Source organism: Callorhinus ursinus, unplaced genomic scaffold (genome assembly GCF_003265705.2).
Source record: "Callorhinus ursinus isolate GAN/ISIS: 27379988/994484 unplaced genomic scaffold, GSC_fseal_2.0 scaffold16, whole genome shotgun sequence".
Lineage (NCBI taxonomy): Eukaryota > Metazoa > Chordata > Mammalia > Carnivora > Otariidae > Callorhinus > Callorhinus ursinus.
In genome coordinates this window covers 18,284,188-18,356,276 of record NW_027397078.1, presented here as the reverse complement: position 1 = coordinate 18,356,276, position 72,089 = coordinate 18,284,188, and the positions used below count along the sequence as shown (strand labels likewise).

Below are 72,089 nucleotides of genomic sequence, written 5' to 3'. Positions count from 1 at the left end.
AGTCCCCCCTCTCCTCCTCTGTTTTGGGGATGCTCCCTCAGATTGCCATATTGCTGGCATTGCTGGGAGCCTCAGAGATCCCTATCCACCATCATTACTTCTGCAGCTATTTCATGCATGAGGTCTGAATGAGGCGTCAAGAGCCACGATGAGAAAGTGCAAATTGCTCTGAAGCCCCAACCTCTGCTGAGAGCTCACTGGAACATTCCCTAACCAGGACGTGAGCATCTGGGCACACTTCCTGCTGGAGAAGCATGCAGTGAGGGCATCCATTATGCAGGCCGCACTGCTGATGGTTGTCAACAAAAGGTACAGGGAGCACTTCCCCGAGATCCTCAGGAGAACCTCTGAGCGCATGGAGCTGGTCTTTGGCCTAGAATTAAAGGAAGTCAAGCCAGGCGGTCACTCCTATACCCTCATCAGCAGCCTAGACCTCACCAGTGATGGCAGTGTGAGCAGCACCTGGGACTTTCCTAAGAATGGGCTTCTCATGCCTCTCCTCAGTGTGATCTTCTTGAGTAGCAACTGCGCCTCTGAGGAGGACATCTGAGAATTCCTAAATGCGTTTGGCAATCTGTGTCGAGATGAGGCATTTAATCTTTGGGGAGCTCAGGAAGCTCATCACAGAAAATTTGGTGCAGGAAATGTACCTGGAGTACTGCCACCTGGCCAACAGTGATCCTTCACGCTACGAGTTCCTGTGGGGCCCGAGAGCCCACGCTGAGACCAGCAAGATGAGAGTCCTGGAGTTTTTGCTAAGGTCATGGCCTTCCCATTCCATTATGAAGAGGCTCTACGAGATGAGGAAGAGCTAGCCCAAGCCCAAGCCACAGCTGGGGCTGCCTCTACTACCAAGGCCGGTGCACCTACCCAGGCCGCCCACCCCACCCAGCTGCTCCTCTCGTCCCTAGACCAGGCTAAGGCAGATTCTTCGCTTTGTGGTTAACAAAGGCAGTCAGTTGGCTAACTAGTGGAGGGCCCAGGTGGGGTGCATGGGAACACAAAGTGTAACATACTTGTGTTCCTGTACAACACATAAATTGGAGATGTATCTTTTTCTTCCTATTTTAAATGGCTTTCCTTTCAGTTACAGGTTTATTTAGCTTCAGAATCCAAGTTGATGAATGACATGGGTCATACATTTCTTGGAGTTTATCAAGTTGAAAAATAAGAATTTTAGTATTTTGTAAAACAAATTGAAACCCTTGAATCGTTTCTTGTCATTCAGAACTAGGTAACATTTAATTTAATATTCTTTAATTGCCCAAATATTAATTTAGCCCTTGCTCTTTGGAAGGCTCCTGGCTAGTACTGGGGATAATAAGAAAAATAGGCCCAACCCCTGCCTACGAAACTGTGGAGTCTAAGAGCAGCCCTCATATAAAAAATAGGTGGTGAGATACTCCCTAAGATAAGATGGAAAGGATTAGTAAAAACAAGGGGTAAAAAGGAGGGAGGGGACCTCCAGATGAGGAGTTCTAGTGTAAAATGCCCCAAGGCAAGGCAGATTGAGCCTTTGGCCAGCTGAAAGCCCTGTGATGGGGAGTAATTTTTTTTTTAAATTTATTTGTTGTAGAGAAAGAGAAAGCACAAGCAGGGGGAGTGGCAGGCAGAGGCAGAGGGAGAAGCAGCTTCTCCGCTGAGCAGGGAGCCCGATGCAGGGCTCAATCCCAGGACCCTGGGATCATGACCCGAGCCGAAGGCAGACGCTTAACGACTGAGCCATGCAGGCACCCATGATGGGAAGTAATTTTAAGTTAGCCGTATGGTGGGCTAAAGGTGGCTGTGGAACTGGTGAGCCAGGTGGTAGGTCTCTGAGTTGAGAGATTTAAGTCTGGAATGGAAAACTACCTTTAACAGTTTGGGATTATGAATAAATCAGGATCTCCACCCAGGGCACGGATGGAATATGTCCTATGCTTCCCAACACAGGTGAACACAGAGCACAAACTAGGTGTTTTACACAAACCATCTCCAGGGAGTTTCTGAGACATAAGGGCGGTACTCTTTTGAGGTTGGAAACTCAGAAGCCACTGTGCAGGTACTCTTTCCTGTAAACTGGGGAGTCAGAACCCATTTTATCAAAAGAGCATTCAAATTCTGTGTTACTGTTTTTGTTTTGTTCTGTTTTTTTTACTTGGCTTCTAATTCTGCAAAGTCTAAAAGAGGTATAGATTTTAGGTGATGGTGAAATTAGTGAAGATAGGGGTGCTTTGGGTAAAAGGGCAGAGGAGAGGAAATAATTAATCTTTGAATCCAATTCTAGAGGATCTGAGTTGCATTCAGCTGGAAAAAACTCCCCCATGCTCGAAATATTACTTATTGGGGAGGGATTTACTTTAGTGTCTCTGTAAGCAGCACTTTGGACTGATTTGGTGTTCCATGTCCTAGAGTGGCATATATTCTCTGATATCTACTAGATTAAAACAAATATTCTATCAGGGTGGGTGGTATCCTCTGGGGTCAAAATAATCATAGCCATAATAATAACAGGCATTGTGTAAAGTCTCAGTGCATTCCAGGCATCTTTCCAGGTGCTCTATGTACATTAACCATGGTCCACCAGGCCCTGTGAGACAGGATCTAACAAACCTTCTTCACAGATGCAGAGCCTGAGGCCCACAGAACTTGCTAATGCACCCAGTTCAAAGAGCTAATAAGTGATAGGGCTAGGCCTAGACCCTTGGTCTGAATCTGTCCAGAGCTCATACTTTTCCACTCCTCCCAGCCTGAGGCTGACCATCAATCACTTAATTCACTTTCTTCTACCACTCCAAAATGTATCTCAAGCCGATAAAAAGGACTCTGTGACCAAAACATTGGATTGGAATACATAACCAGTGTGATAAGAATACCAAAATAAATCAGAGATGTGAATAAAGGAGAGAACGAGACAGTGACAGTATGATCATCTACATGTGTAAAGTCAGATATCCTCCAAAGATCAGGGGTTCACAAAATCATCTGGCTCCATCCTTCTCTGTAAAAAGTGAATCTTTTATGTCGATGCTAATGGTGGGTATTCATCCTTTCTGATGGCTGAGTAATATTCCATTGTATATATGGACCACATCTTTATCCATTCCTCTGTTGAAGGACATCTCGGCTCCTTCCACAGTTTGGCTATTGCGGACATTGCTGCTATGAACATTGGGGGGCAGGTGCCTCTTCTTTTCACTGCATCTGTATCTTTGGGGTAAATACCCAGTAGTGCAATTCCTGGGTCGTAGGTGAAATAAGTCAAGGAGAGAAAGACAGTTATCATATGGTTACGCTTATATGTGGAACATAAGGAACAGCGTGGAGGACATTAGGAGAAGGAAGGGAAAAATGAAGGGGGGAATCAGAGGGGGAGACGAACCCTGAGAGACTATGGACTCCAGGAAACAAACTAAGGGTTTCGAAGGGGAGGGGGGGTGGGGGATGGGTTAGCCCGGTGATGTGTATTAAGGAGGGTGCACGTATTGCATGGAGTACTGGGTGTTATATGCAAACAATGAATCATGGATCACTACATTAAAAATGAATGATGTATTGTATGGTGACTAACATAACATAAAAAAAAAAAGTAAATCTTTTAGAGCTATCCTAAGTGTGGCTGGTGAAGAGAAGGAATATATCAGCTTTTTTTTTTTTTTTTCCTCAGACACCACAACACCTGTCCTGGGCTCCCTGATGTATGCTGCACTTTCCTAATCTTACATCAGTCTTGGCACATGGACTCATTTTCTGCAAGATTTGCAGTAGAGAAACTGGTCTAGTGTTCGCACATACACGTTGTTTCCCAGGAAGCCTTTAATCAAGAGACTGGCCAAGATGAGGACCCCCATGAATGAGTACTGAGAAGACAACTACCCCAACATACTGGGGTCATCCAAAGACCTAAGGATGGTGACCTTAGCTCAGTAAAAGGAGTCCCAGGCTCTGAAAGATATGGTGAGGACCATGAATGAGAAATGATGGAAGGACCCAGCCAGAACAGCAAGGTCCTATAGTATCGCATCCCTGCTGTCTTTTGGGAGACACCCAAGGACCATGATCAGATGAGGATCACCCTCACTTCCAACTTGGAATTCTCAGGAAAGGAGGACCTACAGGTAAGATGAGCAGCTACAGGAAAGCACAGAATGAAGTTACATGATCGGTCATCTGTCAAGGTGAAGACCCAAGAGTAGCACCCACAGCATAAAAGGAGGTCTCCCACAACATCTCCTCTGCTGTCATCCCTGGGAAGCCCTGGGCAGGGCTGATTTCAGCCTGGAAAGTCTCAGGAAGGTGAGGGCCTCCGTTTAATGGAAGCTGCCTCAGTTTTGCAGAGGGAGGGACCTGGGCCCTAACAGGAATTCATGTGAAGACCATGAGTGTTATCAGGAGACGCCCAAAGCAGAGGGGGCTAAATAGAATCCTGTACCATTCTTAGCCTTGGGGGACCCAGAAGAGCTCTGAGGAGTCCCCTCATTCTGCCTGGTGAGTCTCAGGGAAGGAATGGCCTCATCTAGCGGGATGGTCCCAGCTCCGCAGGGGGAGAAGTCTCGACCATAGCTAGAGTCAAGGTGTGGACCCTCAATGCAAGTGAATCTCTCCTGAAAGGGGGAGGTTCACAGAGCCCGCCCCCCCTTATGAGGCTTGTGCGGCTCAGGAAGGAGTACCCCCGAGCGGCAGGACCAGAGATTCCCCTCTAGGGACTCAGGAGGGTGGGGGCCCTGGGGGCTGGCAGGCTTGGGCCGGCAGAGGGAGGAGCCACAAGCGCTGGCATCCCTCAGAGCCCCACCCACCCCTGCTTTCAGCCCCCGGAGACCCCGGTGCCGCCGCCCCCGGATGCGGATCTCCTGACTTCCGTTCTGGGCGGGACCTCAACCACTGGGCGCGGCGGTTCGTTGGGCGGCGGACGGTTTCCTGGGACCGGTCTAAAGTCGAGGTGAGGACCCTGGGGGGGACTGAAGAGACTATTTCCCCCCCATAACGAAGTTGGCCCCCCGAACCTGCCCCTTCGGTCGGGCTCTGGGAGGTCCCAGCGGACTGGCTGGCCGAGCAATCCCATTGTCCTCAGGGCGGCCTCAGGAGGCGAGGGCCTTTGTCTAAAGGGGGCCACCCCACTCCTGATGGCAGCCCTGAAATTTGGGAGTATTTCGGGCTGAGATAACCCCTCATTTCTGCCTAGGGGGTGACTCAGGTAGAGAAAGGCCTTTATCTAAAGGAGGCAGCCCCATGAGCAGAAGGAGGAGTTTTGGCCCTAAAGGAGTAAAGGTAGGACCGTCAGTGCTAATAAGGGCCCCTCTCCTCAAAATAGGGAACTGCACAGAACAGCCCCCGGCTCTCATATCTGGGAGTCCCCAGGGGAGGTACCCAAATGTGCAGCACAGTGACTTCTAGCTACTCTGGGGCCTTTTGCTTTTAGGCTTGTAGACTCAGGTAGATGGAGAAATCCCAATCCTAGCTGCAGTCGAGGTCAAAGTCCTGAATGAGGTCTGAGGGAGCCGCTGCCTCCAGAACAGTGGGGTTGAAGGGTCTCGCCCCTGCTGTTAGCAGGCATAGGCCTCAGTCAGCTCACTCTGGCTGTCAACTCAGGTCCCAGAAATGCGAGGACCTTTGTCTAAGGGTCATGGCCTCAAATCAGCAGAGGGCAGAGCCCCAGGAAGGGTTTGGAGTCAAAGGGAAGATCCTGAGTAAGGAAATGGAGACCACTCAATACCCAATTGAAAGAGTAGCCTAGGGATGCCTGGGTGGCTTAGTCGGTGAACTGTCTGCCTTCCACTCAGGTTGTGATCCCGGGGTCCTGAGATCAAGTCCCGAATCGGGCTCCCTACTCAGTGGAGAGTCTGCTTCTCCCTCTCTCTCTGCCTTTCCCCCCAACTCGCATTCTCACTCACTCTGCTCTCTCTCAAATCAATCAATAAATAATCTTAAAAAAAAGAGTAGCCCATGATGCCACCCCTGCTGTTAGTCCTGGGAGTCCTAGGAGTACCCTGACTTCCTCCATTGGGTTCTCAGGAGACAGGCTGACCAAGAGCAAGAGCCCTGTTGGGGCTTAGCGCCGTGCCCTCACAGATATCTGCAAAGGTGGCTTCTTAAAAGCCAGGGTGGTCTCTCCCTGCTGAGGTGCTCCCACTGTCATCTTTCCCGCTCCAGGTACCAACATCTCCCGCCCTCCTGTCCACTCTTGTGCCCATTGCCCTGACCCAGTCATGCCTCGGGGCCAGAAGAGTAAGCTCCGTGCCCGTGAGAAACGCCACCAGGCCCGAGGTGAGCCCCAGGGCCTTGGGGGTACTCAAGCCACTGCAGCAAATGTTGAAGAGTCCCCCAACTCTCCTGTTTCTGGGGATACTCCCCCAAGTTCCCCTGCTGCTGGCGCTTCCCAGGAGCCTCAGGGATCCCCAGCCACTAGCTCTCCTGCTGCAGGTGTCTCATGCCAGAGATCTAATGTAGGTGCCAAGAGCCAAGTTCGGAAAAATAAAAATTCCTCTCAGGCCTCAACTTCCCCTGAGAGTACTCACAACGATCTTCTAACCAGGAAGGTGGGGATGTTGATGCAGTTCCTGCTAGAAAAGCATAAAATGAGGGCACCCATTTTGAAGGCAGACATGCTGAAGATCATCAACAAAAGGTACAGGGAGGACTTTCCTGACATCCTCCGGAAAGCCTCCGAGCGCATGGAGCTGGTCTTTGGCCTAGAATTAAAGGAAGTCAAGCCAGGCGGTCACTCCTATATCCTGGTCAGCAGCCTAGACCTCACCAGTGATGGCAGTGTGAGCAGCGCCGGGGGTTTTCCTGAGAATGGGCTTCTCATGCCTCTCCTCGGTGTGATCTTCTTGAGTGGCAACCGCACCTCTGAGGAAGATATCTGGGAATTCCTGAATGTTTTGGGTATCTATGATGGAAGGAGGCATTTAGTCTTTGGGGAGCCCAGGAAGCTCATCACCCAAGATTTGGTGCAGGAAAAGTACCTGGAATACCGCCAGGTGGCCAACAGTGATCCTCCACGCTACGAGTTCCTGTGGGGCCCCAGGGCCCACGCTGAGACCAGCAAGATGAAAGTCCTAGAGTTTCTGGCCAAGATCTATGATACCGTCCCCAGTGCCTTCCCATTCCATTATGAAGAGGCTCTGCGAGATGAGGAAGAGCGAGCCCGAGCCCGAGCCGCAGCTGGGGCTGCCTCTACTACCAAGGCCGGTGCACGTTCCCGGGCCAAGTCCAGCCGCTCCTCTCGTCCCTAGACAGGGCTGAGGCAGATTCTTCGCTTTGTTGTTGAGGAGGGCTGCCAACTTTGAAGTAGTGAGAGGCTAAGGTGGGGTTGGCGAGGCCATAATATATTTATCTTCTTTGTTTTCCTGTTATACATTGGTAGCTTACAAATGTAGTTCCTTTCAATAGAATGTTTGTTTAGATTCAGAATCCAAGTCTATAAATGACATGGATCACACATTGCTGTCAGATTAGATTTAAGAGTAAGAGTAGTTTTGGTGTTGTGTAATAAAGCCTGAAAATCCTTGCATCTTCTTTGGCTTCCAGAACAACATAATATGGCTTTGGAATGGGGATTTTCTTAAGAGTAAGAGTTTTGATGTTATGTAATAAAGCCTGAAAATCCTTGCATCTTCTTTGGCTTCCAGAACAACATAATATGGCTTTAGAATGGGGATTTTTCTTGGAAATATGAAAGAACTAGCAAAAATATAGCTGTGGTTTTAAAATAGAAACGAAGTAAAATGTAGTTAAATATTAGTTTGTTCTATTCATTTTTGTCTTCCTCTCTGTAAAATTCAAGGATATATACCTGAATGTCCTTAACTTATTCAAGAATGCAGATAAAATTAAATAGTAATAAGTTACATTCCTTGCTCTATGCCCCATTTATTCTTATCATTAATTGAGCATCTGGTCTTTGGAAGGTTGTATGTTAGTAGTGATGATGCTAAGGATAAAGAAGACCCTGCACGTAGATTTTTAGAGCGTAAGAGCAGTTATATATAAGGACAATGGTGTGATGAACTCCAACATGTAAGACAAGTTTGAAAAAAAGCAATGAGGAAGGGGGGCAAGTGAGAGCAGTGATGTATAAATTCTCTGAAGCAGGACACTTGGGGGTCTTCTCAGTGGCATAGCTGCCATTCAGGAAGACAGCACTGCAGTCTCTGACATCTCCTGGACAAAAAAAAAAAAAAAATTCTCGGAGATGAGGGTAGTTCCTTCTGGTGTGAAAAAAAGCATAATAATAACTACCATTTATTAAAGACCCAATAATTGTCAGTCACTGTGCCAGGTGCTTCACATACATTACGTGTGTTCCAGCAGTCCTACAGGACAGGGCTTCTCCAACCCACTTGGCAGATGAAGAACTTGAAATAGTCTCCAGTTTGCATAGCTGATGAAGTGACAGAACCAGGAGTAGAGTCTGGTCTGGTTCCTCTGGAACCTACGCTGTTCCACTCCTTACAGCCCGAGGCCAACCTCGTGTCTCTTAATTCCTTTCTCTTCTCACTATTCCATGATGGCTCTCAGGCAATGAAAGAAGGACCCTGTGGCTGAAGTACTAAAAGCAGGCCTAAAGAAGGAAGGTGCAAATGAAAATCAAGGACAAGTTGGGGATTGTCCATGGGGTTCATTTTCCTAGGATCCTCCCGCCCCTCGCCCCAGGGTCCCTTGAGAGCTGGCGCTGCCCTGGTCCCAGCACTTGTGTGCAGTCCTGGCACTTCCCTGCATGATAGCTCCCTCCCCTGGGACCTTCCCAGTAGCCCTCATGACCAAACTGGGACCTGGCCTGTTGGCCAGCTCTCCTGTGTGTCCTGCTCTGGAGGCTGCCCCTGCTCCTGGTGGCACAGAGAGCCACTATCCCCCGCCCTCCCCTGACTTAGAGCATTGCAACTCCCAGCAGCTCTCATCCCTCCCCCTGGCCCCCCTCTGACAGCAATTGCCCTTCTGTGTAATTCTGACAGGTTTAGACACCTCCCCATCTCCCCTGGGTGCTTCCACCTCACTCTCAAAGTTGTGTGTGTGTGTTTTGCCAAATCAGCTATTAACATAAACTCTGATTTGACATGGAATCTATAAGGCCTTTGTTTATAACTGAGGCTGGAGAGGCCTTTTTTGGGAAACAACCTGATATTTGCAGTAGGATTTTAATGGAATATCTTACTTGAAAGTGGCCACTGAATCCACACACTGATGAGTGAGCTTAACTAAGTGCTCAAGAACCAAAGCCTCCCTCCTAAGTGGTAGATGAAGAAGGACTGAGGAAATCACTGCATAAGCAAATGTCTACTGAGGCTGAATTTCTAAAAACCCATCTTGGAGTCCTTAACAGATGTGCTGACTTTCAATAAAAAGGAAAAAGTATTCACCATTCTTCCAGTGAATCTTGTCTGTATCTGTCCCAGGGAAATGCTGGTGCTTAATGGCACCTCTTCAGGTATTCAGGCAAGCTCAGTCATGTGGTGGGTAGCTATGATTTTGACCATGCGCCAGAAGGTAGGAGAAAATCCTCAGCCTACTGAGATTATACAGGTTATTGCAAATGGTCATGCAGAAAAGGTGCTGTTGAGGGACAAGGGGTAAGCCCTCCCTGCTAAGAATTACAGGGTCCTTTTGAAAATTAGATATAATCCTATATTTGAAAACTCTGTCACATTGTATGCAGTAGAAAAATAATTGATGAATTTCAGGGTAAATTTGGCCTTCTCAGAAACCCCTCCAAGAAGGGAACGGGTCGTTGTTAACCACCAATTGCAGGAGTTGCTCTTCATGGAGCACCTACAATGTGGGAGGGATTCCATCCCCAGTCCACTTATAGTTGGGAAAGGTCATATGACTAACCCCTACCACTGATACATGAGTAGAGGCATGTTTGTCACCTCCAGGCCAAGGCACATGAAAGCCAGTGTGCTACTTCCATGCTCTCTCTTCCATTCAGCGGCAAACATGGGGAGCCCATGTGAGATGATGGAGACAGCCTGGATCTCTGGGTCACCTGACAGCAGTGAGTCTCTGCCAAACCCCATCAGGTTTTATGTGCATAAGAAAGCTCTTGTGTTGGGGCGCCTGGGTGGCTCAGTTGGTTAAGCGACTGCCTTCGGCTCAGGTCATGATCCTGGAGTCCCAGGATCGAGTCCCACATCGGGCTCCCTGCTCAGCGGGGAGTCTGCTTCTCCCTCTGACCCTCTTCCCTCTCATGCTCTCTATCTCTCATTCTCTCTCTCTCAAATAAATAAATAAAATCTTAAAAAAAAAAAAAGAAAGCTCTTGTGTTAAGCCACTCAAATTTCAGGTTTTCTCTGTTGCATCAGTAACTTTATCTGAGGAATACACAACTGCTTTTTCTGTTGTTGGGCTCATTTAAACATTTGTCATTAGACAAAGCTTTACATTAGAAAAAGCTAATAGTAGTGTAATTCTTGTTACACAAAGTTCTAACACAGGTCAGTCACAGTCTCCCCCGACCCTTAGAACTTTCCTCCAAATTTCAACCCCATTTTCAAAAGTAACCACAATGAACAGTCTGGTGTGTGTCATTTTAAAGCTAATTTGAGGCTTTTTCATACATAGATGTACTGTAAAAGTATAGTTTTTAGGCATACATAGGCAACAGTGTGCATATTGTTCTGTAACTTGCTCTTATAACTCAATGAAGTAAATACAGGATCTTTCCATGACAGCTCATATAAGACCTGCCTCACTTTCTAAAAGTGCTGTATCACCATTAGAAAAAGTTTTGGCCATCCCTGTCTCTGGTCCTGGCACGCGACAGCGAGAAGCAGAGTTACTTCAGCCAGCCTGTAGATCCATGGGAATGAATGGCTGTTGGGTTAAGATGCTGAGTTTTGTGGCTGTCCGTCAGGCACAAGAAGTTTACCAATAGGTACCTGAATGGTTAGCAGTGGTTACAAGCCATTTATGTTTGAGTTTTTTATCTTTGTTTTCTATAGGTAGCATGTATTATTCTTAAAAATATTTTGAAAGGTTAAGAAAAACTTCAGAAGGCACGAGAAATTCCAATTGTAGATGTTAGAGAAATCTTTAAAATGGGAAAAATATGGAAGAAGGACTGGAGCACATTGGAAATGCTACGTACTCAGAGCCTCGTTTTCATGCATATTTTATATTTTAAGTGATTTTTAAACTTAATTCTTCCAAGCTGAAACATTTTATAATTATTAGCCTCATAAGATGTTTCATCTTTATTTATACAAATATTTGGAATCTATGATTAGATGTGTGCATTTGGGTCAGTTGGACTTCCATTATTATGCATCAGTGCACTTTTGGAATTTGACATTCTCCTTTTTCAAATAAAATGCATATATACCTGGCACAGCTTCCTACTTGATTCTACTATTGTGCCTTACGTAAAATGACATTTAGTTTGCTTCTCCTTGGTTAGAATCAATAATGTAAGTCGTATTTATGTCCTGAAATAATATGTATTTCTTGTCTAGCCACGTTGTAGGTTAAATAGGCTGTAGGATCTGGCCTGGGAAACTAATCACCCTTTGTTAATTCTTTGCAGTCAGGAAAGGGCAGCCAGAATTCTAAACAATCAACTTTAGAACTAAATATATAGGATAAAAGTTGTTTAGAAATTGAGATGTCTTACACTAAGGGGAAAATATTAATACTGCCCTTCTTGCAAAACAAATGGCGAACTCAGGCAAAGACAACTCAATCAGCATTTGTATCATCATCTCAAGATTTCAAGTCAAAGTACGAGTATAATATATTGTAATGTGTGTATGTGTTGTGATGTCAATTTCCAGTTCAAGTTAACTCTACTGGCTTTATTAATCTGACAAACACATTTGTTAGCTAAACCCCAAAGACACTGCAGAATCTCTGTCAGACTGTTATAACGGAAACCCCCTAAAGTGTTTGGACTTACTGGCTCAATAATTCCACATCTGGAAATCTGTGGAAAGTTCTCTTTTCTGGGACTCGGGAACAGTGTGGATGACACTGTTGTGACTGGTCTCTCCTCTGCCACGTGTGCTACTGCCTTGGCTTTTGTATGAGTCATGATAGGCTAGGCTGTGTTAGAGGGTCTATTTAATCCTGAAATCTCAATGGGATACAACAGAGGTGTATTTCTCGAGGACACTACATGTTCAGTGGGTATGGGGGAGGGAAGCATATTAGAGGTTGTTCTGGGGCTTGCCTACTCACTGAGGCAGGGGAGAGTAGCCAGAACGTCTCTAAGGGGCTTTTCTCTGATTGAGGCAAACCTATTACTTCCTTGCCTATTCCATTGGCTAAAACTAGTCATATGTCCTTGATTAGCCTCAGGGGCATCTGAAAACTGGCGCTTTCCACGTGCCTGAGGAGAAATAAGGAACTGGATTTGGTGAGCATAGCATGATCTCCACTAGAGCTTTTTGTCCTGGTTCTTCTGCCTCTCAGACTCTTTTTCTTCCATCTCCTCAGTGGACTTCTCCACGTCACTTACACATTGGTGTTCCTCAAGTTATCATTTCCAGTCCACTATTTTTTCTCTCCACAACTATCCCCAGGTAATTTCATTTACCCTGGCAATTATAACTACCAGCTATGTGATGCTAACTTCCATATCTATTATCCCAAGCTCTGACCTACCCACAAAGCCTTAAACACAGATCTAACTATGATTGGTTCATAGATACCTTGAATTCAGTGTGGCAAAATATAAACTCATTATTTTCTCCCAAAACTCCTTCCTCCTCCTCCTGTATTCTTTATCCTAGGCAGTGGCAGCACCAGATTTCCAAGCCTAGATTCCGCCCTATCATTCCTATCCCTTAATTTTATATGCCACCTTGGCTAGACTGTTATGTCCAGTTGTTTGGTCAAACATCAATCTAGATGTCACTGTGAAGATACTTTTTAGATATAAATCCACAGGCTTTGAGTGAAGCAGATTACCATCTGTAGTGTGGGTGGGCCTCATCCAATCAGTTGAGGGCCCCAAGGACAAAGACTGTGGTTTCCCAAATGAATTCAGCATCGAGACTAGAACATCTAGGCATCGTTCCTTTTCCTCATCACCCTCCCAAACTCTAACCAAGAATCAAGCCCCGTTGAATCTACTATTAAATAGTAGTTACAGCCTTCCAAATTCTCTTCAGTGTCACTAAACTTCCTCACCCTAATCCATCTTTGATTTCTTCATTTGTCTTCTAACTACTGATCTCCCTGCATCTGCTTTTATGCGTCCTTTCCAGTTCTTTCTTCCTCAAGCTTTATGACCTGCATTACAGCACCACTTTTATGATGCAATTTTGAGTTTCATTTGCGTGAATTTTCAATGGTGGTTTGGATGGTCCTTGAGATATTTTCCAATTACCCCATTCTTATTTTGTGTCCTAGAGCGCTGTGCTGTTGAGGATACTATAGGAATCTTCAGAATTCCAGAAATCTACTTAGAGAATCCTGAAATCTGGGAGTAGATGGAAGGTCTGAGGGATTTGGTTAGAAAAGGAAAGAAAGCATCAGCGTCGTTTCTCGATCTTAAGACAGCCAGGTGGCAGTGTTGCTTCTTGGAAGATAGTCACTGGAGGTTTGTAGCTTTGGAAGTGGATTTGGGGCTTGACCCTGGGCATTTATTTTATTCCGGTGAATCCAATCTGTCTGTAACCTATTTCTCCCCAGTCATGTCACTGGAGCAGCAACACAAGCTTGATTCCTTACTTTTTTCAATTACCTTTTTAAAAAAAAAAAAAACAAAACAAAACAAAAAAACACACACACTTCTGATTCCCTGGATGAAAAAGATTTGCCTGAAAGAAAGATGAGATGAGGAAGAATTAAAATCCAGTTCCCGGTTGTCCTTCCTACAGAAAGACTCATTATCAGGGAAGCAATTATAGTACCATTGCAACAGACTTATGAAAACTGATTTGAAACTTACAGCAAAAAAACATGTAAAGCCCTTCAGTCCAATCCATGTGGCTGCAGGGTAATTAGTGAAATCCAGATTAATAAGAAACTTGCTAGGCAGCAGGGTGATTTGACTAACAGCCTGGAAAGGTACAAAATAACTGGGTAATGAAGTGGATCTGACTATAATGTGCAAGATTGCTCCTGGGATTGTACAGAAATCCATTATTCAGACAGATGCTATATCTTGTGGACAAGAGATCTTCAAAACTGGAAATACTGTATCTTTCCCATCGGACTCTGCTTCATGCCCCCATGGACAAAGGATTGAAGGGCAAATTGAGAGAGGGAAATACTTTAGTAAATTCTTTCCAGGTCTAATCTGATATGTCATCCAAGGTGGAGGATGTGTTCTGTGTTACTCTAGGGCTTTGTCACACATCATTGGATCTGACTCTCATAAAAAAGAAACCCTGTCTCAGGGAGGAATAACAGTTACCACTCTCATTTTTTCATCGGCAATTAACTTGAAGTTCCAAGATGTGAAATGCTAGATTTGAATGTGGCTACCAAAAGCACATAAAGACAAGTCTTCTTTCATTAGTGCTGCTCTGGGAGTTGCCAGGTACCCATAGCCAGGTTGCAGCTAAAAAATCCTCTGTGAGTTTTCTCAGACAGACTGGAAAACTATATGCACACATTATTGGACAAATCATCAGCTTCACAGGTGACAGGAGCACATTTCTGTCCAGGTGAAGTTCTCAGAGATAAATAAGTGCAAACAGCATCCACTACTTATTAAGAATGAGAAGCTTCACTCTAACAAGAAAAATTAGCCTTAGGCATGGGGAAAATAGGTGTCTGCCTATGTGGCAAGATTCAGGAAGCATCTGAATGGCTTCTTGCCCTACCCTGATACAATTCAAATAGATCTCTATCCCCATTCTTGCCATTCTCCCAGGTGGGACAGCAGATACAGGGCCAGAGGGAGATGGTACTGCCCTTAGAGTACAGTATGGGTATGCTAGACCAAATCAACGTGTGGGACATTTGGCAAAAGGAGAGGCAAAGAGACAGAAATCAAATTTCCAGGGTTTGAGACTTGAAACATAAGCAGAGTCTAGTTCTGGGCGCCTGGGTGGCTCAGATGGTTAAGCGTCTGCCTTCAGCTCAGGGCATGATCCCAGGGTCCTGGGATCGGGTCCCGCATCGGGCTCCCTGCTCAGAGGGGATCCTGCTTCTCCCTCTGCCTCTCTCTCTCTCTCTGTCTCTCATGAATTAATAAATAAAATCTTAAAAAAAAAAAGAAAAGCAGAGTCTAGTTCAACTTCCCTGTGAGGAATTAGCAAGTAGAAAACAACAACGACAACAATAATAAAATTGGTTCCTTAGGAATTGCAAGGCTCTATGGTGGGTAATAGGAAGGATAGAAATAAAGAAAACATTGTCCTAACCTCAGGGAGTTTCTAGTTTACCTTGAGAGACCACACCTAACTGTCCAAGGCAGTACACCACACTTGTGAAAAGACTGATCTCAGAGTGAAGGGCTTGAGCCCGGTGATAAAAGAGAAGGCTTTCTTCCTTTGTTTCCTTTATGTTTATCTTGTAAGATTTGGGAGCATGGCGGGGGGGAATTTTTCTGTGGTTAGAATTTAATATTTCGGAAGGGGCTAGATGAAAGCTGACAGGTGTTATTTATTTCTTAAAACCAAAACAAAAAGATAATCTGACTCCCCTCTCTTTTCTCCATTCCTAGCTATAAACCACATCATTCAATCAGCAAGAATTAATTGAATGCCAGTTATGGGTGAGATGCCCTATATTTGTGTAGCATTTAAGAAATGACAGAAACAGGGGTGCTTGGGTGGCTCAGTTGGCTGGGCGTCTGACTCGTGGTTTTGCCTCAGGTCATGATCTCAGGGTCCTGAGATGGAGCTCCATATTAGGCTCCGCACTCAGCAGGGAGTCTACTTATCCCTCTTCTTTCCTCCTTCTCTGCCCCTCCCCCCTCTAAAAATAAATAATTTTTTTAAATCTTTTAAAAAAGAAATGACAAAAAACATGCATGTTTATATTTTCCATGCATCCTCATAATTTCTCTGCACAGATAAGTGGGGCAGAGATCACTCTGGCACTTTATGGTTGAGAGCCCTGAACACACTGTCAAAGTCAAAGACCCACTCAACCACGATGATGTTCAGTGGATGGTTCTGCCATCAAAGGCCCTTGCCCCAGTAGGGGTGGAAACATAAGTCATACACATGGCAAAAAGGTAAGCTATAGGGAGAGAGTAAAATTAAAGTTCACTTAGCTATGAATCAGATTCTAATTTGAGCCCTGATGCTGATTACAAGTGAATCTAGAGAAGTTACTTGACTTCTTGGGACCCTATGTTTTTCATCCATAAAACTAGGCAATAGCTTGCTTCAAAGTGTTGCTCAGAGGTTCACATCAAATGTATGCAGACAGGCTTTAGAAAGAATAAAGTTCTATAAAGATATGTGGCATTAAAAGGGAAGAAAGAATGAAAAAGTATGAAGAGAAATGTTAGATGAAATGGTAACAATAGCAACAATGAACATGCATTAATTGCTTACTATTTCCAAGAGCTGTGATCAGTAATATGTATATATCACTTTCTATATTTTACACTTTTTTTAAAGATTTTATTTATTTGAGAGAGAGAGAATGAGAGATAGCACGAGAGGGAAGAGGGTCAGAGGGAGAAGCAGACTCCCTGCTGAGCAGGGAGCCCGATGTGGGACTCGATCCCGGGACTCCAGGATCATGACCTGAGCTGAAGGCAGTCACTTAACCAACTGAGCCACCCAGGTGCCCTATATTTTACACTTTTCCAAGTAAATATATAAATGCATATATTTTATATATAACCTATATTTATGACATATAGAATTATATACAGTTTTAGTTAATATCCACAAGGACTTTTCAAGTAGTAATAGTATTCCATTTTACAGATGGAGAAACTGAGGTTTAAAAAGGTCTAATCAGGGGCGCCTGAGTGGCTTAGTCAGTTAGGCATCCAACTCTTGATTTCAGCTTGGGTCATGATCTCAGGGTCGTAGTGAGATCAAGCCCCATGTTGGGCTCCATGCTGGGCGTGAAGCCTGCTTAAGATGCTCTCTCCCTCTGCCCCTCCCCACTTCCTCTCTAAAAAAAATAAAATAAAAATAAAGAGGTTTAATCAGTTGTCCAAGTTTACATACTTGTAAATAGCAGGGCCTATATTCAAACTAAGACATTTTTACTTGCAAGTCTCTATGCTTTCTCATGCTTCCCTTTAAAACATACTATAATTATTAGATCCTATTTAATTCTATTTTTAATTTTCTGAGGAACCCCTGTACTGTTTTCTGCAGTAGCCACACCAGTTTGCATTCCCATCAACAGTGCACCAGTCTTCCTTTCTCTCCACATCCTCACCAGCACTTGTTTCTTGTTTTTGGTTTTAGCCATTATGACAGGTGTGTGGTGATAACTCATTGTGGTTTTGATTTGCATTTGCCTGATAGTGATGTTGAGCATCTTTTCATGTGTCTGTTGGCCCTCTGGATGTCTTCCTTAGAAAAATGTCTCTTCTGGTCCTGTGCCCATTTTTAATTGGATTATTTGTTTTCTTTGATGTTGGCCTCTATAAGTTATTTGTATATTTTGGATATTAACCCCTTATCTGATGTATCATTTGCAGAGACCTTCTCCCATTCAGTAGGTTGTCTTTTTATTCTGTTGATGGTTTCCTTCACTGTGGAAAAGCTTTTTAATTTGGTGTAGTCTCAATAGTTTAATTTTGCTTTTGTTCCCCTCGTCTAAGAAGACATATCTAGAAAAATGTTTCTACAGCTAATGTCAAAGAAATTACCACCTATTTTTTCTTCTAGGACTTTTATGGTGTCAGGTCTCATATTTGGGTCTATAATCCATTTTGAGTTTATTTTTGTGTGTGCTGTGAGAGAGTGGACCACTTCCATTCTTTTGCATGTAGCTCTCTAGTTTTCCCAACACCATTTATTGAAGAGACTGCCTTTTCCCCATTGTATATTCTGGTCTCATCTGCCATAGATGAACTAACAATATTAGTATCAGTTTATTTCTGGGCTCTGTATTCTCCTCTATTGATCTATGCATCTGTTTTTGTGCCATTACCATATTGTTTTGATTACTATAGCTTTGTTGTTTATCTTGAAATCTGCAATTGTGATACCTCCAGCTTCATTTTGTTTGTCTTTCTCACAATTACTTTGGCTGTTAAGTATACCTAAAACTAATATAATACTGCATATATATATATATATATATATATATATATATATAATTATCATAGCAGTTGGGGGGAATCTAGAAGTCATAGGCAATCAGAAAGCCTACATTCCAATCCCAGTTCTATCAGGAAACAACTTATCTATTTCACTTACTTTGTTTAGTCACTTAGATGCTCTCTTTCCAGGTCAGTAAATTGAGAAGGTTGATCTAGATAATTTCTAGGGTCTCTTCTAGCTCTTGAGTGACTGACTTATCTCATTTTGCCCGGGATTGTCCCAGTTTCAGCACTGAAAGCCCTATGTCCCAGGAAATCTCTCAGTCCTGGGGTTTCTGTTAACATTCTATGATTCCATGTTAGGGGAAAGCTCTGTGGAAGAGGTGAAGGTTGAGCTGAACCCTGCAGTGTTTAAATAGGCAGAGGGGCACCTGGGTGGCTCAGTCAATTGAACGTCCAACTCTTGGTTTCAGCTCAGGTCATGATCCTGTGCATCATGGGATCAGATTTCATGTTGGGAATCCGTGCTTGAAGGGGGGTCTGCTTGAGGCTTCTCTCTCTCTCTGTCTCTCCCTCCCTCCCTCCCTCCCTCCCTCCACTTACTCTGTCTAAAATAGATGGATAAATCTTTTAAAAAATAGGTAAATAGGCAGAAAATAAAGAATCCTCATCAAAATAGATGGAGGACCAGCAACATGAAGAGAGAATGATTAGCAAGTCACATAGACAAAAGGATGTAAGAGATGACATGGGAAACAAAGACAGCATAGAGGAAATTTAACATCAGAATTTAGATTCCACGTGAACCTCAATGCAGTCTTTATAGATCTATGGATTCTTTGTAAAAACAATGATAATAGCAAATATTTGCTAACTGCTTACTGTACACCAGGTCCTATGCTAAGCCCTTAACATGTATTATCACTTCTAATTCTCCCAATAGGCTTAACTAGCAGTACAATTAGTAACTCCATTTTAATGATTAAAGAAAAGTAAGGAATATAGAGTTTCAAGGAACTGCTGAAGGTGACACAGCTAGCATATAGCAGGACTAGGATCTGAACCCTGTCTATTTCAGGCCAAGCCCTTAACACTGACACTGTACCCTCATTTAATACCTGTACTTTCCTATTATGTGTGCCCAAATAATATCTCACTCTTCACCATATTTAATTTTAAAAGGGGGACTTAATTTTTAGCAACTTTTATTATTCTTTGAGCCAACCACAATGCTATGGCTATTGATGGCAACAAGAATTAAAGTTCTGAGTCGATATCTGAATTGGCAATCTCATGCAGGTGGATCTGCCCCTCTGGAAAGGTCACCACCAGCCACTTCCTACCATTTGCAAATAATAAAGCCCAGTTAAGCACTCTCCAATTCGCCCAGCTTCTCTATATAAAACCAAATAAGAGAAGATTCATTTGGTTTAAACACTGTATAAACATTTAGGATATAATTTTATGTTTCTCTATCATCGGCCCAAGAAATAAAGGATCATGAAACCATTGTATCACCTTCTGGCTGTTGATGATAACCCACAGAATTGGGAAGATAGCCAGGTTTGGAGAATGTAATAAAGTTAGAAATGAGATGGAGTCAAATTGAATGTAATTTAATTTAAATACTAATTTAAACCTTCGTCTTCCTGGGAAAGGAACTATGTATTCCATTACAGATACTTCTATTTCATCCATTTCAAAGAAGAAAAAGAATGTAGAAAAGGAGGCCTCTAGTAGAATACATTTACTTTCACAATGGTAAGGTAAATGTATGAAGGGAGAAAAATTACAAATGTAATAACCATAATGAGGCTTAAGAAATGATCATTTTTACAATGAACGGATTGATATTTTTCTTACAACAACATTAGCTTAGTGAAGTTAGATATTTAAATGTAGGCTATACTTTACATTTGATAACCCTTTTAGAAAGTTAACATATTTATTCTTGATTTTTCTCTCTATTAAGCACTCAATTGCAGAGAGATGATAGTGTAAAATAATTGATGGTTGGAAGTCATTCTATTCTACGTTTAAGTATATCTGATACTAAAGAAGGGAAAAATAACTACACACTGGAGCAATTTGTAAAAACTCTGCCCTTATGACAAGCAGTATTATACAAACCACCCTGGAAATGAAATAACGTGCTTCAATAACTGAATACCGTTCTACCAGTTGCATTAAGTTCACATAGAAATCTTGAAGTGATGAAATTAATTTTACCCACTTACTCTGAGGATAGTTATAATTAAAAAGTATACTTTATCTTTGGAGTTAAACCCTGGCTTTTTTATCTTATTTAGAAGTTTCAATGTCTCTTAAAAGTACTGACTTGAAAAAGCTAGCTTCTATCTCCAAAATATGTCAGGTAAAACTACTAAAGCCAAGTGTCTCATCCCTGAACTTCAGGGTGTATATTCTTTGCAGTTTGAGATTTATGGTGCCTGAGCCCCATTGACTGTCTTCTCTCACTTCTTTATCCTGGGGGTAGGGAGAGATCAGCTAAGGGACCATTAGACCCGTTTTTTTGTACCCACTTCCCCAGCAAATCTTATATAGAGGGTCTGTTCTCAGAAGCAAAATATTAGAGCAGGAAAAGCCTCATCTGATAGTGGTATATTACAGTTTTAATTAGACTAGTAATTTAATCATGCAAATGTAGAAATTGAGTGATTGGGAGTGTAAAGGATCTTAATGTGGTTCAGATCTTTGATTTAGAGGGAAGAATCAAGGAGGATGTAAAATTTGTCTTCTGGAATTTGAATAGCTGTCAAGTGAGAAGAGAGGTAAAAAAATGTGGCTTACTCATCTTTGTACGCCAGCATCTACCTCAGTGCCTGACAGAGCTATTCTATGCTACTTACTAATTGAACTGATTTGAATTAAACTATTCCTTTGAAGCTTCAGAGAGCAAAACTTAGATCAAAACATAAGCCACAGGGAGGTAAACTCTAAGCAGAAGGCAAAGCTTCTCATGAATTACAGCTGTACAAAATAGACTTCTTAGAGAAACAGTGAGATACTACACCTGTTCAAGCAGAAGGTGTCTGGCCATCTGTGAGTGATACAGCAAAAACATTTCCTACAGTGGATGGGGAGAGGGAGTAAGCCATAAATATTTCCTCTCTGCTAGTTCTAAGATGCTCTAGTTATTTGATGGTACTCTGGTTATATTTTTAAGTATAAATAAGTTTGGTTGGTTGTCATCATTGTAGGTCATATATATTATTCAAAGTTAAGATTGTATTTGTAATTTTCTAAGTACAATGCTACAATTTTGATCATATACACTTAGCCATGGAAACCCACTCATTTTCCTCATCTCTCATAATTATTAGGTAAGTAGGTCTCCAAAACAGTGGTAGTATATGTGTCTTAAGAGAGGCAAACCTGAGACTCTTAACTCTAGGGAACAAACTGAGGGTTGCTGGAGGGGAGGGGAGGGGGATGGGCTAAATGGGTGATGGGCATTAAGGAGGACACTTGTTGTGATGAGCACCAGGTGTTCTTTTTTTTTAATTAACATACACTGTATTATTTGTTTCAGGGGTACATCAGTCTTACACAATCCATAGCACTCACCATAGCACATACCCTCCCCAGTGTCCATCACCCAACCACCCCTTCCCTCCTACCCCCTGACCACTCCAGCAACCCTCAGCTTGTTTCCTGAGATTAAGAGTCTCCTATGGTTTGTCTCCCTCTCTGGTTTTGTCTTGTTTCATTTTCCCCTCCCTTCCCCTATGAGCCTCTGTCTTGTTTCTCAAATTCCTCATATCAGTGAGATCATATGATACTTGTCTTTCTTTGATTGACTTATTTCGCTTAGCATAATACCCTCTAGTTCCATCCACGTCATCACAAATTTTCATCACAAAAGTTCATTTTTTGATGGCTGCATAATATTCCATTGTATATATGTGTGTGTGTGTGTGTGTATATATATATATATATATATACACACCACATCTTCTTTATCCATTCATCTGTTGATGGACATCTAGGCTATTTCCATAGTTTGGCTATCGTGGACATTGTTGCTATAAACATTGGGGGGAGCACCAGGTGTTGTATGCAACTGATGAATCACTGAATTCTACTCCTGAAACCAATATTACACTCTATGTTAACTAATGAATTTAAATAAGAACTTGGAGAAAAATATTTAGGATATGAAAAAAAGAAATACTTTGAACTAAGTCTGCTTCCTGAATATTTGCCTCACACTCAGTTTCTACCAGTGCATCAAAATGGTAAACATGGTCTGTATGGGCTATTGCATTTTGTAAGGTTCTACCAAATTAGCATAGCCATTTCATTTCCTTTTGTACTGATTTTACCGTTACTTTTTTTTTTTTGCCGCCACTTTTCACTCTTGAGGATTCACACACTTGATGTATTACTTCGAAGATGAAGAGATACAGTACACTGTATTATTTATACTTAGCAAGTATTGCATCAAAATCTACATAAATTTAATATCAAACCTTGGCTAATATTTGTTTTTGTCCAAAAGCAGATGCACCAAATAAGGAGTTCCAGGGAAACTTAGTAATTGGTTGTAGTATCTCAGATACATTATTAAATTCATGAGGATTAAAAGAGGCCCTCAGTATGCTCCGGAAAACTCTCCTCCTTTCCCATAGTAATAACAATTTACAAGTTTATGAATGGTGTGTGTAGAATGCCAAATTCAAATCACACTCAGAATGCTCACTGGAGTTCTAGTATGTCCTCCTTTCCTTCCCATTGTCCTATATTCTTCAGAATCCTCCAGACCCCCACCAAGGTCTCCTTTTCCTGTAAAGCCATTCCTGGTGGGCCCACTTCTCATGTATGAAGATCCCACTCCAATATCTACTGTTTTAATAGTTTTTGCACAATGAGCAATTACTAAATAATTATTTAATCAAAATTAAATAAAAATTATTAATAAATAACACCTTGTACTCTAGCCCAACTTCACAGTGTACTGTGTTATTCCCTAAGTGTTTCCTCTATCTCATCAGTGCATGAGGGTGGGATGGGGTATAGAAGACTAACTTATCTGCTGAGAACTTACAAGAAAACCGAAGTGTTCCGTGTCAACATGCATTTTGGCATGGTTTGAGAATTAATAATGAAACAGCAACACACTTTATTTCTCTGACTGAGCATTCGAAGAATGAGAAACCATGTCTAGGCAGAGACTTGATCTAGGGACCCACTGAGACAAGTGCCATTGCTGAATCATAGGATCGTGTGTCTTCTTTGTGGAGTTGCGCTTCTCACATCTCCCAGGCAGTGGCTTTCATTACAGAGCAGGGGTCTCTGAGATGGAGTGAAGTGAAGCCTTTTCCTTCCTTACAGGAGTCTGAGTGTTTCCTCTTCGTGTGTAATTCCCGTCACCAGGATTCTGGATCTCCCTGCTTGTAGTTGTCACATATTCACCATATGCTCACCCACAGGGATTATGGACTATTGGTTATTGGCATTTGTTGGACTCATCCCTCTTATTTTTTCTAATTCCTAGTGGCCTTTTTTCTTCTTTAGCACTCTTTGCCCATCTCTGTTTTCAGAGTTGATTTTGAGCTCATAGTTTATTGGATTTCTCCTTTCCTATGCCATTTAACAGTTTCTTTAGGCTTCATAGAATTCTTACACAAAGTTCAGTCACTATTAATACTTACTAAAACTTGTCAAACTTTGGACAAATAAACAAACATCCAAGAACCCATATAAATCGTTTGATTAAGTTAATATACAGAAGTGTATTCAATTCATGTCAATAGTCAGAACCCATCAGTCCTGGGTTAGTAGAAACATTTATAAATTGGAGCTCAGTGTTTTATATGATCATTTAGTGAGCATTAGCTGGAGTGTGCCCATGAAGACTAGCCCCAGCTACACCTTGAGGAAAGAATCCTGAGCATTTGATAGAGATGTACCATGATGGTTCTTTTGAAATAGTAATGTTTCCTGCCTACTTTTCCCTTCCCTCATTTCAAATAGTTGGTCAGGTTTTGTAATTCACCTAATGGATTTTTACAGAACATGTAGAGATAGGATGGCTAAAGTCATTGTCTCTCCCTGGCCATTAAATGACATTCTGCCTGTCCCACAACTCACGGGATGAGAGACAAGATGGCTTTTGAAAAGGGGAGGGAAGGTGAGAGAGAAAAATTGAGATCGGCGCTGATATGGGACAGACCAGAAGTCAAGGGTCATGTGGAGAGCAAGGACGTACACATAATTTGGAGGCAGCCCCCCGGCACATGACAGCCTTAGAGACGTGGCTTGTGACAGGCTCGAGGAGTCTGTGGCTCCTGCAAGTGGGCGCTCAGACTCACGAGGTGAGTCACAAACATGACTGGGAAGCAGCCGAGTTGCCACCTGAAGACACTACAAAGAAGCCTTAATAAAAGCAGCCTGATGGGATGGAGCTTAGATTTGGATTCAGGTTTAATTTTATTTAAATAAGAGAACATGTGAATATTTCTTACCCATCCAAGCTTGTTGAATAAGATTCTTACCTACGACATACGGAGATTAATCTGAAACTGCTCGGAATCCTCATGTTGCTCATATCTGCATAATCTCCATCTTCCAAAAGTGGCTTCCAAGACGACTGTGCTCCTCTGCATCAAGAAGGAGAAACAGCATAGAGGATATCAATGGTACGGCATGGAGGCATCAGCTTGGAGGTGGCACATCCCATTTCCGCTCATATCTCATTGGCGAGAACTCCATCATATGCCCACACCTGCCAGTACAGTGAGAAGTTATACTCAGCGGTATATTCTAGCTGTGTGTCCAGGAAGAAAAAGACCTCAACTTAGAACAGAGAGCCAGCCTCTTCCAGTGTTTATCCTTCTGCTCACTAAATATCCATTTCGCTCTTCTGCATAGGGAACACACGAAGCCCCCTCCTCAAGCAAGATAAGCCCAAGTGCAATCCAGTCACTGAATACAACTGGATATGCAGGATCTCTGGTGATCTGCACTCTTCTCCACAAGATCCAGATGTTCCTTTTGTGGTTCGAGATATATGTTGGATAAGCAATGGTAAATCAGGAACAGGGTAAATATCATTAAAACTTTCATTCGGAACAGAGAAGAATGAAAACCACACAGCAGTCACTGAGCTATAGAAATTATCAAATCCTGCTGGGGTCCAAGACGTTTCTTGTCTCTATAAAAAGGAGTGAGAAATTACTGATATTTGGAGAGTAGCTGGAGTGCAGAATCTTTCTATTTTTGACTTTTTAAAACTTTCATAGTTGTCTTGCTGGCATGTAGGATCAGGACACTATTTGGCAGCAATTTTCCTGGGATTTGGCAAGATCGCAGATGATGCCAGACTTGAACTACATGCTTTCCAGCCTTGCTGAAGATTCCTGTGTTTCAAACTCGGCAAGGGGGGTAACAGGGAGGGGCATTAGGACTACAAGCAGCCCAGAGATCACCATTAGACCAAGGATTAGGGGCCAACACTGGGAGAGGGGAAGTCTGAAGAATAATTAGTGTTGAATATCTCACTGGCCCTGTGGGTTTACTCTTGGGGTCAGTTTTGATTTGATTTAAAGAAATAAACAACTGGATATTTCTTCAACAACTAAATTTTAGGTTGAGATTCATACCTGTTACATAGGAAGGATTGTCCTCCAACCACAAAGATTTGGAAAGGCATGTTAAAGAGACACTTATCCCAGAACAGCAAAACATAATGGGTATCATATTGATATTGTTAAATATGTCCAATTTTGAGGAAATATGATTGGCAACAAAAATTTTAGGTAAGGGGGTGCAAATGTTGGCACCATCAGTGCAATACTGTCTGGGAAAACAAAAGCCCAGATTTCTTTTTTTGGGGGGGGGATTTTATTTATTTATTTGACAGAGAGAGAGACAGCGAGAGAGGGAACACAAGCAGGGGGAGTGGGAGAGGGAGAAGCAGGCTTCCCGCCGAGCAGGGAGCCCGATGCGGGGCTCGATCCCAGGACCCTGCGATCATGACCTGAGCCGAAGGCAGACGCTTAACTGACTGAGCCACCCAGGTGCCCCCCAGATTTCTTTTTTAAAAGTCTATGCAACAGAGATAATAATGCCCACCTTTTAGGGTTAAATTTCATAAAATTTGTTAAGACCCTTACACATTATCTATAATGGTAGCTATTATTGTTTAATCAACTAACTTTGGATAGCAGTCAAATTACCAGCCAATTACCAGCAAATAAAATAAACCACAAGATGGAGTTATAAACCAAAGTAAAGTACAATAAAGCAAGCTTTGGTTGAGTTAAGATCTGCCTTAAGGATCAGTCGCTAGTCTACAGCGGAGTCATGTCAACCACATATGTGACTTTTGAGAAGTCTGCTTGCCAAAATTTCAATGCGTACAGAATTCTGGCTACGTCAGCCCTGCGAGTTAGCATGAGATGGGACAGGTGCATCTTTCTCACAGTCTGTGTCCCAGTAGCTCTGACAGTGGGAGCATCTCGCCTCAGTGGATCTGGTTCTATTGTTTTATAAAAGCTGTTTCTCCTTTTTTGCCAAACATTAAGCCTGAAGCGTGAGAAAACTTTAATCTGGTGCTCACCTACGGAAGAGCAATCTATCTTAATACTGCAGGACAAACTAGTGTTGCACTTACTGTAGTCACAGGCAACGTCATGATGATCTCCAAGGGGTGCCTTCCCTCAGGAATCTTTAAAGGGGAACATTCAATACAGTTGATTTTCATTGTATGGGCTTATGCTGTGATGCCACCATATCCTCAACATGGTTTATTTACTGTGTTGTTGTTGTTTTTACCTTTGTTGAAACAGCAAAGAAACTTCAGTCCTAAAGCACTTGAGCCCTTTATTGAAAAGCACACTGGCTTGAAACTTCTGCATGACAAAGTACATTAATAAGTGAATCAGTCCAAAATTGTTGGCTTATATTTTTTATCGCCTATAAATGTTTTAAAAGAAATTATCTTTTCACAGTACTACAAATTCTCCAACTAATGGTATAAATTTTATATGGGAACAAATTGTTCTGGCTTTCCATTCAGACAGTGCATGGTTGACTAGATCCTCAACTCTACCAGTGTTTATTACTGCAAGCAATCTTATGTAAAAAAAAGAAGAAAAGGAATTCATGTTTTCGTCATTTAGTTTGTTGATGCCTGAGGTTTAGAACCATTCCAAAGCACTGTTTGTCAGCTCTCTTTGAAGTGTCCAAAATATTTTCAAAGGCTACACATAATTTTCTGTGAAGTGCACCAAATCACGCGGATCCCCTTACATACTTAATGTTGATATACTTTGTGCTTATTCTTGTTACGTTGTCCTGAAAACCATGGACCAGGTAATAAGGGCCTAATACCCTTGGGATATCAGTAATCTTTCCATGGCTTATTTTTCTGAGTTATACCATTAAATAATGAAGGTTCTTTGGTTTTAAGCAACAGCAATAATCTCATTTTGCTGAAGTTAAGCAGAGTTTATGTGGAACACTCTCAGGGGCTAGTTTTTTTTTTTTTAAGATTTTATTTATTTATTTGACAGAGAGAGAGACACAGAGAGAGGGAACACAAGCAGGGGGAGCGGGAGAGGGAGAAGCAGGCTTCCCGCCGAGCAGGGAGCCTGATGTGGGGCTCAATCCCAGGACCCTGGGATCATGACCTGAGCCGAAGGCAGACACTTAACGACTGAGGCACCCAGGCGCCCCAGGGGCTAGGTTTTTAAATGGGCCAGAACCAAGGCTGTCTGTCTTTCAAGCTGCCAAGCAGGAATCAGCAGCTGGGACAGTCAGAACATCCTTCCCTCAATCTCCCACCCCAGGGAGGAATGAAATTCCAGCCATTGTTAATCTTTATTTCTCTGGCCAAGATTTACATTGATTTGGATTGGGTCACTTGCCCACCCCTTAGCTGGGGTAGGACAGAGCCCGTGTTCACAGGCCACCAGACTGTATTCAGTGAGGAAGAAGTAATTCTCGAATGCTTTGAGGGAAAGCAAATGGATGCTGGCCTGCCAAACCCAACAAATTTCTGCTGCAACTATAGAATTTTTTTTTCGCAGAAGGAATTTTACTAAATTGTCATTTACTTAATTCCTCCTCCCCTCCCCCAGCGTCAACGTCCTAACAGGCTGCAAGTTTCCTTCTGTTCTCCATTAGGTAGTTTAACCCTAACCTGATATAAATCCTCACACGTGGAGACAAGAAAACGATATAAAGGAGATCTGGGAGGTGGAGAACGTCCCTCAGGCACTTGAGATTCAACAGGAAGCTGAGAGGAGTTACTGCAGGGGCCCCTGGAGAGGAGGAAAACCACCCCCACGTTGCCAAGATGTCATCTTGAACTTGAAGAACGACGTCAGGGAACCTCTGTGTGCCAGCCACAGCTTAGTGTGGCAGCCTGTGAGGCAGCCCTCCCCGTCTCTCCGAGGCAAGGAAAGTTTCCCCAACCCCGTGCGCTTTCAGCTGCTGCCTACTTGGCAAAGAGATTCCCACTGAGGTGCCCCAGCAGCTGCCGCTGTTCCAAAGGGGAAGGGGTTGCACGAGGACCCAGCCGCATTCTAAATAAGGAAGGGCTCCTGACACAGGTGCTGAGGCATGGCCAGAGGCAGGGCGTAATTTTGCACGTAAATCTTTGAAGATTTTCACTTTCCTTTTATAATTTCCCAGTGTTGAAGTGAGTTTGGGCCTCTTCGTTGGAGTAGTTTAAAGGAAAAACTCTGTCTTTTAGGAAGTATCATTCGAGTCATCTTCCTGCCCTCGTACATTAATGAAAACAGAGTGATATATCTTCCCGACACATTAATCAAAACAAAACAAAACATCATAGAGGAAGGTGGTTTTTCACTCTTATGGTATTCTTTGAAAACATTACAAAACTTTAAAAAAATAGAAGTTAGGAAGTATTGTGGAGGAGAAGAAGAGATTATATTGGTTTGACAGATAAAATAGTTTCCTGGAGAAAGGGTTATTTGAAATGGCCGTGAAAAGTAGCCAGAATTTGAACTCTCAGATGGAACTTGGGGAAGATGGAGACAACCTGAGAAAAGACTCAATGAGTCTGATGGTTCTTTAGAAAAGTGTTAGACTTTTTAAAATATTACAATGAACCCAACTGCAACAAATGGCACATGGTTGGAGATGTTTGTTGACTTGAGTTTTGACTTGTTTTTTTGTTTCTTTTTTATGTACAAAAAATCGCACATTTCTAATGCATACGGCTTGATGAATCCAGACATGTGCATACACCTGTGAAACCATCACCAAAATCAAGGTAAGAGACAAATCCATCACCTCCAAAAGTTTCCCTGTGGCCTTTTGGGTTTTGTTTTGTTTTGTTTTGTTTTTTGGTCTGTTTTTGTGGTAAGAACAGTTAGCACAAGATCTATCCTCTTGACACATTTTTAAGTGCACGATACAATATTATTGGCTGTAGGTACTGTGCTGTACAGCAGACTTCCAGAACGAATTTGTCTTGCATAACCAAATCTTTATACCAATTAAACAACTCCTTCTTCAGTTCCTGGTAGCCACTGTTCTCCTCTCTGCTCCTATGAGTTTGAATATTTTAGGTACTTCCTGTAAGTAGAACCACACAGTATTTGTCCTTCTGTGACTGGCTTATTTCATTTAGCATAAGGTCCTCCAGGTTTATCCACATTGTCACAAATGGCAGGATTTCCTTCTTCTTTAAGGCCTAATAAGATTCCATTGTATGTATATACTACATGTTCTTTATCCATTCATCTGCTGATGGACAGTTGCCTGACTAGCTCAGTAGATAGAGACTCGACTTATTTTTTAAAATTGGGCTCAGGTATCCCAAAGTTAAGGCAGACTTTTTTTCTGCTGATCTGAACTGGTGAGTCGTACATTTCCAGGATAAGAGACCTTAATGCCTTGCCATCCCTAAAGTCCCTAAAAAAATACTTAAAGCCCTCTAATTTATATTTTAATTTGTTAAATGAAATGAATACCTCTGGAATAATGTGGGGGAGGTACAGGGTACTTACAGGAGAGAGACAGCTTTCACTTAACCTTTTGCAAATCTGTAGTTTGAGGGAGAGAGATATTAACCAGTGAAGTCTCTCATAGAATTTTGCCTCCTCAGATTTTGGGCAAATAATCTAGCTTTGGGTATACTGATACATGCCTGGCACATATGTGAAGTAAGTGTTAAATGGCCTCTATGAAGAAGGAGCTGATTATGGTACACATGCCATCAATGCAGCATGGTCAAAGTTATTCTGTCTAAATGGCTTGCACTAAGGTGTGTGCTTGTCACAGATTTGGCAATTCACTATTAATGAAGGATATCTCCTGGTGCAACAAACATGGGTGCGAGACAATTATCTAAATATTTTCAAACAAAGAGTCAAAACTCTTATTTATACAATTTCAGAATTATTCCACTTCTTGCCTTACTTTGCCTCGAGCTAGACTAAAACCATGGATAAAAATTGGAGGTGCACCGCAGAGGGAAGAAAAATCAAAGTATAAAGGAAAGGGTTGATTTCTATCCCAACCACAGTCAAAGTGCAGTAGCTATGGGTTAGTGTTTAGGTGTGAGGCATTAATAGTGGAATACTTCAGGGTCCACTATCTGCCCACACATCAAATATTAAGCTTTTTCAGGGCACAGTAGGTTGCATGTTATAGAGATTCCATAGTATATGTATGACTTGAATTGAACTGAACTCTGAAGTTACTTGCTTTAATTGCTTGCTGACTGAAAACGCTTGCCTGAACATATACAACCCCTACCATTTTGGGGGAGGAAATAGCTGGTATACATGGCTATCTTAATATGGAAAGTAGTTTTACTAGTTGTTAAAATGTGTTTATGTCTTTGGCCTTATTAATGGAAATGTTCTAGTCAAGTCTTCATGTGAACTGTCAGCAGATGGGTTTGCAGGGCTGTCTTACACGCATCCTTGTATCATATATTCAGCTTATGCCTAGACACCCTCCCTGAAAGAAAAGTATAGGAGTACTCTCCTGTAGAGCCAGGCTCAAGTTTCTTTTGTATCTTTACCTTTCTTTGACATTCACATCTTGATAGAATTAAAGACTGAGGGTTTTCATAATTTAACTTGCCATCGGCAGGCACTGAAACCAGAGTGGAAAAACAAATACACAGTGGCACCAGAGCCCAAAGCCTCGTGCATAACTCAGAGGAACTCAAGCAGAGAATGTAATTGCATGCTGAAATCAAAATGATTATTGATCTGCAAATCCTCACCTATATACAAAGAGAAAAAAAAATGTTCTGAGAACAAAGGACACCCACCCAATGCATCTAGGTGTAATTTCCTGACATTTTGTTGGCATGTGGACAAAATGATAACTGAGGGCAAGGCCCTACCTTTGTGGTATTCTCTACATGTGTGTTCCCAGAGATTGTCTTTACTTCAGATTCATACTTAGCATAATTTCAGATATCTTAGGTTGAAAATTCATGTCCCTGGTTTTCAGCTTCTGCTTTTTTTTTTTTTTTCCCTTAGGTAACATACAGTGCAATATTGGTTTCTGGATTAGAATTCAGTGATTCATCACTTACATACAACACTGCATGCTCATCACAACCAGTGCCCTCCTTAATACCCATCCCCCATCTAGCCCGTCTCCCACCCCCTCCCTCCAGGAACCCTCAGTTTGTTCTCTATCATTAAGAGTCTGATGGCTTGTTTCCCTCTCTCCATTTTTCTTTCCACTCTTCCCTTATGTTCATCTGTTTTCTGTCTTAAATTCCACATATGAGTATTTGTCTTCCTCTGACTGACTTATTTCGCTGAGTATAATACCCTCTAGCTCCATCCATGTCATTGCAAATGGCAAGATTTCATTATTTTTGATGGCTGAGTAATATTCCATTGTATATATACACCACTTCATTATCCATTCATCAGTCAATGGATATTTGGCTCTCCCCATAGCTTGGCTATTGTTGATAATGCTGGTATAAACATCGGGGTGCATGTACCCCTTCGAATTTTCAGCTTCCTATTTATAAGACAGCTATTGCCATTAGCATCCATTAAAGCATACTGATATTAGATAACCTTCAAAGAAGTAGACTTTAATTTATGTACATAGAACTAAAACTTGGCATACAATAGATCATGCTTCAAATTATATTTCCTGGAACACTTTGTTAAACTTGTCTGTAAGGGTTTTTGGTGCATTTTATCTAAAATAAAATTCTATAGACCTCAGTTGCTCACTCTGTCAGTTGGGGTCTAGTGAGGAAACAGAAACATCACCATAATTTGCACAGAGAAGATTTACATAAAGAATTAATAGTGAATAAAAGGCAAATGAACACTGAATGGGGTAAAAGAAGACCCTAAAGGGTCTAGGGATAGCCAGTTCTTTTTTTTTTTTTAAAGATTTTATATATATTTGACAGAGAGAGAGACGGGAGTTGTTTATCTCTCTCTTTCTCAGCTTCTTTTTTCTCCATCATTTTGTCGTCTATATCACTATTCTCTCTTCTGCCTCATTTATCCTAGCAGTTAGAGCCTCCATTTTTTAAAAAAGATTTTATTTATTTATTTGACAGAGAGAGACAAAGTGAGAGAGGGAACACAAGCAGGGGGAGTGGGAGAGGGAAAGCAGGCTTCCTGCCAGAGCAGGGAGCCCGATGTGGGGCCTGATCCCAGGACCCTGGGACCATGACCTGAGCCAAAGGCAGATGCTTAACGACAGAGCCACCCAGGCGCCCCGGGATAGCCAGTTCTAACTCACCTACAATATCTAGGCTGAAGAGAGTTGACAAAATAAGCACAATAACTTAGCAGAGGGCTCCCCCCACCCAAGACTGAGGATCAGACCTCTTCAAAAAGGGCAGGAACAGGCACCCTCCAGGATGGAAGAAACTTGCAGGAGGACACAGATCCCAGCTGGTGGCACAGTGAGGGTGTGGCCGGCTGGTGGTGATCCGGAGGCCTGCTCAGCTCCTGTGCTGAGTAATAGGGAATACCTGGAAGGATAGTGTCTTCTGTGCTATTGCCTGGCAGTGTCCCTTCAACTTTCTCTATTGCTGAACCCAACAGTGCACCACTGGCAAAGAGGCATGTTTATAGGGTGTGCCTCTGATATCACAAAGCAAGGCCAAAAATGGAGGATTTGGGGCTGAGGGTCAAGAAATGAATAATTGGGGCCTTCACACATATGCTTAGGTATCCAAGGTTTTATTTTTTAACATAATGGCCAATATCACATTTAGATGGTTTCTTTCATCATCTCAATCAAGAGTAATAAACTCACATGATCCTAGAAGCCCAGCAGATAACCCAAATGAGTGAAAATAGGATATATATACATACACACACACACACACACACACACACACACACACACACAACCATGAGGAGTGGTGTGCATTGCAATGAAGTGAATGTGCCTTGCCTCTTAAAAGTGATCCAGTTCATACCCGAGTATCTGTAGTCTGCATACAGACCCCATAATACTGTGTTAGCAATTATAAAACTAAATAATGAAACTGTCTGTCTATAAACCAGAGGATTTAGTTTCATTTTGGTGGGTTTTTGTTTTTGGTTTGTTTGGTTTTTTGTTTGTTTGTTTGTTTGTTTTGGTATGGCGAGTGAGAAATGCCATTCTCAAGTTAGTCATGGAACCCACAGATGCAACCAGTCATCCAATTGGTTAGACAGGATTTATCATTCATCCATTGTTTAAATGTTGTCTGCTGTAAGACCGCCAAATAAACAATTCACAGTATTTAACCAGATATATGTATGAGTGGGTTTGGGGCTAATTAAAAGTAATCATTTTTATTTTATACTGGAAAGAAAGGAAATGAGGGAAGCAAAGTTCCCTGTATTTTACTATTCTACATGTTATGCCTAATTTGAATTAGGATACATTTTCCACATTGGCAATCCCCTTGTTTATTATTTAAAGAGCAATGATAATAGTAGCATCAGACTCTATTACAATTACTTTGTGGAGGTAAGAAAAAAATAACCACTTAAAGCATTGTAATTACATCAATGTTATTAAATCCTCTACGTGTGTTTTTAAATATCAAAATCCCAACATTAATTACCTTTCTGCACTGAAGCATGAAATGGCTTCAAAGTCCTTTAGCTAAACAAGGATTGAGACAAAATGAGTAAGGGTAAATACTGGACCCAAGAGCACCAAAAAGATGTGGCTGTAGAGGAAAGAAGTATGTTTTCCAGAACCATATGTTTGGTATTTTGGTATTTCACATGGACCATATTTCATGTGACTTTATTTTTCTTTTCAATGAAGGTGATTTGTTAAACATATAATTAAATGCATTGGGCATTTTATTTTATTTTTTTAAAGATTTATTTATTTATTTGAGAGAGCGAGAATGAGAGAGAGAGAGAGTACATGAGAGGGAGGGAGGGTCAGAGGGAGAAGCAGGCTCCTCGCCAAGCAGGGAGCCTGATGCAGGACTCGATCGCGGGACTCTGGGATCATGACCTGAGCCGAAGGCAGTCGCTTAACCAACTGAGCCACCCAGGTGCCCAAGCATTGGGCATTTTATATCTTCATAAGATTTTTCACATAAACATGAAACTCTCTTTGTCAAACCTTGGGTCCCAATCTCTGTTTTGGAAAATCTATCCATCATAACTCTATAACAGCAAGAGAGGAAGCATCAGGTTTGCCAACAGTCAAAAACTGAAAGTAGTCTTAAGTTATCTGGATTTTAAAATGAGGTGTGTTCTGGGGCACCTGGGTGGCTCAGTCCATTAAGCGGCTGCCTTCGGCTCAGGTCATGATCCTGGGGTCTTGGGATCGAGCCCCACATCCGGCTCCCTGCTCAGCGGAGAGCCTGCTTCTCCCTCTCCATCTGCCTGCCACTCTGCCTACTTGTGCTCTCTCTCTGTCAAATAAATAAAATCTTTAATTAATAAATAAATAAATAAATAAATAAATAAATAAATAAATAAATAAAATGAGATATGTTCGATGGATTCCACAAAGTATGGCAGATATACTTCCTTGTATTTCACTTCTGCAGCCAAACTGGAGGCCATACGCTATAGTGATGGGCCCTGAGATGCACTCATCCTCCAGGACTAGCTTCCCATTCCAGCTGTGCCTTTCGCTAGTGATGGGGTCCAGTACAGGACACCCAGTTGCTGAGCCCTGACTTACTTAGCTGGGATAGTAGTTAGCTTCTGGAGCTATTGTAAGGATTGAAACATATACTCCCTGCAAAGTACTCAAAACAGAGCTTGGTACAATACATTTTAGCTTTTTTATTTGAAATATACTGAGGTTGTTTGCATCCATATAGTAGGAGTGAAACAAACAATGTAACAGTATAGACTCTTTTAGGTAAATCTCACATTCATTGTAAATTACAAATTTCCCTTTTTCCTGCTTATTTTGTCCCCCATCCTCTGCTATTTATTATCTTTCTACTTCGGTTCTACCTATTTTTTACATTCTGTTTTCTGTAGAAAATATATATGGATTTTTTTTCTCTTTGGAGTAGTCTGTCACTCCCCTTCACGTCAGTGGCCCTGTTTCACCTAACTGCAATACAAAACTGTGTCAAAATTGGGGCACCACCAACCAATGATGGGAAAAGAGGGCAGCCAAAGAGTGGGGTCACTGCAGCCACCCAAGAGAATTTCTAAGTAGACAGTTAGGTGCTGATGGCTTCTATTCAAAGACCTTCTTCTACCTATTGTCAGGCCCTCTCATGTGCCCCCGCCCCCCCGCCATCATTCTACCAACATCTTATATTCAGATGGAAATTCCTTAATAAGATCAATCCAAAAATTCTCTTCTCCCTCAGTAGAGACAAACTCCCCTTTATTCAGTGCACCTCTTCTCAGCGATCAGTATTATTCAAAAGGAAGGAAATGTCACTTAGTAATTGTGTCTAAGGTGTGAACTTCTCGTGCTCGCTTCGGCAGCACATATACTAAGGTGTGAACTTCTCGATGTGTTAGCAGTTGCAAGCAGAATATTGTAAACCAAACTAATCTTTACACGTAATATCAGCACCTCTGTGAAGGATACCCTGGAACCCCAGACTGCTTTTCTTGCACTGAATGTGGACTTCCATCCATCACCTGATGAGAGAATGTTTGGAGCTTTCTCAGGACAGTGCTGCTTGCCAGCGAACACTCACATTTCTCCAGTTTTGCCACCTCTGTACCTATAGTAGTGTTTGTGAAATGTTTAAATAGTTTCTTGCAATTTGCCCTTATAATTTTATAAGAAAAAGAATTTTAAAAGGGAAAACAAAAGAGAAGGTGGTGAAGATCAAATCTAATGCAATTGAGACAAAGATTGAAATCGTGCTTCATGCCAAGAAAAGACCCTCAGTGGACTCACATGCTAATCATAGGTTCAACTGCAGAGGAAAAGAACATGAATGAATGCACATTAGTAGCTGGGTGTTAAAAGCGGACTCTGGTGCCAGTTTCTACGGAGGCACAAAGGGAACAAGAAGCTGAGTGAGTTTCACTTATTTGTGGAACATAAGGAACAGCATGGAGGACATTAGAAGGAAGGGAAAAATGAAGCGGGGGAAATCGGCAGGAGTGATGAGCCATGAGAGACTATGGACTCTGAGAAACAAACTGAGGGTTCTAGAGGGGAGAGAGGTGGGGGGATGGGTTAGCCCGGTGATGGGTATTAAGGAGGGCATGTACTGCATGGAGCACTGGGTGTTGTACGAAAACAATGAATTGTGGATCACTGCATCAAAACTGGTGATGTATTGTATGGTGACTAACATAATAAAATAAAATTTAAAAAAATAAAAATCACAATGCAGGAAGCATCAAGTTTATGTGATTCTTAATCCCTCACCCATATCAAAGTATGGAAATTGGGAAGGCAAAAGGAATGTTTAGGGGAGCAGTTTGTGTGCTGAGGGTACCCCAAAGTTGGAGTGACTCAAGTCAATAAAAGGACTTTAAGGAGGTGACTTGTAGAGCTAATCGGTATCCACTGCAGTTTAGGGAACATCATGGATCAGTGTCTGACTCTCACCAGGAAATCTGAGGGCAACAGAGAGGCTACGTAGAACACGGACGAACAGAGGACAGAACAGGTGGCTGGGTTGGGCAGCCATACTCTCAAAGCTCGCCAAAGCAAAAAATGAGTTTCCCTTCCAGAGGGGGAAGTGAGGGATCGCAGGCATGCTGCCTTAGGTTTATCTTACGTCCTAGTGGGTTGGAAAGGGTTGCCCAGGGGGGTGGAAAGACTCAGTAGAAGGAGCTGGAAAGAGAGCTAGCTATCTGGGGACTGAAGAAGGAGAAGCAAAACTGGAAGGAATACAGAAGTAGCTGTAGGAAAGGGATCCAAAAAGATCAGGGTTGTGGGAAATATGGAGAAAGTTTTCCAAATAATCTCTGTAAATACCCACAGGAGAGTCAACTTGAAACATCTGCTGTGGCCAGAGAAAACTGTAGGATTGGCATCAGCCAGGTGAGAACTCTTCTGTTTCCTCTTCCTCTTCCTCGTTGATGTCTTCCAAGCCTGTGGTCCTCAGCAAATACAGAGGTAGGACTAGAACTACAGAGTGCAGGGGATATTAGAAGCCCCTGCTCTGCCACTGCAGGCAGTGAACTTGGGAAAGTCTCAGACTGGGAAAAAAATGAGCTGTCAGCTTTCACTGGTTCTGAACCAGTCATCGGTGGACTTTCCCCCTCTTCAAGGAGCTGGTGGATGGAAATTGGGGGTTCAGTGAACTTGAACGGGGTGAAAATAGTTGCATAGCTATTTTCATTAACCTCTCACTGAAATTTAGCCTCTCCTTTAATTATGAATGAATGAAACACCACACCGAAGTATTAGCATTATATGTGCAGAAATGAATTAACATAGCAAGCCTGGGAGCATTATTCTTAGAAAAGCCTGCCGGCAAGACTGAACCCCTGACTAAACCTAGGAACTATAATTTCAGGAGAATTCCCACCCTGCGCTGATATGGGTGGTTCTCTGGGTCCAGAGAACCAGGTCTGGCGTTCTGGTGCCTGCTAGGTAGGTGGTGCTTATGTGACCAGCCCCTAGTAAAAACCCTGGGCGCTGAGTCTTCCCATGGGCTCCCCTGGGAAGAAACATTGCACGCATGTTGCTAATTTTTGTTTGGTGGGGAGGGCGGGGGAAGGGGGGAGAGTGCACCCTGGATGACCTGTCAGGGGAGGGAGCAATCATAAGGAAGTCTGCAGAGGATTCCCCCAGACTCCACCTGTCTTTTTCCTTTCTGTTCTATGTATCTTCACTGCATCACCATAAATCATCGGAGCTGTAATCACAGCTACGGTAAGTGCTGTGAGACCACCTAGTGAAATATTTGCATGTGGGGTAGTCTTGGAGACTTCCAACACAGTGGTGGAATTTGCTAACTCACTGAAATACAGCCACAGTGTTATTTTGGGGAATGAGGGCGGGGGCAGGGAACGAGGAGCCCCTGGTAGGTCGGTGGCTGTGGAGTCACTTTCCATGGTATGAAGCAGTGCCGCTTGTGATCAGAGGCAAAAGTTACTGATGCAATGTCAAAATAATCCATTCCTAGGAGAGGGGGCTCGATGGACCCCCCAGCTGCCTGGGGCCACGCAGGCTATGGCCCATGTGGTGAGGAAAAAGCCACCACAGCCAGGGTGATGATTTGTCTCCTTCCTCTGGGCAGGGAGAGAAAGGGCCCAAACATAAACATTAGTTTGTGGTTGCTCTCTCCTCTAAGGGGCAGGAAAAGAGGCTGGAGCAAGGCTTTAGATAAACCAGAGGGGAAAAGAAAGAGAAAAAAAACCCTAGCCATTTTTTCAGCCTAGCCGCCGCTACTAAAGCCGTCTCCGGCGACCCCGCAGTCCTGTTGGGTTCTCCTGTGAACCCTGGAAATGAATTTACTGCTAGGGGTTTGCATAAACTTGTAATGGAAAAAAAAAGGAATTTTAAATCACAGCTTTGCATTTTGTGGCTATTGCATCTGGATATATGATACAAAAATAATGGAGAATATTATATGCTTTCAATTTCATAAATGCTAGAGGGGTCATCTCAACCAGGGAAAGCTGCAAAAAAAAGTGTAAATGGGACACAGCTCCCTCGCTTGTTGTTACAGGTGGGCGGATTGAAATTTAAACTCTTAATATTGGAAACAGGTCTCTGTAATTGATGAATTTTTGCTAGGGTTTTGCCTATTGGAGTCTCAAGAGTGAAGGAGCCAATGTCCAGATGAAGGTAGGCTTTGGAAATTTTATAAAGCATTTTTTAATTTTGCGAATGAGTTCTTGAAAAATTCAGATTTCTGACCCTCGGGAGCTGATGATTTTGTGGCCCCTGGTGTGCACATTTTTGCATGGGGCAATTTGGACCCTAAGACTGACAGGAAAAAGTGTGTGGAAAAGCTTTACTTGTCACTTGGACTTGGAACACAGGCACCTGGCCCTACAGTGTCTTAGCTTTGTTGCTCCTGCGCAAAAGCTGCCGGCTTTTTGATTTACTGACTTCCCAGATGCTATTTTTCTGGATCTGACTCTAAGTTGAAACCTGATACTCCCTGCCCTGGGTTGTTTCCGTGCCAGCGACTGAGCAGACACAAGCTCGAGGAACAGAAGTCAGACTCTGGGACTGCCGGCAAGTTAGGAGCCCCCTCTACGGGGTCATAGTTATGAAAATGTGGTGGCTGCTGGCTGGACCATCTGGGTCACTTGTGGATGTCTAAGGAAAGGGCTTGTTCTCGAATGAGACCATATAAAATGAAGCTGCAGAAGGACTCCATGTTTCTGATGAGGAGCCTGACTGCGTTCTGAACCTGTGATTCCTGTTGAAAGCTGCACCCTGGGGGAGTGTGCCCCCCTGCCCACCTCTGACAGACCACATTCTGGAACCCCTGGGGGGGCGGGCTGTGTCACTGCCGTTGGCTGTGTTCTGCTTTCCAGATCAGTTGTGATTTACAACAACGGCTTCATGGCCCACCTCTACCCCGTCACCTTTCTCCCGCTGTACACACCTTGGTAAGGCAGTTGGGAGGTGCAGGGCAGCTCTCTCCAGAAAGGGATTGATCTTCTCTAGGCTGCTCACTGGAAAAATGATCAGGAAAAGAGGTCTGGGGAGAGGAGGGGTTATGTAAAATTTTTAAAAAATATTGAAAACTCAGGATTTCCCCCTGACCATTTCTTTGCCCTGGCCAGTTCTTGAATATGATGTGTCTTTCTGGTTAAGTAGTATAAAAACGTTATTCTGTGAAAATGCTTGTGTCCCTCTTGCACACAACCCTTCCAGATGAAATGTCTGGGGAAAAAAAATGATTAGGAGAAATTATAAAGCTAGGATTAGTGAGTGGGACACAGTGATGTTGCAACAACAAAACCTGGGTATATGGGGAGGCACGGGGTTGGGGGGGGCCTTAATGATCTTGGTTTTCCAGAACTGCTCCCCGGAGCTTTTCCCTCTTCCTGAAGGAAAAGCGTGCTGCCTGTGCCACAGCTGCCCTGAGCTCTTTGGAGGACTGCCAAGCCCGGGCCACATGCGACAGTATGCCGCTGCGCTGCAGGGTCCTGCCCGGTCCCCACAGAGCGCCTCCATGAGCAGGCCACGGACCAGCGTTGCCGACAGAGCTCTTGAGAACTGACCCCCTCAGGCACTTCATCTGAAAAGCACCACTGAGAACCCTGGGGGGGGAGGAACCACACGGGGAAGCCACACTGGGGGCCCCGTTGGCATATAGTGCATGACCAACGCCTGGCCTGCGTGGGATGCCCGAACTTTGTAAACTCTTTGTTTCCGGGGACACATGTACCTTCGGGGACTATATTTCTTGGATGTGTGCCCTGACCATCATACACTGCCTCAGCCCCTGGAAGGCTTGGGGACAGCTTCATCTCACATGCCAGGCTGTGCTGGGCCAGAATTGATCCCTCAGGCCAGATTAAAACAAAACAAAACAAACCGAAACAAAACAAAACAAAAAGGTTCATACAGGAAGTGATAAAGGAAGCCACCTGGCTTTGTAAGACAGAGCTTTATGGCTCATGGTCTGTGTTTTAACTGGCTAAGTCCAGAACCACCAAAAGGTATATGTGAGATCAATACTGTAAGTTGACCTCAGCCTCTTGTGTGGAGTCCTACTGATGATAAGTCTGTAAAGACTCCTTGGCCATGGGCCAAGCGAGTGGGTTATGCAGACGAGTTAGCATAGCAAGAGTGAGACAGCTATCATTAGAACGGCCTCCTTGCAAGGCCAACCCTTGGCTGACATCTGGGAACCTTTCTTTGGGGAGTGTTCCTGCCCTTCCCTAACTTGTAAGAGTGACTCAATGGGCCTAGAATGTGCCAACAGTGGGGTTTATACTGAGCATTTGCTTTCTTTCTCTGTGTTTGGAATTTTGGTACGTGCTTGGTGAAAGGTGTCTATGTGAGCAGCCCCCAATTAAAAGCCTACACTCTGAAACTCAAAGAACCTCCCTGGGCAGAAATATCACACACATGTTGCTGCATTTTCTTTCCTGAGGAAGAATGTGTGCTCTGCATGACCCCTCATGGGAGGGGGAGAGCAAATAGCAGCTTGGGCATGGACACATGGATTACTCCAGACGCTGCCTGTGCTTTTCCCCCTTATGATCAGGCTATGTATCCTTACCACATCACTATAATAAGTCTTAGCCCTGAACACAGCTGTATGCTGTGTCCCATGAGAGCTTCTAGCAAATCTGAATGGGGTGGTGACCTTGGGGGTCTCCCAATACAGTCACCAATGGAAATGTTGCATTTTCTTATCATACTGTAGATGTTGTAGATTATTTTGAAATTTCAATTATATTGATTATATTCAATTATATTGACTGCACCTGCCACCAGTTTACTTAATGTATTGATAAGGAAGCATATACATTATACATTTTAAACTATTTTTAAAATTTGACATTTTTACTATTATATTTTGACATAATTCATATCCTTTGTAATCCTGAGTATTTTATTTGCTGCATTATTCTGAGAGCCTGATTCTCAGATGTCCAGGCATTTACCAGGCTGCCAAAGGGGTCTGCACATAAGTTGAAGACTGCCTGCTTTGGGTTACTACCCTGGGCTTAGATGTATTAATCACTAATGGGCAATTTCTTACCTATAAGTGAATAAACATTTAGTGCCTTAAGCTTTATCCAGGGAGAAGGAAGAACTGGTTCTACAGATTACATGGACTGGGGCAGCAAAAGTCAACAATAAAGTCACTTTATGATTTTATAGGATGCTTCTTCAATGTGATAGTTACGTATGTATCTTAAGGTTGAGATACCACTTAGGGGTTTATAACAATGTTGAGCTTTCTACAACTACAGTGCCCCTTTATAGAAGCTTCTTGTTGAACTTTATTTATTGTATGAAGTCTCAGACTAAATTTCTGAAAAATCTGACTTCACTTTCAGGTGTTTCTGTGATCAAGGACTGCCACTTAACTCCAGTTGCTCCAAAGACTGTCTTCCATACGGGAAGTGGAAGTGAAGATAGAGCTGAGTCAACCCTCGCCAATCCTGGCATGCAATAATATTAAATGTCCTGATGCCACTTACAAAGATAACTTAATCTCTGTTTATGTTCACTAGGCTTTTGATATTTTTTGAAGCCTTGCTTAAGCTCTGAAATTTTTTACAATCTAGTTAATAGTCAATATAACATTTATTATAATTTAATATTACAAACGTGATTTTAGCAGGTTCACTGGAGAGAGTCACTAAAGGTCTGATAATAGCTTATTAGAGCCATCGTCTGCTCTTTCCTTGGAGATGTACAGAGATGTGTTACCTGCTGGCACATGTGTTTCTCCACCATGAAACTGTATGGATCAGAGGATTTGCTAATTGTCTACCACTAAAATTCTTTTTTTTTTTAAAGATTTTATTCATTCATTTGACAGAGAGAGACAGCGGGAGAGGGAACACAAGCAGGGGGAGTGGGAGAGGCAGAAGCAGGCTTCCTGCGGAGCAGGGAGCCCGATGCGGGGCTCGATCCCAGGACCCTGGGATCATGACCCGAGCCGAAGGCAGACGCTCAACGACTGAGCCACCCAGGCACCCCTAAAATTCTTCTTTAATTGAATACAAAAGTATGCATATAAAAATAAGAAAGTTTATTTGTCATTTTTTCAAAACACTTCTGCCTGTGGCTCCTTCTTTTTCTTACATGGCCAACTGCACCTGCGGGGCCCCCACGCCTTCATAACCTCGCACAGAGCATCTCCAGCACCATATCATCCATGCTGACCGAACCAATGATGGGCCTGAAGAACAGTTCCACAATGACATTGGCATTGATGAATCTCAGAAGGAAGAGGGCACTGTTCAGTTCGGCGAACCTGGCTTGGTGCCTCCTGTGTGTCATCCTGATGTGGTCAATGAGGATCTGCTGAGTTCCCAACTGAAGTCCCTGAATGTACTTCACACACTGAAGGCCTGGCAGGTCTGGAGGAGAAAAGGGGACAAGAGTCTCTTTATTGTTAACAGCTCACTCGGCATCCTTAGCTCATTTAGATATGTCCATTTCTGCCCCTTCCCACATTAAACAAGAGTTCAAGCTTCCTGCTTAAAAGGGCTTTCTGGAACAAGGACAAAATGCCAAACCTGTTCTAAGTTTTCAGAAGCAATGCTTCTGAGATGAAATATCATCTAGTTATTTTATAGTCACTGTGTTTGTATCCTCACATGTAAAAACTGCACATTTATTCACTGTGACAGTAGAATATCATTTAATGAATCACGGCTCCAGTTCACTGTAGAAATAGGAAGACATTAAGATTATTTCAAGAAGTGAGCACTTGACCTTTTACCTATGGGAAACAGGCCATTGTAGAATGGCTACAGGTTTTGCCAGATGATAAATATTTCACCATCCTCCCTTGAATTTCCCACCAGTGCCATGATTGCCCAGCTGATGGGGGTAAACTTCACAGCCACAGTGACTCATGAGTCTCATTTTAACTGTCTGCCGACAGGCTGATTTTAATCTTGAGTTCCAGGGTAATTTAAGAGAGAACACTGGCCATTTAGCTCATTGTACCAGGGTTTCTGTATTGGGGAGGAATTTTTTTAGAAACTGATTTTAATAAATATTGCAAAAGCATCTTTTAAAAAATACTAAAGAAAGAGGTCTTTAAAAGCACTGTCTTACAGGTGTTAAAAAGTAAACATGTAAACATCATCAATTTCAACATGGTTCAAAAGTAACTTTTCAAACAGGGAATGCCTGACCTTCTTGCAGTATTATGTGATAACCCTACTAAAAGTGAATGAAATACAATGTAGGAAACATAATGTGCCTGTAAGTTTTATAAAGACGGTGTTAAGGGGAGGCTGCTTTTAAAAGTTCTTTGATCCTGCATGACAGTAATACTACTGTAAAGTTCTTTAACTTGTGTTTAAACAATTACCAATTTTACAGTGCTGTTTAAGGGATGTCAGTGATGATGGCAATTATTTTCCTTCCCTTTCCTACAGAATCCATCAGTACAGTATTTTAAAAGCACCATGGTGACCAAGAGTAGCAGGACCAGTTTAAAAAATAGTAATGGTAACAGGCGAGTCATTCCTATCATAAGCAAATAGGTCTAATAAAAGTAGAAGGAAATTAGGCCACATCTGTGCTCCTTATTCCATTTCTGATTACCCTGATCCACACATTAACAATCCCCTACTACCTACACTCATTATCCAGACTTGAGACCCCATTTTATCGTTTGAATTCCACTGATGAGGGGAAGAGGAGGCTTGCATCAATCTCCACCAGAAATTTGAAGCTCTTCTAGTCTGGATTCACGGCTCCTTAAAATATCATCTTGTGAACTCCCTGTCCCTTTCCTCTGCTTTCAAAACACACCCTCCTTTTCCATTGCCCCCCTCCAATCCCCTGGTAAAAGGCAGGCCCATAAAGTAAATTCGGGAAAGAGAAAATGTGGAGAGATGGACTCCACAATAAAAAAAAAAAAAAGTTTACACATAAAGATCAGAAGATACACAACAAAAGGATAAACATCGAAGAAAGGCACACGCTTAGCAGGTGCATTTGTGTTTAAAACACACTCAGTTTAGCTGATTAAATTCACAGTGAGAGAGGATTCAGAGAAGCAGAGAGAATAAAGGAGATGCATGTGTGTGACCAAAGTACGCTAAGCAGGGTGGAGGGAAAGAAGCAAACTAGTGGAATGTAAAGTTCTGGAGGCTGAGCCCCTGCCTTTGTTTTGTATTCCAACAGAACAAGGCCCAAGGGAGATGTTTAAGAATACTGGCTGAAGGAGCAAGAAATGTATTCCAAATGATCTTAAGAACCACCTTGGGCACTTACTACAAATGCAGATTTACAGACCCTGGACCACAGCTACCGTATCAGAACCTCCAGGGAGGAGCCTGGTAAGACTGAACAAGTGCCCCCCGCCCCCTATGGACAGGCAAGTTTGGAGAACAAGGATATAAGCAAAAGTTGACCTACAGTGATCGCTGAGATGAGCTGAGGGCTCTAGGTCTTGAAATGTGAGTTCTGAGTGAAATATCATCCTATTAAATATTGCTCTCTACCCTTTCAAAAAATGCTAGGCAGCAGGCAGGGACATAATCAGAGACTTCTGGTGTTAGGGAAAAGAAGGTGTGGAGGGAGCATTATAAAAACTATCCCAACTCAAGCTGCCTGGAAATTTTGTGCCCGCTTGTGACCCTTTTGGAAGGATTCTGGTCAAAGACAACTCTAGTAATGGGACATACTCAAGAAAAAGTGCTGGGTGGTCCACGGAGATGTTCTCTCATGATTTGGTTGGACTCTGTGGCACAGTGTCCAGCACCTAACAGACAGCCTAAAGTGTGTTGCCACAGACATCCCCTGGAGGCCAGGAGAGCCATGCTCTATGACTCACTGGTCATTACTATGGAGTAAAGTCATTTGGGACTAGGCTCCCTAATCTGGAAACGGGGTGGAGTAAGGGTGAAGGGCAGAGGGGCTTGATTAGGAGGTCCCTAGGGTCTCTGAAAGCTCTAACAGTGCTCCCGCTGGCATTCCCTAGTGCTTTTTCCCTGCCCCCTTGGTACCCTGATACAGATACTCCGAGGATGACACAGTCCAGATGCTTAGGACCATAAACATGATCATTCAGAGGCAGACCCATGAAAGGCTAAGTCCAGTGGCCTGCATGACAGTGTCCCCCCGTCCCCGGGGGGATGATCTAGTACTCCTTAACAAATGTTTCCTTTCTTACCAGCCTGAATAGATTTCCTCCAACAAAAAGGTTCTAGTAAATTTCAGAACTGCATCTCAGAAAGACATGTTGCAGAATTTGCAGTGAACACAAACTTTTTTTTATAGCTGTACTACTGGATTCAAAAGACTAGAGGAGAAGGACCAGCCCCGTACCTCGATGGCACAAACTTTTTCTTAGTAGCAGAAAGAGGTAGAAAGAGAAGCAGTAAACCTCAACAAACAATCCCCCTGTGCTCTGCTGAGTGTCTGGCAGCAGCCCACCCACAAGGAGTGCTTTCTGGAGTTCCCCCAACTCTGCAGAGTTACTCGTGATTCTTCGCCGGTGCCCCGACACTCCCCCGACCACCGAGAACTCTTCAGTGCCTGCGCCTTCAGGTAGGCACTGCCCAGGGTTTTTTCTGAACAGAGAAAAGCCTGCGCCCGAGGCCGCGCCCTTACCCGGGTTAAAGAGCACGGTCCCCTTGAGGTAGGCGTACTCCTTGGTACTGATGTCCAGGCTCCAGCACTTGGCAAGGAAGCACTTGATGGCTTGGACTTCAGCGGCCGAAGGCAAATGCCCGGCCTCGGGCGGCGATATCAACGGCGGCGGCGGCGGCGGCGGCGGCGGCTGCAGAGGCGGCGGCTCGTCGCCCGCGGTCTCCCGCCGCCTGGTGGTGAGGATCTTCTGCAGCAGGCTGGGCTCCGAGGTGTCTACCGTCTCAAAGTTAAAGCGGTCCTGGGCCAGCTCGAGCAGGAGCAGCGGCGCCCAGCAGTTGCGCACCAGCACCAGCTGCTGGTCCAGAGGGAGCACCTGGAAGCAGGGTAAGTACTTGACAAAGCGCAGCGTCTTCAGCAGGCCGGCCGAGGCTGCCTCGCAGACCACCTGTGGACTCTTGAGGGCCAGCCGCCGCTGCGCGCCACACTGGGGGCTCCACCAAGGGGCCGTGGGCTGCGCCCCGTGGGTCTGCTTTGCGCTTGTGGGCAAGTGCTGGAGGAGGCTGCCCGGGCTCGGGTGGTCTTGCCCGCAAAAGCAGCGGCGGTACAGGAGCGCCACTGCCGGCCGGCCCGGCAGCTCCCCTCTGCCCTCCAGGCCCTGGGTGCCGTAGGAGCGGTCCCACCACGCGCCCCCCGGCCGCGCCTCGGGCGCTTGTGGCGCCACGTGCGTCTGCTTCGCGCTCGTGAGCAAGCTGTAAAGGATGCTGCCTTGGCGAGGGTGGTCTTCACCACAAAAGCAGCAGCGGTACAGAAGCGCCATGGTCCGCCCGGCAGGCAGCCCCTCTCTGCCCGCCGGGGGCTCCGAGCCGCAGGAGCAGCCCCAGCACGCGCCCCCCAGCCGCGCCTCGGGCGCCTCTGGGGCCGCGTGCGTCTGCTTCGCGCTCGTGAGCATGCTGTAGAGGATGCTGCCCTGCCGCGGGTGGTCCTCGCCGCAAAAGCAGCAGCGGTACAGGAGCGTCCCTGCCCGCCCACCCGGCAGCCCCTCTCTGCCCACCGGGGGCTCCGAGCCGCACGAACAGCCCCAGCACGCGCCCCCCAGCCGCGCCTCGGGCGCCTCCGGGGCCGCGTGCGTCTGCTTCGCGCTCATGAGCATGTTGTAGAGGATGCTGCCCTGCCACTGGTGGTCCTCGCCCGCCATGGCCCGCGGTGCCCAGAACCCAGCTCTGTCCGGTGGCGGCCGCCTGGGATCTATTTATACCAAGCGCGCACGCACGCGCGTCGGCCGTCTCCGCCAGGGCAAGGGCGCGGAGGGGGGGCGCGGCGCTGTGCTTCGGTGTGTTCGCCCTTGACCTCAGCGGTTCAGAAGGGACAGATCCGCCTTAAAGGCTGAGAATGAAGGAGGAGCGGAGGCACTGGAGCTCCTGAACACGTCCTTCTTTCCTCTCATTACACCCTTCCCTGCCTCTGGAAAACAGAGCAGAGAGCAGGTAGCAGGTATTTGGGGGCAGTGTTCCAACTCTTTCCATTGAAACCTGGCATCTAATTTGCTCCCTTTATTGGAAAGGGAGGGGTGCCTAATAAAAGGGGGGAAATCTATTTGTGCCATCTTTGAATACTTTCATTAAGTGATCAAACTTTGTATGACATATTTTGCATATGGACAGGGAAGTCTCATTTTCAGGGAACTTGAAGTACAGACCATGGACCAGCGGTATCAGCATTACATGGTAACTTGCTAGAAATGCCTAATCTCTGTTCCCAGCCAGAACTTCTCACTCTGAATCTGCATTTTAATATGGTCCCCAGGGGATTTGCATGCACTTTAAATTTTGAAAAGCAATGGTTTTAGGATGCTGTCATAAGCGTTTTGTTTAATTCAGTTGATATTCATGAACACCCACTTTATGTACTAAAGAGCATGAGTGACCAGGATGTAAAAGTGGCTAATAATTTGGGGATATAATCACAAGGCCTAAGAGTTTGCTACAGTGAGAGCTTTGGATTCTTCTAGAGGTACTACCTTGGGTAGTTGTGTAATTAACATTTCTTCTCCCACCCCTCCTAATTGAATAATGAGAAACACAGGTTTCAGGAAGCCTGGCTCCTTTGATCCTCACTTGCCACAGAGCCTCCTTTCTTGAGTTCTATACAGGCACTGAGATCTGTGGGTCTTTCCACATCACCACCTACCCCCTTGTGTAACTAACTGTTTCATCAACCAGCTGCTTAACTTCAAAATCACAGCCCTTTAGTCCTCGAATTCCTCATCTCTAAAATGGGAGGTTTGTTTAGTGGATTTCGTCGGTCCAGGACTGAAGACTAATGTATACCAGCTGGTCTGGGATTATCGTTCTCCTTTTGTAGTTTCTCTGGGGTCTCAAATTCTGAGCATAAGAGGAATACCTACGAGACACTGATTCGCATTCAACCTGAAATTTTATTCTGTGTGTGAGAGACCCTACAACACAGAGGTTAAATCTCCATCCCTGGCACCAGATTGCCTCAATTTTAATTCTGGCCCTGACACTTTGCAACTCTGTGGCCTTGGGCAATTTATTGGTTTCCTATTGGTGCTGTAACAAATTACCACAAATCTAGTGGCTTAAGGCAACACAAATTTATTATGTTACAGTTCTCTAGGCCAGCGGTCTGAAATCAGTTTCAATGGGCTAAAATCAAGGTGACTTTCCTTCTGGAAGCTCCAGGGGAGGATCTATTTTCTTGCCTTTTCCAGCATCTACAAGCTGCCTGTATTCCTTGGCTCCTGGCCACATCATTCTTACCTCTGTTTCCACCTCCGTTCCCACTCTTTTAAAGACCCTTATAATTACATTGGGCAAAGCCACATAATCCCGAATAATCTCCCTATTTCAAAATTTGTAATTAAATTACATCTGCAAGGTCTCTTACCGTGTGAGATAATATATTCACAGGTTCTGAGTATTGGAATATGGACATCGTTGGGGGGACATTATTTAGCTTTTCACAGGACAGTTCCTTAAGCCACCTGTGCCTCACTTTCCTTGTAAAGTGGGGGCAATAGTGTCTGTGAGATGATCCTCATACATGAGTTACTCCTGTAAAATGTTTGCCTGATATGTGACAAGTGGGGTATGTATCAACCATTATTCCTACCACCTTTTAATATCATGTGGGATAACTTCAGAGCTAGGAGGTGATATTAGACCCACACTGCCATTATTCCATCTCTCCTAGGGAAGCGCACCCACCCTCAGTCTCCACCCAGAAGCTGTCTCTTTTTCTTCTGCATGCCCACATATCTTGGCCCAGACTCAAAGCACTGCATGGGTCATCTGGTCCACAACAATAATTTACTTTTGGAAATGTTATTTCATTGTCCATGTCATCATTTGCCATTTCCCATATTCAAGTTACTATTTGGGGTATTGTGATTGCTACTTCAGTGATCTTCCTGCTTGAGGAACCCCTGCTATCAGCCTTGCTGAAAAAACTTGGCCTACCTCAGTCCCCACCTTAAGTTGCCAGAGAGAGTTACTTTTTATTATGTCATCCTATATTATTTTCTTCCTAACATTTATCAGAATCTGATATGATTGGTTTCATGATTTGATGCTTGTCGATTATCTCCCCATACTAATGTAAAAGTCCCCGAGAAGACGAGGAGTCACTCACTCTGTGTCCCAGCAACTAGAACAATGTCTGGCATACAGTAGGTACTCAAACATCTTTGTTGGCCAACTGTACCTTTAGAAAAAGAGGAGAAGGCTATAGCTTGTTCTTTCAGCACCAAGGGCAAGCATTCCCACACAATTATTGCTACATTTACCCTGGAGGGGGGAGAAAATAGCAAACTCTGGAGGACTGAGCTTTCTGGAGGCCTTTTTTTTTTTTTTTGATACTCAGAATGTTACAGGCACTGTGGGAAAGTAACAAGAGGACGGAGTTAACAGTCAAAAGATGGCTTTGAATCTGGGCTCTTCCACTCTAAAGATAAAACAAGTCCCTTCAGCCATCACACTTGCAAAATGGGCAAAATTCTATAAACCTATGTTAACAGGTACACCGTGTTCTTCGTCACTCAAGGGTTATTATTATTTTTTCTCTCAATATGGCCCTTGAGAGAAATGTTTGCTGACCTCTTCATTACATTGAAAATATAAAGCACCTTAAGTTTATATTCATTCACTTTTAGAGCATTTAACCTTATGTTAGGCTTTTCGCCTGTGAAACTGGAAAAAGTGCTATAAACTATTTTAATATATGTACCCTAGCCCTCTGTGATTCAAAGGTATTTCTAAAACTCTTCGTCTTATCAACTATATTTTTAAAAATCCTAGTTCAGCCCATTTTTTGTTACTTTAATCATTCACACCTTGTATGTATTTGATGCCTTTGACTTTGACTTTCTCAAATTGAAGCTTCAGTACACAATGCTGAGAACTATGAACTTGCAGCATATCGGTTATAATTCCTGTTCTTTCCCAGGAACAGAGTCTTCTGATTTTCTTCCTCATGTTTTTCTTGAAGTTTCGATCTTCTATTTGCAACTCTGGAGGACTTTCTAGGTTCTTTGGATTGACTGTTTCTAAGGAGAGATTGCCTGCTTGTCCTTCACAAGTATTCATCCTTAGAAATGTCAGGAGAAAACTGACTTCATCATTCTGCTTTCCATTTTTTTCCCTGAACAAATAGCTCCTGAGAAACAAAATCACCCTAACACACCAGTGCAGAAATTTGTACCACGTAATGCCAGCCTGCTGGTTGCTACAGGATTAGTGAAGACATAACCTTCCAAGGCAGGCACAAGCTTCTTCATTTGATTTGTTCTGTGTCCTCAGACCACTGTGACAGCTAGACAGAAGGACACTTATCAACTGCACCTGTCATGTGCTGAGTTTGTCCACAACTGCAAGTTGGATATTTACACTGAGTCATTGTTCGGTGACCTTGATCAGTTGGACACCTGCTCTGTAGAATCCATTATCTGTTCCAACTCAGGGTGGGAGTAAAGCTGCTCTGCCTGCTTGAATGCAGCCTTCAACTTCAAAGTAATATACTTTTCACTAAAGGATGTAGGAGTGTAGTACAGGTTGGGATAAAGCCGGGTAAAATTGTAAAACTGACCTTTGCACAGCAAGCTGCTCTTGACCTAGGAAGGCATGAGGATCTGAAACCTGATAGGAATTTTCAGTCTAGACTTAAAAGAGCTGAAATGCCTCAGAATTCAGTTCCTTCAGTAAATGGGTGACAGAGAGTAACAGTAGTGTTTTTCTTACCCTTCAAGGAAAATGTTGGGAAACTATTGTAGAAGAAGAGTGGCTGATCAAATCCAAGAGATAGCCCCCTTAATTTTCCTTTCCGAGACCCAGAATGTTTAAAGCTGTCTGTGGAAGAATAGGCTTTAGGTGCTGACTCATGAAACGCCTAAAGAAGATCAAGTCATCATTATTTATTTCCTCCAGATGAGCTACAAAGAAGGTAATCTGCTGCCCTAGGGGTCACCTAGCTGCTGAGGCAGAATACTGACACTTACACTCAAAATAATTCTGGAATGTTCTAAAAGCAACTTTCCAAATCAGTCATATGACCACTTCATTTAAGGAAAAAATGTTCACCAAATCAATTAATTTTGAATGTAAATCTACCGATTTTGCATTCATCCAAATACTGGATGTTGATCAAATTATCTAATTAATAAATTCAGTTGACTGGCAGGTTTAAAAATGATTGCCCCTTTGGTTGACAGGCTATTAAAATTGATTGGACCAATCAGTTTGTGAATCATTGCTCCACTGGTCCGTCCACGCAGCTACATCCCCTAATGGTGATGGTAATTTTATCACAGACTCCTGTCTCTATCAGGGTCTGGAACTGTTGTAATAACTTCCTCCCCAGAAACTGCTTTCTTTTTCCCTCTTTCCTGACTTCTCTTAGCAAGTTCCTTCCCACGACCAGTGTACCTAGAATGCCTTGTACAGTGTCTGGCATATTAAAAGTACTCAGTACTCCTGCTAAATGAAACCATGAGTGAAAAGTTTCTTCCACAACTACAGATCCCTTAACTTCACCAGGTTGCCCAACCTGCTCTCCTTTCCTGTGATTGTGTGGGTTTTAACAGTCTTGCAGTCCTGGGGGAAAACTCCCTGTTTTAACCACTCTGATTACTACTTTGATCATCTTAAAAATGAGAGTAAATATATCATCTGTGTTTACTTTACAAAGTTGTGGAAGGTAGGAAATGGCTAACAATACCTCAAAAATGTGAGTTATTGCAGTTAGATTGCAATTTCTTTAGGTTAGAAACCTCAGACTGTGTAATTATTGCCCACTTATATCACAATAAGTGATATGTTGCCCAACTAAATCAAATTTGTGTGAGGAAATTCTCTGTACATGTACATATTAAATACATTTGAAATAAGGGATCCTGCAGTTGATAAGTCATTCAAGTTTGCAGTTAAATGCATTTAACATTCATAGTATACGAAGAACAAAATATTTGTGAATGGATGAAGGTGAATTTCTTTGCAGCAGAGCCAAATGCTGGTCATGAAGAAAATCAGAACTTTTATTTCCAAACTGACGTTTTTGCCATGTCAATTGTGGCTGAGTTACTAAAAAGAAGCTGCCTTAGCTTGAGTTCTCTGAAGCAGGCACCAGACAAAGACCGTGTGTGTCTTGGGGACATGATTTACTGGTGAGGGTGCAGGAAAAGTAAAACTACGAACAAAGGAAGGCCAATGTGCATTAGTGAAGTCACTGCTATGAGCAACAGAAGTGACTGTCCCAGGGCCTCCCAGAATTGCCCACCCAAAGGAGGAGGCAGCATCATTTATCCATTAGTTTCCAGCCCCCCGAGGTTAAACGTTGCCATCAAGTTTCTGCCAGTGTCCGTGGTATTGCAAAGCACAGTTAGCCTGAGAAAAAACACAGCCTGCATGGAACTAACTGTCCACCCACCTGTGCTTGGATTTGGATCAGAGGTATGGACGAGAACATACAAGGTGGGGAATCAGATCTATCTGAGAGAGAAGTTCATAGCCCGTCATCCTTAACTTGTGCCCCTGTGGTCGGTGCCAGCCGGTACGGGAACTGGGTGAGGGGAAGCATCTACCTGAGCACTCTTCTGCTGAGCTAGTTCATCTTTGAAAACCATATTACCATTTTGTCCCAAGATGTTCCAATTTTTAGGTAGGTAAGGCTTGAGTGGGGAAGCAGGCAAGAACATTTACTCATCGTTGAATAATAATTTGTCTTGACTGAGCCTTTAGTCAGTGCCATTACCAGCCATTCTCTTCTAAACAGACTGGGGGGGAACCCGCCTATTTATCAGTAAAACAACAAAATTTCACCAGATAGGGACAACTTTTTTTGCAAAAGAGGATGTAGCATTTTACATCGGGTATTTCATTAGCCATATTAGCCACAGGCGGTTAAGATTTTTCAGTCTATTCAAAGAAGTTTAAGCAAAACCAGAACCTTTTCACAGGCCTCCTCGTGAGGCTCAAGGCCTGGCTGGACACGGCTATTCAAACTACATTGCTGGGGCATGTGTCTTGAAGCTTTCTGATCTCTTATTCGAGGTGAATTATCCTTGACTCATATCCTGCAACATGCTTCAGATTTAACAAGTGACCATCACTGTCATCCCTACACCCTGGCTCCAACCGCCATCTTGTCTGGCCCTCAACTCTTGGAATTAACTCCGCACTGGTCTCCTGCTTCCATTCATTCTCTGCCTATAGCTAGCTGTCCACATAAAGAGTGATGCTTAAGGATGAGTGAAGTTGTGTACCTTTCCATCACACTTTGAAAAAGTCTAGTGGTAGGGGCCCTTGCTTTTCGGATCTTACCGGATCTGGCCCTGGCTCTCACTGTACCTCGTCTGCATCACTCACCATGCTATACCTACATGACCGCCTTGACAGGTGCTCAAACCTGCAGCCTCCCTCATCTGGATTGTGAAACTTCCTCCTTCACAAAATCACTCGGTTCATTCTTTTAACTTTTGTTTGGCTTTGCTCAAATGTCCTGTCCTCAGAGAAGCCCTCACTGCCTGACTCCTCAGTCTAAGATAGCAGCTCTGTCACTCTATCCTTGTGACCTGCTTTACTTTTCTTCTTGGCCCTTATCATTAAACATATATATTTATCGGATTGCCTGTTTACTGTTCGCCTCTCCTGTGAGAATATACATTCTTTGAGAGTAGAGACTGAGGCATTCACTCTTCTGTCCGGACACCAGGGGCGGGGCCTGGAACGTGGCAAGTGATGAATAATGTGGACTGGTCATTCTCCATGTTTCCTGGACCTGAATGCCTGTCTGGAACTTCTTCTCATTCTGTTGACTGAGCAAGCTACTACATGAGCAGTTCCTTAATCCCCTGACCTGTCCAGCTGCCTGGTCCTGTTCTCTGCCAGGTGGGAAATGCCAGCCTTCTCCATAGCTTTCTCTTGTGATTTTTGGGTCGTGTTTTTTTTCCTCTGTCCTGGTTTACCTCTCATAACTATATCTTCCTTCTTCCAAAAATCTATCCAAATCTCTGTTCCATAGGTTGTTTTCTTCTCAAAGCTTTAATGGATCTATCTCATCTCTACCATTTATGTTGTCATTTCAATAGGATTCTATGAAAAGAGACAAATGTTAGGTGTTCCACCTAATGCCTTGAGCCACAGGCTCTTGATTAACAGTTTATTAGGCATGAAACTGTTAGGAGTGTGTGTACTTGTGTGTGTGTGTGTGTGTGTGTGTGTGTGTGTGTGTGTGTGTTCCTTAGAAATTGTTTCAAAAATGTTCTGGAGCCCACAGGTTCGGGATGGTGGAATTTGGTTTCTAGGCTGGTAAGGGGAGACTGTCCAGTGCCACTTGCAACCCCATCCAGCTGGACTCTAATGGATACAAGTAAAAGGAGCCAGTACGGACCAGACCCAAAACGTCCATTCAATAACCATTCAGCTTTTGTACTGGACATTCCACATATAAGAAAGGACACACACACACACACACACACACATAAGAAATTAAGCTTTCATAACAATTCTGCTAACATATACCCAAACTGGAAGTACTGTAATGTAATAGAAATAGAATTTGACATTTCCATTGTATCTGGAACCATATGTGGTGTGAGAGAGGTGACTTTTGTGTTACTGGCATCTTTTAATTTTCCAGATGAACTTAAATCTTATTATAAGCCCTTCCATTTCAGACAGAAAAGGGCATTCTAAATGGCCTCTAAACATTAAGCCCCTCTGCAGCCATTCTAAATGGGTTTACCTTATTTGGCATATATTAAATGTTAATTTAACATTATTAATTATGATTACACATTGATTTGTTTGGTATCTTTTTAAAGTTCTTTGATGAAGGGTCAATACAGCTTAGCCTTTCACATATGAGGACCATGGAGCCCTGTTAAAAGGGTCAATTGTGTATGGTGACTAACAATAAAATAAAAAAGCGTCAATTGTATTATGCAGTGTTTCGCTACATTTGGCTTTTGATTAACATTTCCAGTGTTAATAAAAGTAATCCCATTACTTGTAAGGGAGAAAGGATGGCTGAACAGTGGACACATGCTTAGTTAGAATTCCAAACGTAGCCCTGGCAGCAAGGGGGAAGAAGAATTCTTAATATTCACAATGATGTTTTCTTTAAAATATCCTCAAATGGGGACGCCTGGGTGGCTCAGTCGTTAAGCCTCTGCCTTCGGCTCAGGTTATGATCCCAGGGTCCTGGAATCGAGCCCCGCGTTGGGCTCCCTGCTCAGCGGGGAGTCTGCTTCTCCCTCCCTCTGCCTCTTCCCTGGCTTGTGCGCACTCACTCTCTCTCTCAAATAAATAAAATCTTTAAAATGGTTTTATAACAGGGATATTAATGGCTCAGTAAATCCTGGCTACACAATGTACGGTCCTCAGAGCAGCAGTGTCAGCGTCATCTGGGAGCTCGTCAGGAATGCAGAATTTCAGGCCTTGCCCCAGACCTGCTGAAACAGAATCTGCATTTGAGCAAGATCCCCAGATGATTTGCACATTAAACCTTGAAAATCACTCCATAAATCTCTGCTTCTCAAATTTGGCTGCTCTTTGGTATAAAACTTGGGAGTTTGAAAAATTACTGATAACAGGATTCCACCCCCCCAGAGATTCTGATTTAATTTGTATGGGCTGTGACCTGGGCATAGACAGTATGAAAAACTCGCCAGGGAATTCTAATGAACAGCTAAGTTTGAGAATCATTGCTCTTAAAAATAAAACCCGACATTGTATTCGTTATGCAAAAATAACAGTAATAATAATAATAACAAGTAGGAGGAGTAATATTTTGAGATAATAAAGTCTTCAGAAAGCCCAGATGAAGGAAAACATAGAAACTGTAATTATTAAAAATATTTTGTCCCATTTTCACGTGAATGGTGATGAGTTTATCAGATGAGCAGAATGATGAGGGGATGGGAAAGAAGCGGTAGAACTTGAAACATGGGGTGAGGCATCGTACGCTAGACCTTAGAAAGCACCAGAATGCAGGGCCTTCAATAGCAAAGGTTCAGTACATAAATGAGTGTGGTCAGTACCAAATTTACGTTTGCAAAACTGAGGGCCCAGGAAATCCCAGGTGGTTTCCCCGCCCTGTTGATGGTACTCAGGCATCTAAGGAATTCGTAGGACCAAAGGGGAAAGGTCAGGTCTTAGCACCACCTTAGTTCGGATCCTCACATACTCTTGATTGTTTTATAGCACTGAGCTCCTAACTGGTCTCCTTGCCTCTCATCATTTCACTACCCCATTCATCTTCCAAATGCCTCCAGAGTGATCTTTCTAAAGTATGATTCTGACCCCATCAAACCTTTGATTTAAAAATACTCCCAACACAATCATTACATGAAAGCTTACCTCCTTAGCATAATGGGAGGGAACTAAGATTTATTGAGCATTAGATACTTCTTTTGTTCTTCACCCCAAATCTGTGAGATAGGTGTTATAAATCCCATTGTACAGATGAAGAACTAATATTCTTTTTCGAGGGGAGAATATTTACTGGCAGAGACAAAATCAGAATCCTGATCTGCCTGTATCTTTGCTACCTCCCTAGCATGGTATACAAGACCCTTCATAATCTAACAAGCTTTCTGGATTCATCGCTCAATTTTCCCCCCACGTTACGCAGACATTATACATCCCCCCAACCACATCATGCTTCTTGCTGTTCCTTTATTTTTTCCCCTCAATTAATGTTTTATTATTTATTTATTTTTTAATTTTTTATTATGTTATGTTAGTCACCATACAATACGTCATTAGTTTTTGATGTAGTGATCCACGCTTTATTGTTTTCTTATAACACCCAGTGCTCCATGCAGGACGTGCCTTCCTTAATACCCATCACCGGGCTAACCCATCCCCCCACCCCCCTCCCCTCTAGAACCCTCAGTTTGTTTCTCAGAGTCCATCGTCTCTCAATTCCCCCCCCCTTCATTTTTCCCTTCCTTCTCCTAATGTCCTCCATGCTGTTCGTTATGGACTGGAGGAGATTATGCTAAGTGAAATAAGTCAAGGAGAGAAAGTCAGTTATCATATGGTTTCACTTATTTGCTGTTCCTTTAAAAATTAATTTGCTTTCACACCTCTATACTTTTGAACATGGTATTTGTTTCTAGAATGTCCTCCTTTAAAAAAGGGAACTCTTACATAGCCTTCCAAATTCAAGTTCACTGATAGTTCCTACATGAACCATTCCCAGAACTTCTCATATAGGGTTTGTCTCTCCATCTTCTGTGTAATCATAGTATTTTCCACGTGTTTTATTAGCTTTTGATCTATTGTTTTGTAATTATTCTGATATATTTATTTCCCTAATATAAAATGATGTTCTTAAGGATGCAAATCATGTCTTACTTTTATAAGCAGTATCTCCTTGATCTTGGGATCTTTATCAGTCAATTTGGGCTAAGTTATACCGTATAAGAATTAACTCCCCAAAACTCAATGGCCTACCGACAGCAAAGGTGTGTTCCTTGCTTGTGATATCATGGGTAGGATGTGGCTCTGTTTCACGCTATCTTCACTCCAAGACCTGGGCTGATAGAGCAAATTCCATCTGGAACATGTCTGGTTTTGTGACCAAAGGAAAAGAGATAGGGTGATTCATGAGATTATAAATAAATTTTCTGCTTAGCATCGACACACATCACTTCTACCCATATTTCATTGGCCTAAGCAAGTCATATGGCTACTTCTAATTTCAGCAGTGCTGTGATATATAATTTTACTGCAGGAATGAGTAGTAAATGAGCATTACTGATGTCAGTGAGACGGGTATGTAAGCCCCTCTCCAGTGAGAAGAGGCAGTGAACCATACCATCTACCACAGGGCCATCTACACCTCAGGAACTCTTCCCATTCCTCACACAGTGAAGTTGCATTTTACACAAACTTGTTGTGTGTTCACTTTAAATATTAAACTGGGAAAATACTAATAAAAATCTTACATTAAGCATAAAATTTGAAATAACCTAAATTTCTTACATTGCAATATTCGCCCCCAAATCATAATGTCAAAACCGGAGGGCCAAGTGAATTGAAAAGTCTATTCTGTTGCCAAGCGGTAACACTGTTTTAGCTGGCACATGGAAACACCATCATCCTTTGTTAGTGCTAGTCTTTATTATAGGAGCCATCAGGGAACACATTTCTTGTGTACGATTTCACTTATTACAGGCAAACTATACATATTGCAACCCCATTCACGACTCTTGCACTCTTAAACATGTAATTCCCACTTTCATCCCTGACATGACCACTAACCACTTCCCCACAGACTTCAAAGCAAGTCAGATTGCTTCTCCTCCTCATTCATGTAAGGAATGTAAACATAATGCTAAGATCCAGAGTCTGTTTTGTAGATTAGATGGGTCACAACATCAGATTTTATAATCAGGATCTGTAGCATTCTCCTGGTTAATGCAAAAGAACACTGAAGTCCTGGTTCTCTTTTCCATTATCCAGGCAATTAACAAACCAATGAAGTGTGCTCAGAAACTTTTTCTTTCTTGGTCAATTTTGATCAAGTAAAAACTAGGTCCGAGAAGGTTAAATTCTGCCCAATAACAGGTACCAAAAAAAAAGGGGGGAGGGTTTTCCCTATCAAACATAGACCTTTTATATTTAACATGCCAATATCATGGAGACATTAATCCTGGAGTCTATTACTATAGTTAACATGTGACAATGCAAGTGTGTTGAGTTAAGACGTAACCTTCTCTCACTCCTGCTGCAAGTGTTCCACGCACATCCACACATGCCTGATACTCCTACAAATAGTGTGGTGTACTTTCGAAACATGCACGGATGACGTACAATTTTCCATAATAGTCATTCTGAGGATAACTTAGAAAAAGGCTTTTTGTCCAAATATGAGCAATTAACTCAAATAAGATCATTAAAATATGTTTTATACCTAAATATTGAAATCTTTGCTGAAGTCACTGAGACACTATGCTTGTACAGATGTCTGAAAAGTTCAGACTCTCAACGAGTGTATTTGTCGATGTGTTCTACATGTTTGCCTTTTTTGCATTTTTGAACAGTGACACTCTTCATCAAGACAGATTTTTATGGAGCACCTATTATGTTCCAGGTACGGTGCTAATAAGCACTTTCTGTGGATTCTTTCATTCAGTGTTAAGAATCTCAGGAAATTCTTTTAAAAAATGTTTTCTTACGGAAGTATAGTTGACATACACTGTTGCATTAGTTTCAGGCATAGACACAGTGATTCTCCAGTTCTGTACATTACGCAGCGCGCCTTGCACTAAGTGCACTAAGTGGGCTCATCGTGTTACCATACAGTGTTATTACATTATCATTGACTGTATTCCCTATGCATCTTCGGGATTGATTTATTCCATAACTAGAAGTGTGTACTTCTTAATCCTTCACCTCTCTCACCTATCTCCCCTCCCCCTTGGCAACCACCAGTTTGTTTTATGTATTTATCAGTCTGTTTCTCTTTGTTCATTTGTTTTGTATTTTAGATTCCATATATAAGTGAAATCATATGGTATTTGTCTTCCTCAGTCTGACTTATTTCACTTAGGGTAATACCCTCTAGGTTCATCTATGTTGTCTCAAATGACAAAATCATTCTTTCTGATGCCTGAGTAATATTCCATTGTATATATGTACCACATCTTCTCTATCCATTCATCAGACAGTAGACACTTGGCCATTTCTATAATTTGGCTATTGTAGATAATGCTACTATGTTGATTATTCAAATGCTATATTTAAACATAAGACACTATTTGGCTGCTTTCTTAAGTATGCAGTCTCACTGAAGTTAATGAGAATTTTATTTTTTTTAAGATTTTATTTATTTATTTGACAGAGACAGACACAGTGAGAGAGGGAACCCAAGCAGGGGGAGTAGGAGAGGGAGAAGCAGGCTTCCCATGGAGCAGGGAGCCTGATGCGGGGCTCGATCCCAAGACCCTGGGATCATGACCTGAGCCGAAGGCAGACGCTTAATCACTAAGCCACCCAGGCACCCCAAGAGAATTTTAAATTGTAACAAACAATACTGTGATAGTAGAGTACTCCAATAGACAGAAATCCACTTTACACAGATTGGATTTATTGCCTTTCAAAATGTGTGTGGGACTACTGCCAACAAATGGAAACCCTTAAGTATCATGATATTGTCATCAAGATAAAGCACAGAAAGAATTGCACATCCCCAAATCACATGCCTACAGAACATGTTCCTCAGTCTGATTGATAAAAATGTGGAAAACATGGCCCATTCTATGATTCTCTTCTACCAGATTGTTCCAGGATATTCACTATAAACTTTTCTTTCATTGTCTGCAAATGTAGGAAAAGAGGGAATGAGGGTTCTTTTTAAATAAATACAAACGTTGACACTTACAAATTAGATACAGAAAATATACATTATGGGCACCTGGGTGGCTCAGTCAGTTAAGTGTCCGACTCTTGATTTCGGCTTCAGGTCATAATCTCAGGGTCATTATATCATGCCCTGAGTCGGGTTCCACACTGAGCATGGAGCCTGCTTAAGATTGTCTCTCTCTGACTATGGACTCTGAGAAACAAACTGAGGGTTTTAGAGGAGAGGGGGGGTGGGGGGATGGGTTAGCCTGGTGATGGGTATTAAGGAGGGCACATACTGCATGGAGCACTGGGTGTTATACGCAAACAATGAATCATGGAACACTACATCAAAAACTAATGATGTAATGTATGGTAACTAACATAACATAGTAAAATAAAATTTAAAAAAAAAAGATTGTCTCTCTCTCCCTCTGCATCCCCCCACACTTGTACTCTCTCTCAAAAAAAATATGTGCATTAACTCAACACCTCCATAAATGGTGATGGTATTATCGATGGTATTATCAACTTGTTGTCTGCTTGTTGTCTCTCCTACTCTGTTCAGCCACATTTGTTTCTTTTCAGTTCCTTGACCATGCCAAGATATTCCCCACCTAAGAGCTTTGGTCCACCTGTTCTTTCCACTTGAAAGCCTCTTCCTTCCCCTGGTAAATCCCATGCATCCTTTAGGGCTTGACTTAAATACCACTTTCAAAAGAAAATATTCCCTTTGGAAATGCATCTATTCATGTCCTATGTCCATTTTTCACGTGAATTATTTACTTCTTTGGTGTTGAATTGTATAATATGTTTTGGATATTAACCCCTTATCAGATATATCATTTGCAAATATTCTCTCCTATTCAGTAGGTTGCCTTTTTGTTTTGTTGATGTTAGATTGTTGTTTTGTTGAAAGACTTTGCTGTGCAAAAACTTTTTATTTTGGTGTAGTCTCAATAGTGTCAATTTTTGTTTTTGTTTCTCTTGCCTCAGGAGACGTATCCATAAATACATTGCTAAGTCTCACATCCAGGAGATTACTGCTTGTGTTTTCTTTTAGGACTTTTATGGCTTCAATTCTCACATGTACACGTACATTTGTATATGATGTAAGAAAGTGGTCCAGTTTCATTCTTTTTCATGGAGCTGTCCAATTTTCCCAACACCATTTTTTGAAGAGACTGTCTTTTACCCATTGTCTATTCTTGCCTCCTCTGTTGTAGATTATTTAACCACATAAGTATGGGTTTATTTCTGGGCTTTCTATCCTGTTCCATTGATCTGTAGGTCTTTTTTGTGCCAGTGCTGTACTGTTTTGATGACTATAGCTTTGTAGTGTACAGATGGTCAACAGACACTTGAAAAGATGCTCAACATCATTCATCATCAGGGAAATGCAAATCCAAACCACAATGAGCGATCACCTCACACCTGTCAGAATGGCTAGTATCAAAAAGTCAAAAAATACCAAGTGTTGGCAAGGGTGTGGAAAGAAAGTAACCCTCTACACTGATGGTGAGAATGTATATTGGTACAGGCACTAAGGAAAACAGTATGGAGGTTCCTCAAAAAATTAAAACTAGAAATGCCATATGATCCAGTAATTCCAACACAGGGTATTTACTCAACAAAAACGAAAACACTAGTATGAAAAGATCTGTATGCCCCTATGTTTACTGCATTATTAGGTCCAATAGACAAGATGTGGAAGCAACCTATGTGTCTATTTCACTCATGATGGCACTCATATGTAAAATTTAAGAAACAAAACAAATGAGCAAAGAGGGAAAAAAAGAAAGAGAGAGCAGCAAACCGAGAAACAGACTCTTGACTACAGAGAACAAACTGAGGGTTGCCAGAGGGGAGGTGGGTAGGGAGATGGGGAAACAGGTGATGGGGATTGAGGAGGGCACTTGTGATGAGCACTAGGTGTTGTAGGCAAGTGCTGAATCACTATATTGTACACCTGAAACTAATATTACACTGTATGTTAATTAACTAGAACTTAACAAATAAATACAGCATTTGATATTTTTTGCTGCTTCTCTTGGTAATTACTGAATAACAGGATCTTGCCTCATGTTACTTCCTTGGGTATATCTTCTCTGAAAATGAATTTTCTTCCACTTTCATACTTTTATTGAAAACTTTTGGAATGTTCAAGTCATTTCAGTGTCTTTACCGTGTCCCTTATTACAGCCCTAGTTGGATAAGGTTAGGTTTGTCTGTTTGCGGCAGTCAGTCATTTAATCCAACATGTCCTGATACATTGCTGTTGCAATATCATTGGCTATATTCCTTATGCTGTACCTTTTATTCCTGTGATTTATTTATTCCATGACTGGAAGCCTGTATCTGCAGATTGTTTTGGCTGTTTGTGGTTTCTTGTAATTCCATATTCATTCAGTAAAGTGGGACCATCTACTATTTCCACACATCTATAGCTAATCCCATGGAGTGGGGTATGTTCTGGCTTTTAAGGAATGATTTTGTCATCCCAGCCACACACAGTTGGTCAAGGTGATAGCTGAGTTACACAGTGGTCATGGAGTCTATCCTATTGTTCAGCTGTTCAAATAATCACATGCGCATGGGGTCATATTATTACCCCCCCAAAGTAATGAAGACGAGCATGCAGAACGTCCATATGTGAAGTATTGTGGCAATTTCTCTGAAGTTTTCTTCAAGGTGTCTAGCTTCAGCAAACAACAAACATTCAATAATTAATCAGAACTAGAATTCAATATCCACAAAGGTGTGTTATTGAAACATAGTTTTTCACCCTCATTTTCAAAGATAGCCAAATCAAGACTAATTCAGTTGAAAAACAAATCCAACTGTAACAAATTTGGCCTTATTATTTACATAAGCTCAGCAAGAATAGTGATTGACCATACAGATTCTTTGAAACATGCTTTGCTGGAGCTTTTCATAAGGAATCTCTAGATTGAACCTTTAATAGCCTCTCGGGGCCAGAAGACAAGCCAAATGCTTGCCACCAGACTTTCCTGCAATACCTGTAGATTTGAGTGAGTTCCTCTTTTTGAGGTCCCCAAAATATCTTGCGGTTTCCTGCACCTGCTAGGAAGTGACATTCTTCACTCACCTGGTAAGGCTGTTGGGAACTCTGTGAGGTAACAGGCCAGCATTTCCAAGGGGATGTATTAGCTTCCTAAAGTCAACCTTAATTCCTTTAAGCTATGTGGTCATACCTGAGTCTATGCATGTCTCTCTCAATTATGACATTCCAGTCAAAGCCTGAGTAATATAACCAATGTTTCCAATGATGTCCTATTACAAGGAGAATAGATCCTTATTGAACTTATGTAAACAACTGTAATTACCAAGAAAGAAAGAATGCCCACTTGAGTGGTTCTGAACTCTGGAGGGTTCAGATAGAAAAGTTAAACGTTTCAGTTTGTTCCCAGAGGAATATTTTATCATATTTCTGTAAGTCATAGATATCTTAAGAGAAAACTTACTTAATCTGGAAGAGCACACATTAGAGAACCAGTAATGTTTCAAAAAAAAAGTGTCATAAAAACTATAATCCTCTTTCTCAATTCATTTAGTCCCACGTCATTCTGATTCTGTTCGAATGCAGCTTTCCCATTAGTTCTGCAAATTGCTACTCAGCTTGGTTTCATTATCTTAAAGATAACAGAAACCTGTGTTTGTCAAAAGTCCTTCTTAGGAATCTCCTTGAAGATGAAATGCATTTTCCAAGAGGATAAGAACAATAACTATAGATGACAAAAGACTCAAAAATAGATATGGTTGAAGATCTGATGAGAGTTCATTATAATGCTGTTGACAAGGAAATCCAGTTATTTTTGTAACACATGCCATTTCAGTAATCAGAATATCAAGTGATGACCTTACACCAAGACATATTAAATCTCCAGGAATTTTATGTATTTTCTAGAACGGCTATAGCATTTTCCTATATTACACAACCTAAGGCTTATTATCATTTGTTTGACAATGCTTCCCATGTAACTTACCAAATAAACAAGCCTAATTAGTCAAAAGACATTCATTCAGAATTTGAATCTTGGGAACTTTGTTAAAAAATCTCAGAAGACTTTGGGGCACCTGGGTGGCTCAGTTAGCTGAGCATCTGACTCTTGATTTCAGCTCAGGTCATGATCTCAGGGTCGTGGGGTCAGTCCCCAAGTTGGGCTCCGTGCTCAGTGGAGTGGGGAGTCTGCTGGAGATTCTCTCTCTCCTGCCTCAGCCCCTCCCCCACTAGCGTGCAAGCTCTCTCTTCCTCTCTCTCTCAAATAAATAACTCTTTAAAAAAATATCTTGGAAGGTTTTAAAGCACCTGCCTAAATGGGATTACAGATCACTACACAACTCAATATTTATAAATAACCGAGGTGGCAATAAGGGATTCTACAGGAAGTTATATAGTTTTTAGCAAAATTTAGCTCCATTAATATTGAGAAGTTTTAACTCCAAGTAATCAAGAAAAAGACAAAACACAGAAGCCTTGGTTTTCTGGGTGGATAAAGAAAAGGGAAAAGAAAAACTTTGTTTACACTTTTCTTATCAAGAGCAGACCAACAATCCAAGAAAACTTTATCTTTTTAACAGAGAAAAAATAAAATAAAATCCATTCATTTCAGGGTGCCTGCCTGGCTTGGTTGGTGGAGCTTGTGACTCTTTTTTAAAGATTTATTTATTTATTTGAGAGAGAGAGCGCGCGCGAGAGCATGGGGGAGGGGGGCTGGGCAAAGGGAGAGGGAGAAGCAGGCTCCTCACTGAGCAGGGAGCTAGACAGACGTGGGGCTCCATCCCAGGACCCTGGGATCACTACCTGAGCCAAAGGCAGATGCTTAACTGACGGAGCCACTCAGGCGCTGCTTCTTGTGACCCTTGATCTCAGAGTTGTGAGTTCGAGCCCCATGCTGGACGTAGAGATTACTCAAAAATAAACTCTTTAAAAAAATCCATTCATTTCAACCTTAGTCCTGACCACACATAAGATTCTTTTCCAAAGATTCGCCTTCATTAAACCTACAACTTTCTTTTTCATTCAGATTTTGTCTTAAGCCTTCTCTCTCTAACCAGTCTCTTTTTAGGACAAAATTACTTTTTTTTTTCCCCTCAACAAAATGTATTCCCATTTTGTATACCTTTCTCATATATCTACTACTTTCCTACATACAGAGTTGCTTTCTTTATTTCCATCAGTCTTAATTACATTTAGCCAAATTTTATTTAACTCTTAGAAGCCTTAGTCTCCAGTGAAAATTAAGTAGTAACAAATTGTGAACTGTATGTTACACCAGAATTTTTTGGATTGGCAAATTTATTAATACATTTCATAATTTCTGGAAACATATGCTTTTCCATAGTGTAGTCTTTTAATAAAACATAAAGCATTTACCAACAGACCCAAATAAGAAAAAACTTCAGTTTCTCTGTAGTAAGAAGCCAAAAGCACAAACCTGTGTTCGGTAATCAACACTTTAGTATTTTATCTTATTTGGAAAAAACTTAGATACCCAATGAATTCAATCCAGTTTATCATTTAACTTAGCAACACTTCAAAGTTTCGGGTTCCCAAAGATTTTGAAAGCTATTTAAAAGTTTTACCTATAAACTTTTTTATTTATTCAACCTACTTGTTCTTCACAATTACCCATGAAAACTTTATGAGACAGACAAAATTCACCATCATTTCATGTCATCCTTTTGCTAACAAACTGCAGAAGAAATAACATGAACTTCTTTGACCTTTAGTAAACCTTGGTGGAATAAAAGTATTATGTTTAATGCTGATAACCCTAACGACATGTCTATCTTAATTAAGCTAACAAACTTATATTAGCTTTAATACAGAATATGCTGCACCTGGGTCCACTAAATAAAAATCAATTTGTTCCCCACTGTCGGTTTTTGCCTGGGGTACCTGTAGGGAAATCTGAAGTGGGTCGTTTAAGTCCAGGGGGGGTCCCTGGTCCCTTTCGTGTTGATTTTGAAGGTGTTCCAGCTTGAACTTCATAAAGAAGTGGCCCAACAGCTTGGGGTGCCCTTTGCTCCTTGACAGTGAGGGTAGGAGGAGGGGAGCCAGTGACACTGGAGGCACTGGGGATGGTATAAGAACCAGTTAGGCAAGCTGTGCCCGTGGTGGCGCAGGAACAGGAGGACGACGGGGTAGAGGCAGAGGCTCAAGGATGCCATCAGGAGGGCCGGAAGCAGATTAGACTCCCGTTCCTTTCTTTTTTCTCCTGTCTCTTCCTCCTGCCAAACAGGTGGTTTTTGTTTTTTTTGTTTTTTTGATTGTTTTTCCGTCTTCTGCACCATTTATTTAAGATAGGTCCTAATGGACTTTCTTTGGGAACAGGAGTATTCCCCATCTTCCTGGGCAAAAGTTCAGAAAGAACACAGAAGAAACAAAACCATGACTGAACGGAGCCAAGAGGACCTCTGTTAGCATTCGTTCTTCCCCCAAATTGGGGGGGGGGAACTTCACCAACTGAACCAAATAGCTTCTTAGTTTCTGCTTCCTCCCCTTCACTGACTGAGTCAAACAGCTTCTTAGACAAGCTGAGAGAGCCAAACCAAAACTCCTTATTTGGAGGCAGCCACATGGGAGGAAGGAATCCAAGAAAGCCATCTTTCCTCTGAGCTTAACATGCATGACAAGGCGGTGTTACAATAAAAATCATCTTTTTGTTCGTCATAGGTCCCTGGTGACACTCCTTCAGTTTACTCAAAATTCGGTCTAGGGGGCTATTTGGTGGGATAGAGATGGAACTTCCCATTATACACAAATTTAACATAACACAGCATAACCCCCCTACACACACCAAAACAATTCTGTTCCAAATTCCAAATTCCAAATTCCAAATAAATTGGCCATTTATTCAAGTCCCTTTTAGTTTCTCCCAAAGCCACGCCTTTCTAACAGGGAAGGCATAATCAACAGAACAGAAACCACAAATGAGAAACTTGCCTCCGCGCACACTCCCACCGACTCACCCGGTCCCGAAGCTTGTCAGCTTCCCCAAATGCTCCTTTCCTTTCCACTCAAACCAAAAAGTGAAATTGGCAGCTAGCGTCTCTTGGGAATCAGCAGGGAGTTCTCCCCCTGAGACCAAAATAGTCTCGGCAGCTGCAGGGACAGATCCGTGGATTCCCTCCCCCAGACCACCTGGCCCCCAGCAGCTAACCTCCCCCAGCCAGGGGATTTCCTAGCCCGGGAAATGAACCAGGAAACCCTGGTGCACTGCCATGGCTGTGCCCTGGGATTCCCAGGGGAACTGGATGCCACAGGGGCCTTGGCTCCTGGCTGGCTCGCCGAATGTGTTACCGAAACCCCAGTTCGTCTGCCCTTTGCTCCAAAGGCCAATACTCAAGAGCCGAGTTTTGATTGGGAAAGAATATGAGTTTTATTCAGGAGGCCAGCCACCTGGGGAGAAGGTGAACTCTTGTCCCAAAGCCAACTCCAAGGTTTCTGCCTGGCCCAGTGGTTTTCTAGAAAGTTGAGGGTAATCAATAAAGGAAGTATAGTGGGCTCTATCATTTCTTGATTATGTGCAGACTCAGTGGTGCCCGCTACAGATGTTATCTCAGTGCTCAGAGGTTGTGCAAGGGGGTCTGGTTCCTTAGTGCCTGGGGGTTGTGCAAGAGTACTCTGTTTTTTCTAGGAAAGAATGCAGGATCTATAGATATACAAAGAAAGGTTACTTAATCACTCCGGCTAAGGGTGCTGGCTAAAGCTTGAAGACTCCTTGGTTGGCCAGAGGGGCCCAGGCAGCTTCAGTATGTCTAGCTGTTCTGTTCTTTACTTTAACAAAAAAAATGGAGTAAGAGACTCTTAACTCTAAGAAACAAACTGAGGGTTGCTGGAGGGGAGGTGGGTGGGGGGTGGGGCGACTGGGTGATGGGCATTAGGAGGGCACGTGATGGAATGAGCACTGGGTGTTAAATGCAACTGATCAATCAGTAAACTCTACCTCTGAAACTAATAATACACTCTATGTTAATTAATTGAATTTAAATTAAAAAATAAATTAAAAGTCCTACAAGAGTGCAAGGGAAAAAAAAAGGGGGAGTATTGAAGTCTCCGGCTATTATTGTTGAACTGTTTCTCCCTTCAGTTCTGTCAGTTTTTGTCTCATGTATATATTAGAGCTCTGTTGTTGAATGTATCTATGTTTATAATTGCCGTATTTTCTTGATGGATTGACCCACTAATCCTAATAGAATAATCCAGTTACATTTAATGTAATTACTGACCACGAAGGATTTACCTCAACCGTTCTGCTTCTTTTTCTATATTCATACATTTTTGTTCCTCAGTTCATCCATTACTGACTTCTCCTGTGTTTAATAGGATTTTTCTTGTATTCTTTTTGTTCCCGTCTTATTTCCTTTACAATTTATTGTTGTTATTTTCTCCATGATTACCTTGGGGATTACAATTAACATCTTAATTTACGATAATCTAGTTCACATTAATACTAACTAAACTCAAGAAATTCAAGAACATAGAGAGATGGCTCATGATTTTAGGGCATGGGGGCACATGGGGGGTAACTTAAGGATGATTCCCAGATGGGGATAAACTCAGAAAAAGCAGGGAGTAGTGTGAAGAGACAAATCCAAAACAGTGCCCAGGCAACCTGGTGAAAAGTAATTCCAAATCAAAGGATTCTTTTAAGTGGCTTTGGAATTCAAGGAAAGGTAATTTGAAAGGAAAACAGGAGATTCCTACAAGCTCAGGTAAGCAGATTAACAGAGCCTTTTGAAATATGCCTTTGATCTCACTCATGGGTGACTGGACAATCCAAATGGTTGAAGGAACAGTAGTCAACTCAAATTATTTTTTGAGAAAAGATGATATATAGAATATAAGTCATTAAATATTTAACGGTTGGAATTTTCTGTTTTGGAACACGAGTGAGAAAATATTTGTAGATAGGAAAATAGATGGCAACAGTACACTCTCTGTGAACAAGGATACAGTATCACACTATACCCTAGAGAGAAATTCTGTACCTTCCTATCACTTGATTTTGCAAAAACAGTGGTAATCACTACATTTGAAGGATTAATAGGACCCTTATATTTAAAAATATACATTAAGAGTGTTTTTCTAACAGAAATTCAGGATGAGCTTTAAACAAATACCTGCAAGGATGGAAACCAGTGTTTCCAAATAAGATTTGCTTCTTTCCAAAATTAGATCCATCATTGGTGTATTTGCCATCAAAACTACTGAAGGGAAGGAAGAATTGAGGGAAGGAAGGCAGATAGGGAGGGAGGGTGGGGCAGAGAAAGGGAGGAAAGGGAAAAATGAGAGAATTTTCACCCGTGAAGTCACTTTTAAGAGATAAATCACACACAGTTTTTGAAGACTTTATTATTATTATTATTATCTTAAGTATTTGGCACTTTTTTTATTTAAATTCAATTAGCCAGCAGATAGTACACCATTAGTTTCAGATGTAGAGTTTAGTGATCCATCAGTTGCATATAACACGCAGGGCTCATCACATCATGCCCATCACCCAGTTACCCCATCTGCCACCCATGTCCCTTTCCGCAACCCTCAGTTTGTTTCCTAGAGTTAACAGTCTCTCGTGGTTTGTCTCCCTCTCTGATTTCTTCCCGTTCAGTTTTCCCTCCCTTCCCCTATGATCCTCTGTGCTATTTGAATAATTTAAGTAAGGGTTTTACCTCCCAGGTCAACTATGAAGAGTATATTGAGGTGTGTTTTTGGTGTTATTGTTTAAATGTTTGTTATTCTGTATGAACATGTGTGCTGGTAAAGCCTAATGAGCCAAAGATTACCAGAGACTGGCCTATAATCTGACAGAATCATATTTATTACATTTACAGAGTGGGAGGGGTGTACCCCAGAGGGACTGTGGATTGCTTCTGTCAACAAGAAGGATGGAGCATGTTTTGTAAGGTTCAGACTTCTATTGAAGGATTCCGTGGAGGGTCTTAGCAAAGTGGGGGCGTTTCCAAACTGGTTAGTGTGTTCCTGAGGCAGGATCAGGGGAAATAGAGATTGACTCAGGATTGGGAATTGTCATGATTCAAGGGCAGTTTAGCAACTGGGTATCCCCGGTAATAGATAGGAAGAGCAGAGCGTACCTGGGAGCATCATTGGTAAGAAGGTAGTAAATGCTCAAAACAAGGTTGAAGTGGGTGATGCAGGAAAGATGTCAGGGTTTGAAGCCGATGGCCAAGAAAGAATTCTTGAGATGTCTTTGGTGCAAAAAGGTGGTTTTATTAAAGCATGGGGACGGGACCCGTGGGCAGAAATTGCTGCACAGGGGCCATGAGGAGTGGTCCATTATATACTTTCAAGTTGGGAGGGAGTTAGGGATAGCATAAGTCTCTAAGGAATTTTGGAAGCAAGGTTTCCAGGACCTTGAGGTGGCTAGCTGTTGTTGGGAAAGGGTCATTTTTTTAGTGTCTATAAAACCTAAGTCATGAGACCCTCCGGATGTATATCAGTGGGCCAT

General features: G+C 42.5%; 2 protein-coding genes and 1 pseudogene across 2 annotated transcripts in view; 2 read left to right on the top strand and 1 right to left on the bottom strand.

Annotated features, from left to right (window-relative positions):
• Positions 1-946, top strand: part of LOC112812947 (melanoma-associated antigen B4-like) — a 1,007-nt pseudogene extending 61 nt beyond the window's left edge.
• LOC112812946 (melanoma-associated antigen B1-like) overlaps positions 1-7,799 on the top strand; it is a 33,905-nt gene extending 26,106 nt beyond the window's left edge. The window contains exon 2 of the mRNA XM_025857906.2: positions 6,130-7,799. Within this exon, the coding sequence (XP_025713691.1) occupies positions 6,186-7,214 (1,029 nt within the window). The 5' untranslated portion in view covers positions 6,130-6,185 and the 3' untranslated portion in view covers positions 7,215-7,799. The remainder of the gene's footprint in view (positions 1-6,129) is intronic.
• A 35,196-nt stretch (positions 7,800-42,995) lies between these two features.
• On the bottom strand, positions 42,996-47,930 carry NR0B1 (nuclear receptor subfamily 0 group B member 1). Its single transcript, XM_025857859.2, has 2 exons — positions 46,751-47,930; positions 42,996-43,533 (listed from the first exon to the last, which is right to left on the bottom strand). The coding sequence occupies exons 1-2, from the start codon at positions 47,922-47,924 to the stop codon at positions 43,289-43,291; spliced, it is 1,419 nt and encodes a 472-aa protein (XP_025713644.2). The 5' UTR covers positions 47,925-47,930; the 3' UTR covers positions 42,996-43,288.
• Positions 47,931-72,089: the final 24,159 nt, after the last annotated feature.

Coding starts and splice junctions, on each gene's coding strand:
- NR0B1 (XM_025857859.2), bottom strand. CDS start 47,924: ATGGCGGGCGAGGACCACCAGTGGCAGGGCAGCATCCTCTACAACATG. Junction 43,534..46,750: donor GACCGTGCTCTTTAACCCGG/GTAAGGGCGCGG, acceptor TTTCTCCTCCAG/ACCTGCCAGGCCTTCAGTGT.